This window comes from Lolium rigidum, chromosome 6 (genome assembly GCF_022539505.1).
Source record: "Lolium rigidum isolate FL_2022 chromosome 6, APGP_CSIRO_Lrig_0.1, whole genome shotgun sequence".
Lineage (NCBI taxonomy): Eukaryota > Viridiplantae > Streptophyta > Magnoliopsida > Poales > Poaceae > Lolium > Lolium rigidum.
The window spans coordinates 19,989,588-20,061,676 of record NC_061513.1 but is presented as its reverse complement, the minus strand read 5'-3'; the positions used below and the strand labels follow the sequence as shown (position 1 = coordinate 20,061,676).

The 72,089-nt window shown below is 44.2% G+C and overlaps 2 protein-coding genes across 2 annotated transcripts; both read left to right on the top strand.

Annotated features, from left to right (window-relative positions):
* Positions 1-19,560: 19,560 nt before the first annotated feature.
* LOC124662249 (CBS domain-containing protein CBSCBSPB3-like) lies at positions 19,561-24,154 on the top strand. The gene is made up of 14 exons (XM_047200108.1): positions 19,561-19,712; positions 19,795-19,960; positions 20,513-20,645; positions 21,299-21,469; positions 21,602-21,680; positions 21,760-21,873; positions 22,006-22,072; positions 22,172-22,277; positions 22,353-22,411; positions 22,506-22,609; positions 22,687-22,814; positions 22,924-23,006; positions 23,336-23,425; positions 23,718-24,154. Exons 1-14 carry the CDS (start codon positions 19,561-19,563, stop codon positions 23,892-23,894), a joined length of 1,629 nt encoding a protein of 542 aa, XP_047056064.1. The 3' UTR covers positions 23,895-24,154.
* Positions 24,155-25,756: 1,602 nt separating this feature from the next.
* Positions 25,757-27,124, top strand: LOC124662043 (remorin 4.1-like). The gene is made up of 3 exons (XM_047199929.1): positions 25,757-26,352; positions 26,451-26,721; positions 26,899-27,124. Exons 1-2 carry the CDS (start codon positions 25,819-25,821, stop codon positions 26,652-26,654), a joined length of 738 nt encoding a protein of 245 aa, XP_047055885.1. The 5' UTR covers positions 25,757-25,818; the 3' UTR covers positions 26,655-26,721; positions 26,899-27,124.
* Positions 27,125-72,089: the final 44,965 nt, after the last annotated feature.

Genomic DNA, 72,089 nt, shown 5'->3' with positions numbered 1-72,089 from the left:
CCCGTACCACCAGCTTTTGGCCCTTGGGTCCCATCCCTCCGTACACGGACGGATTCCTCGCGCCCTCGGCTCGTTCTCCATCTTCTCCCACTTAGGCTGCCAAAAGCGATACCCTCTGGCCCCATTTTATGATTGTACTCCTTCTTGGCCGCATTTTCCTTATTTTTTTTCGATAGTTCAAGGAGCTGCTCCGATTTCTTTTGCTTCACAAATTCTGGCCAATCATGTTGCAGTTTCTCATATTGTCCTTTGAAATCCGGAGTCTTGCCCTGGTTGACAAAGTCATGGGCTAGATTTTGCTTGTATTTCCGGAATGCGTTGGCCATCCTAGAAAGAGCGAACTGTTTGACTAGCTTGCGCCTCTTCTTGTTTTCCGCAATCTTGTTACCCTCCTCATCGTATTTGCGGTATTCGGAGGTAGAACGAAATGTTCCATAAGCTTGTTGAAGCAATCTTTTTTTCTCTCTGTTCGACAAAAGTGAAACCAACACGTGCCTTCTTTGGCTCATTCCACTCCTGGCGGGTGATCGAGACGTTGTCTCTAACAACGGCTCCGCATTGGGCGACAAACTTGGTGGCGTTCTTGCTTGGGCTCCAGCGGCTCTGCCGGTTTCTTCATCGACAACATCGATGGTGCATGTTTCTCCTGGTTTCATCGTCTTGGTTGCGCCACGCTTTGACGACGACGTACTCGATTTTTCGACGATCCGGCCGAGGGCTAAAATAAGAAAGAGAGTCGCGCGCGTTAGTACACACACATTTATTCAAATCGGTTAGTTGTATCACCGGACGCTCAATATGTATATATATATATATACCTCGGCGCCGGAGGTGGTTGCTACTTCCAATTGAAGATCGTCGTTTATCGACGTTTCTTCGGCATCATCTGCTTGCTGACGGCGCCCTTCATCTTCACACTCAAGGTTCAGATAAGAAGCGATATCATCTTCTTCTTCTCCGGTCGGCACAAAAGGAATATCGCCTTTTATGATGCCGAACATATGGTCTTCAGCGTCCGGATCATAGTTGTCCAGAATCGGGTCAGCTCTATCGCCCGCCATATGTCAGTCCTGAAAACATGTAGTCAAAACAAATTAATTGTGTATATGCCAGCATTATCACATCTCTTCTACATATAAAGAGAGAGGGCGACGAGGGAGGCGAGAGGGGGTCGACGCAGTGATCGCGTGACCGAGAGAACGGTGGTGGTGGCGAAAGGGCGGTGGCGAAAGGGCGGTGGCGGTGACGAGGACACATAACCCTCGCGGTGGCGGTGGCGCGTTCACGGCGTTGGCGTTGGCGCGTTGAATAGAGGCGGTAGCGTTGACGGCGTTACATTTTTATGAATAGGTAGCGTTTGACGGCGTTGACGGTGTTGGCGACGGTACGGCGGCGACACCACGGCGACAACGACGAAGGAGTTATAGTTAATTATATAGTTAAAATTAAAAATAACAAACAAACATAATTACAAAATTACAAAATTTTAAGTTTTTTAAGTTCTTTTTGTTAAGTATATAGTTAAAATTTAGTTCTTTTTAAGTTCTTAAAATTTAGTTCTTTTTAAGTTTATAGTTCTTTTTGTTAAGTATATATATAGTCCCGAAAACTTTTATGATAAGTTCTTTTTAAGTTTATAGTTCTTTTTGTTAAGTTTACAAAATTTAGTTCTTTTTAAGTTTATAGTTCTTTTTGTTAAGTTTACAAAATTTTAAGTTTTTTTTGTTAAGTATATAGTTAAAATTAAAATAACAAACATAACAAAAAAAAAATCCGGCGGCCGGCCCTCGATCTCTCTTCCTCTCCCTTAACAAAAAAAGAAAAAAAAACGCGCGGGGGTCGAACGGGGGGCGGCGCCGCCTCTCTCGTGGCCAGCGAACGGGCCGGGGGCCGCGGCGAGGGAGCGCGGCGCGCGCGCAGGCAGGGCGCGCCGAGGCGGAGGCCGGGCGGCGGCTAGGCGTGCGGCGGCGGCGGCGGCCCGCCGGCTAAACGTGTTGTCGTCGTCGTCGCGCGCGCGCGCAGGGCGGAGAAGGAGGAGGGGCGCAGGGCGGAGAAGGAGGAAGGGCGGCGCGGAGACGAACGGCGGCGGTACGGCGGCGCGGAGACGAACGGCGGTACGGCGTGCGGATCCTCCGAGCGGCGGCTGACGATCCTCCAGGCGCGATGAAGACGAACGGCAGTGACGGCGGATCGAGGAGGAAGAGTGATGCGCCCGCGGGGCGGCGCGATATTTATAGGGAGGCGGCTTTAGTCGCGGTTGGGGTCCCCAACCGCGACTAAAGGGTTACCCTTTAGTCGCGGTTGGGGACCCCAACCGCGACTAAAGGTATTTTCGCGGGATTTGAGCGGTTCCGCGGAAAGACCCTTTAGTCGCGGTTGGGGTCCCCAACCGCGACTAAGGTCTTTTTCAAATTTCTTTTCAATTTTCTTTTCAATTCAAAATGTTGAAAATACAAATAATATACCAAAAAAATCAGAAAAATAAAACTAATTCAATTCAAAATGTTAATAATACAAATAATATATCAAAAAATTCAGAAAAATAAAACTAATTCATTTCAAAATGTTAAAAATACAAATAATATACCAAAAAATTCATAAAAATAAAACTAATTCAATTCAAAATTTTAAAAATACAAATAATATACCAAAAAATCAGAAAAATAAAACTAATTCAATTCAAAATGTTAATAATACAAATAATATATCAAAAAATTCGAGAAAAATAAAACTAATTCATTTCAAAATGTTAAAAATACAAATAATATACCAAAAAATTCATAAAAATAAAACTAATTCAATTCAAAATGTTAATAATACAAATAATATATCAAAAAATTCAGAAAAATATTACTAATTCATTTCAAAATGTTAAAAATACAAATAATATACCAAAAAATTCATAAAAATAAAACTAATTCCCGCCTCTTTCCGCCGACCCCCTCTTCCCTCCTCGTCTTCCCGCCATTTCTTCCCGCCATTTCTTCCCGCCAATTGTTTCCGTCAATTTCTTCGGCCTCTTTCTTCCGCCAAATTTTTCCCGCCAATTTCTTCCCGCCACTTTCTCCCCGCCTCTTTCTTCCCGCCTCCTGTCTTCCCGCTCCCATTTTTCCCGCCATTTGTCACTACATATAGGTAGCCGGCTTGGCGAGCATCACATCTCTACAATCTCTCATCACTCTCTCATGGCTTCCACAGCACCCACTCTAACCTACCGGCGGGTGGAGGAGCTTTGCGCCTCGAACTACCCTTGCCCTCCGGGCTACCGCGTCCTGCCGGGCTGGAGCCTAGCGCCGGCGGCGTGCCGGTCCCTCCCGTCCCTCGAGGGTGCGCGCGCCGGGCGGCCATCACGAATCACTACTACCTCGACCTCACGCCGGAGCAGCGGATGAATCCCCGCCGGCATCCCGATAACCAGCATACTTGGGACGCCTTCTTCATCAATCGGCGTGAGAGGGCGCTCGCCGAGTATGAGGAGGACGGTCCGCCTCCTGGAAACTTCCACGAGGCCGGCCGTCGGCTATGGTGGTACGGCCGGACTGCGCGAGCGTCATGGACTACATCACGGCCGGCGATATCCCCGCCTGCGCTACCCTCGGTTCGAGCCACGAGCGCCGCCCGACGACAGCGACGACAGCGGCGACGACGACGCCGGCAACTTAGAAGGCGACGACTACCGGTACAACGGCGGCGGCTATGAAGACTACGAGTATGCATATTATACGCCTAGGCAGGAGTATGACTAAATCACTCCAAATTTCATGTATGCGGGAGTATGACTTAGTCACTCCAAATTTCCTATATGCGGGAGTATGACTTAGTCACTCCAAATTTCCTATATGCGGGAGTATGACTTAGTCACTCCAAATTTCATGTATGCGGGAGTATGACTTAGTCACTCCAAATTTCATGTATCATCGGTGCTATCTCGAGTCAATTGAATCATTCGAAAATGGACACCAAACACATCACGGGTAATATAATTCACATGATTCATTCAACAAAGTTTGGTACAATAATAAATTATTACACATCATTTCTTCCCTTGTGTCCCCGCTTGCTTACGATTGTGCCGTATCCATGGAGCATCCTCATCATTTAACTTAATGCTTGGGTCGGTGTTCACTTTGAAGGGCGGAATTTCAGCAAACATATTATAATCTTCGACATGTCTGTCTTGTCCTCCACTCCCACGATGTTTCTTTTCCCTGAAAGAACAATGTGGCGCTTTGGATCATCGCATGATGTACTGATCGTTTTCTTATCTTTCCGTTTCCTCGGTTTGCTACTCATGTCCTTCACATAGAAAACCTGAGCGACATCTTTCGCTAGGACGAATGGTTCGTCAAGGTAACCAAGATTGTTGAAATCCACCATTGTCATTCCGTATTGCTGGTCCACCTTTACCCCACCTCTGTTAGCTTGAACCATTTGCACGGAACAAAGGGACCCTAAAGGAGGGTCCATAGTCAAGTTCCCATATCTCCTCTATGTAACCATAATATGTGACCTTTTGCCCATTCTCGGTTGCTTGCATCAAAGCGGACACCACTTGTTTTGGTTGGTGCTCTTTTTATCTTGGGCGATCGTGTAAAATGTATTCCCATTTATCTCGTACCCTTGGAAAGTCGTTATAGTCGAAGATGGTGTCTTGGCCAACATGTACGGCTGATCTACAACCTTATTGTCACTCATTAAATGTTTTCTCAACCAACTGCCGAAAGTCTCCATGTGGGCCTTCCTAATCCGGGATTCGGGCTTCCCGGGGTTGTCCGAGCGTAAAATATTCTTGTGTTTCTCAAAGTACGGAGCCACCAAGCTGGAATTGGTCGAAGCTGTGTGGTGTGCTTCGGTCGAGAGAATGGCCGTCCATACATATCATTGATTTCCTTCCGATCGTGCCTTTTCCACTTAGTCTCCCCTCGTGCCGCGATTGAGGAAGACCAATCGGCTTAAGGTCGGGAACAAAGTCAACACAAAACTCAATTACCTCCTCATTTCCATAGCCCTTGGCGATGCTTCCTTCCGGCCTAGCACGGTTACGAACATATTTCTTTAATACTCCCATGAACCTCTCGAAGGGGAACATATTGTGTAGAAATACGGGACCGAGAATGGAAATCTCATCGACTAGGTGAACCGGGAGGTGCGTCATAATATTGAAGAAGGATGGCGGGAACACCAACTCGAAGCCGACAAGACATTGGATCACATCGTTACGTAACCGTGGTAGAACTTCCGGATTGATTACCTTCCGAGAGATTGCATTGAGGAATGCACATAGCTTCACAATGGCTACTCGAACATTTTCCGGCAGGAGCCCCTCAAAGCAATCGGAAGCAATTGCGTCATAATCACGTGGCGGTCGTGAGACTTCGGGTTTTGGAACTTTTTCTCCGCCATGTTTATTATTCCCTTTATATTGGACGAGAATCCTGACGGGACCTTCATACTGCTCGGGCATTCAAAAAGATGACCTTCTCTTCTTTGGTCGAGCGTAGGCTGGCACGACCTTGAAACCGTTCCGGATGCTTGTCATCGGGGTCTTTCAAACTTTGCTTGGTCCTGCCGTGCTTCCTTTGTATCATTTGACTTCCCATACACGCCCAAGAAGCTTAGGATGTTCACGCAAATATTCTTCGTAACGTGCATCACGTCGATTGCGAGAGCGGACTTCTAGGACTTTCCAATATTCTAGCTCCCGAATATAGATTTCTTCTTCCACATGGCTACGTGCCCGTCGGCTCCCTTCGGAACCGATTGTCCGCCGAGGACCCTTTCCAAAGATGACTTTCAAACCCTTGACCATATCAAATACCTCAGCACCGGTGTGTTCCGCAGGCTTCGGCCGGTGATCTGCCTTGCCGTTGTAATGCTTGCCTTTCTTTCTTATCGGATGACCTTTCGGAAGAAATCGACGATGCCCAAGGTACACGTTCTTCTTACAATTTGGCAAATGTACACTTTCGGTCTCATGTAAGCAGTGCGTGCATGCATTGTATCCCTTATTTGACGAGTCCGAAAGGTTACTAAGAGCAGGCCAATCGTTGATGGTTACGAAAAGCAACGCTCGTAGGTCAAATTCCTCTTCTTTGTGCTCATCCCACACACGGACACCAGGTCTGCCCCACAGCTGTAAAAGCTCATCAACTAATGGCCTTAGGTACACATCGATGTCGTTGCCGGGTTGCTTCGGACCTTGGATGAGCACCGGCATCATAATGAACTTCCGCTTCATGCACAACCAAGGAGGAAGGTTGTAGATGCATAGAGTCACGGGCCAGGTGCTATGGCTGGAGCTCGCTCGCCAAAAGGATTCATGCCATCCGTACTTAGACCAAATCTTATGTTCCTTGCGTCAGCTACAAAATCTTTGAACTCTCTGTCGATCTTTCTCCATTGCGTTCCATCCGCGGGGTGTCTCAACTCCCCGTCCGACTTACGGTCCTCTTTGTGCCATCGCAACAACTTGGCATGCTCTTTGTTCTCGAACGAGACGTTTCAACCGTGGTATTATAGGAGCATACCACATCACCTTGGCGGGAACCCTCTTCCTGGGTTTCGGCCCTCAACATCGTCACCGGGGTCATCGCCTCGATCTTATAACGCAATGCGGTGCATACCGGGCATTCATTCAAATTCTCGTATTCACCGCGGTAGAGGATGCGATCGTTGATGCATGCATGTATCTTCGTAACCTCTAAACCTAGAGGGCGAGACAACCTTCTTTGCTTCGTACGTAGTGGCGGGCAACTCGTTATTCTTTGGAAACATATTCTTCAACATTTTCAGCAAGTTTTCAAATGCCGAGTCAGCTACACCTGCCTGTGCCTTCCATCTCGAGCAAATCCAGTGTGCAGCCCAGCTTTTTCGGACCATCATCGCATCCGGGTACGGCGCCTTCCTGTGATCCTCTAACATGCGATCCAAATTCTCCCTCTCTTTTTCAGTTTCGCAGCGTCTCCGTGCATCAGCAATGGTCCGACCAAGATCATCAACGGGATCATCACGTGCCTCTTCTTCACCTTCCCCTTCACCTTCAGCATCCTCCATGAAAGTATCACCGAAATGAGAAAGATAGCTTTCATCATTGAAATCATCCCCTTCTTCATCTTCTTCCATTATAACCCCTCTTTCTCCATGCTTGGTCCAACAATTATAGCTTGGCATGAAACCGTGCCGAAGCAGGTGCATGTGAACATCTCTTGAGGAAGAGTAACCCTTCCGATTCTTACACTTAACACATGGACGAGATAACAAAACCCCCCTGCTTGTTCGCATTAGCCACTACGAGGAAATCTTTCAAACCCGTACTGAACTCGCCGGAGAGTCGGTTACCGTACATCCATTGCCGATTCATCTGCATTATTATAATATAAAATATATAATTAACCATCATGCATTTGTTAAACTAACTAGCTACAAACAATATAAATTAAACAATTAATGAACTACACACACATGCATATTTTATCAATGACACATATCAAAGGTTCAAGTTGCTAACCGCGATCGAGGAGGAAAAAATAAATGAGAAAGCTCAAGTGTGACTCCAACACTTCATATCATGTTTGTTTCATGCTCTTGGGGCATTTCATCAAACACCTTATGTGCATAAGAGGAACCAAAAGCAAACCTAACACTCACTTGTGAAGTTTGTGAAGAGAATGGCTCCAAATGGCTAAGTGTTGGCTGCTGGATGGGTATATATAGGGGAGGGGCTTTAGTCCCGGTTGGCCCGGCCAACCGCGACTAAAGGCCTTCGGAGCACCTTTAGTCGCGGTTGGGCTGGCCAACCGCGACTAAAGCCCCCCACGTGCACCAGCTGGCCACCGTGCGCCCGGGCCCAGCCTTTGGTCGCGGTTCGCCACACGAACCGCGACTAAAGACCCCATTAGTCGCGGTTCCTTTACCTTCGCGACTTATGGGGCTTCCCGGAAGCCTGTTTTTCCACCAGTGGGTTATGAAAAGTTGAAACTGCTCCAGTTTTTAGTACAAATACATGAAGTTACATCCGTGAAATATAGCACATCTCGTTATGTCTGGGACGCACCGCGTGATTGCTTAAATATTTGGCAGGAAGTCCATTTCGCCCGTGGCGAAGTATTTCCTGGCGGTGGAGTTGGCCTGGCCACGGCGGCGAGGATGGCTATGGCGGCGGCGCTGAACCACCCGGCACTGCCGTGACGTACCCAAACACCGGGTAATTAGAAATCTTGAATCAGTTTTTAGATGCATATTTAGTTACTAGTAGAATTACGAATCCATTACGCACTCAAGAGAGGAGACGGATTAAAAAGTTAACTGCAAGCTGCTCTAACTTTTGGTACACAAACATAAAAACACGGAGCGACCGTAATTTACATCCGACTGCTACTGATTTGACTTCATCGCAACACGATTTACATTTGTCGCCACTGGATCGTGGAGTCCGGCGAACGAGTCGACGTACCTTCAGCCAGAGTCAAACTTGTCCGATTCGTTCTCGCCATCGCGCAAATCAAGTTGTAGCTCGCTGCCGCCACTGCCAGGATTTGTTGTCGCCACCACTACGTCTCACGCCGCCTCACCTATGACGAAGTTGGTTGAGGCGGCCACAACAAGCAGCGGTGGCAACAAGCTACAACTCGATTTGCGCGGCAGCAAGAATGATTTAGACAAGTTTGACTCCGGCTGAAGGTAAGTTGATTCGTTCGCCGGCGGCCTCGATCCGGTGGCGACAGGCGTGAATCACGGTGAAGTCAAATCGGGGAAGAGTCTAGGCATTAAAACATGTCCGAGAGAGGAGGGGAGAAAGATAAAACGTGCGTAACGTTTTGGTTACTTATTGGTGGCAGTGGGACGTAAATAAACAACCAATCCATGTTTTTGTGTTATGGAGAACCAACTTCACGTATTTATACCAAAAGCTGAAGCAACTACACGTATTTGTACTGAAAGGTGGAGCAACTCCACGGATCAAAACAAAAAAGCTGAAGCAGCTCCAGTTTCTCAGAACCATGGAGCTGAGGGACACTGGAGCAATCACCCACCACTACAGGAATGGGGCTATATGCCGAGGGCCGGAAACCCTCGGCGTAGCATGCTTTGGCCCTCGGCGTAGGCTATGCCGAGGGCCGCCCTCGGCATAGCTCCTCGGCGTGTAAGTCCCTCGGCAAAGGCACTATCGCCGTCGGCGTAGCCCGGCCCTCGGCGTAGCACGCTACGCCGACGGCAAAACCCTCGGCATAGACTTTTAAAAAATTCAAATTTTCTGTTTTCAAAAAAATTCAAAAAAAAAAAAATTCGAAAAAAAATATTTTTTTCTATATGCCGACGGCAAAACCCTAGGCATAGACATTTAAAAATTTAAAAATTTTAATTTCTTTTACACAATTTTTTCTTTTTTTTCTTTTTTTTCTTTTTTTTACTTGTTTATCTTTCACCCCATACACTTTTAATTCTAACTACATTTAATCTTATGTCAAATTACAATCATGGTTAAACTTCCCAGTCGGTCACCCATCCTCACACTACTCTAGCCTCAGCACGCTTAACTTCTTGGTTCCATTCGGATGAGCTTCCATTATAGAATTGACACCTCTTGCTGATAATAATAGCATATCAACCCTATTAACCCTTGAACCGTGATGCACACTTCTTTATTTTTGAATCCCAAACAATTACTTAAGTAGACAACAATGAATATATATAAGTAATAATAATATTGAATTCAAATAAAAATAAAATGATTTTATTTTTTGGTCTTTTTTCTATTTAATATTGAATAATTAATATCTTTAAATCGGAAAATCAAAATTCCACAAATAATATGTCTAAATCGATCAGAAAAATGAGAGGAATCTAAATATAATATACATATCATCATTTGAACCTAAAAATTAGAGGAACCAAATATGACGCCCAATTTGCCATGTGGCCAAAACAGCCCCCTCGCGAGATGCGAAATGGCCGTATCGGGCGGGCTGGTGCACCGTTCGCCAACACGCTAAACGAACAAAAATTAGCACATAAAGTGATGTGTTATAGACATAAAAACATTTTTTGCGGAATTTATTGAGTGACGGAAAGTGTACCCCTAGTTCAAATCCGGTCAGTTTCCAGCGGATTCGGCGGGACACCGCAGGAAGTTGCATGGATTCCCAGATAGCTAGCACGCACATATGGCATGTGATATGTGGTGCGAAGGCGGTGTCCTACCACTACGCAGAGGTCTCGCGCAATACTAAAATACGCCCCATGTCGCTGCTTCACAAAATAAACCCGTTTTGGCACCCCGAAAATGAAAAAACCATCGCCCATCGGTCGGATTGGAAATCCGCTCCCGAGTCCTTGCTTCCCATCCCAGGGACCACGCACATGCCAAATATGGCCTCATTCCGACAAACTATGCGGTGTCACGGGCCGTTTCCTACTCATTTGCCCTAAAAGGCATAGAACTCCGGACGTGATAGCCCTGTTTGTGAAGGGTTTTCCAAAATAATTGTCGTATCCTAATTCCAACTTTTGGAGTGGTTACTAGGACACATAAAATGACGCAACGCGGCTCCGCGGGATTTTCTGACTTTGTTTAAATTGTCATTTGGCCAAAACGGGCCCCCACGGAGATGCGGTATGTCCGTACCGGCGCGTCGGTGCACCCGTTTACCATCACGCTAAACGGATAAAAATTGGCACATAAACTGATATGTCATAGACCTAAAAACATTTTTTGCGGAATTTATTGAGCGACGGAAAGTGTAGCCCTAGTTCAAATCCGGTCACTTTCCAGCGGATTCGGCGGGACACCGCAGGAAGCCGCATGGATTCCCAGATAGCTAGCGCGCACATATGGCATGTGATATGTGGTGCGACGGCGGTGTCCTACCACTACGCATAGGTCTCGCGCAATACTAAAATGCGCCTTATGTAGTTTCTTCACAAAAAAAAACCCGTTTTGGCACCCCAAAAATGAAAAAACCATCGCCCATGGGTCGGATTGGAAATCCGCTCCCGGGGCCTTGCTTTCCATCCCAGGGACCACGCACGTGCCAAATATGGCCTCGTTCCGACAAACTATGCGGTGTCACGGGCCGTTTTCTACTCATTTGCCCTAAAAGCCATAGAACTCCGGACGTGATAGCCCTGTTTATGAAGGGTTTTCCAAAATAATTGCCGTATCCTAATTCCGACTTTTGGAGTCGTTACTAGGACACATAAAATGACGCCATGCGGCTCCGCGGGATTTTCTGACTTTGTTTAAATTGTCATTTGGATGCGGTATGGCCGTACCGGGCGCGCTGGTGCACCCATTTACCATCGCGCTAAACGGACAAAAATTAGCACATAAACTAATATGTCATAGACCTAAAAAAAAAATTTGCGGAATTTATTGAGCGAAGGAAAGTGTAGCCCTAGTTCAAATCCGGTCACTTTCCAGAGGATTCGGCGGGACACCGCAGGAAGCCGCATGGATTCCCAGATAGCTAGCGCGCACATATGGCATGTGATATGGGGTGCGAAGGCGGTGTCCTACCACTACGCGAGGTCTCGCGCAATACTAAAATACGCCCCATGTAGTTCCTTCACAAAAAAAACCTGTTTTGGCACCCCGAAAATGAAAAAACCATCGCCCATGGGTCGGATTGGAAATTCGCTCCCGGGGCCTTGCTTCCCATCCCAGGGACCACGCACGTGCCAAATATGGTATCGTTCCGACAAACTATGCGGTGTCACGGGCCGTTTCCTACTCATTGCCCTAAAAGCCATAGAAATCCGGACTTGATAGCCCTGTTCGTGAAGGATTTTCCAAAATAATTGTCGTATCCCAATTCCATCTTTTGGAGTGGTTACTAGGACACATAAAATGATGCCATGCGGCTCCGCGAGATATTCTGACTTCGTTTAAATTGCCATCTGGCTAAAACGGGAACCTAAGAACATATAAGAAAGTGATTGAATTGTTTCTATGTTAACATGTTATTCTACATGATTCAAATATGCATGATTTTGACATAAACGGATAGAGGATGTTTTTCTGAACATTTTGATACCTCATACGCATTTTTCTGACATCCTATGAATTAGTTATGATTTTTACAAAATTAGACAAATTTGAAAAATAGCCTACGCCGAGTGTGGCCGTCGGCGTAGCCCTGTCTACGCCTAGGGTCAAAGATATGCCGAGGGCTGCCCTCGGCGTAGAGGTCGCTACGCCGACGACCACGTTGTTGAAAGGGCAGGCTGGCCTGGCCGGGCCATACGCCGACGGCCCCAACTTTTGGCCGTCGGCGTATAGCCTGGCCCTCGGCATAGCCTCCCATTCCTGTAGTGCACGCCTATAAGGGACGAAGGCCGAGTGGCCGGCGATTCTCAGACGGACCGGTGCTCTTGTTGTCTTGTTGAAATACTTAATCCAATTGATACTTCCTCTAATCCATATTAATTATTTTTAAAATAGGTGCGTCTAAACATATTTTAGAACTAAATTAGTGGAGTCCATGACGTGACTTGAGTGACGCATCGCGAGTACACGCGCCTACGCCTAGCTGGTCCTGTCACTGGTATCCAACGGTGGAAGAAAACTATACATACAGCATTACTCCCAAATTAGTGTTCAAAGACCGTGAAGACAATGATGGGAGTTGTCGGAACGAGACACGGACTTTTGCAGGAATATTGGCGCGAGTGATTGGACAGTTTTGGCCTACTTATTGGAAATGAACAACTTTTGGCGTATAAATAGGGCATGCCTACTCGTCAGTTCAAGGAAAGAAGACCACGCATCCATCCCAACCAACCAACCAACATGGCTTTTTCATCCAGAACCTTGGCCGTGTTCGTGTGCGTGATCCTGGCCTCGCTCGCGTTCCTTGCGCAGGACGGCCTCGCCGCCAGAGTCCTCGCTGAAGCCAGCGGCCGTAAGTATTGACTCCCTCTCCTTCTCTTTGGTTCGTATATCCTAGCAGCTTAATCAGGAATCATTCTTGGGTGCAGGTGTTCTGAGGGACGCTTCGTACGGGGGTAAATGGCCGAGTCCCAGATGTGGTGATTATTGCGGCAGTGGTTATCCTCCTGGGCATCGTTAGGCGCTGGACGACGATCACCATGCCCTTATGTATTGTGGAGGACTGTTGTATATCGTTCGTTCTGCAAATTTCCCTAGTTTGAATAAGCGCCACGGAGCTGGGCACGTGAATGCTTGGTTTGTGCGTGGTCAGACGGCTGTATGAATCGAGAGAGTCTGTATGGGTCGCGTGAACCAACAATTTGTTTAATTATTGAGTCTTGAGTCCTGGGAAACTGCCTTGTACATCGAATTAAAAATATAAGGAAGATGAAAACACAAATATCTTCTCCCTTTCGGTTTGTGCCCTTTTCTACACTTCTATTTTATTATCATGAGGTAACCGGTAATTTGTTTCACGGTACATCACTCTGGGGTTATCCAACGCCATTGTTCCACTAAAAATGAAGCATCTTAGCACATTTGCCCATAACCAGGAAAAAGAGATTATCGGTTATATCCAAACTAGTATCAGTCAAGACTAGAGATATTTATTTACTATTTATAATTTCACACATGCAATTATATTTTCATCCAACATCACAATACTTGGTGGATAAAAGACTATCAATAATATTCAAACTAGTATTTGTCTTGCACACCTTGCCATGGGGCGTCTTGGACACCTGAGCTGGACTTCGTCTTAGGGTGACTTCTTTTGGGCTTCTGCTTATGCATAAGCCTGCTTATGGAAAATGGTGGGGAGAAACTGTGGTGTGAAGAAGCCCCTAGAAACTAATCCTTCCTATTTTTTTGGGCTTCTAAAAATTTAGCTTATTTGAGGTGTTGAGTTGTGAATGTCTATAATGCCCCTAAATTACACATGTGTCCCAAAATAAGTGAATAAGAGGGGAACAAAAATGACATTCACATCTAACAGAATATTGAGTCTGAGACTAGTATCGCTAACAGGGTATCTAATTATTCATTATCCACCAAAGTGGAAGTACTCCACGGTGCAAACAGATGTGAGAAATTGGGAGGATTCTAGATAGTATCGTCGGCTGCAATTTCTTGATCGAGCGGCCGAAGAGCTCTTCGCCGGGTGCAGCCTCTTCTCGAGCGGCCGAAGAGCTCGTCGCCGGCGACAGCCCCTGCTATGGGTGTAGAGGCGGGCCACGATCGGAAGCGGGGAAACGGCGGAGGAGCGCCGTCTGCTGCGACGGAGCGGCCGAGGGGCAGTGGAGAAGCGGCGGCGAACGCAGGCGAGCGCCGGCGTGTCGGAGAAGATCTGGTCGCACTACAGCTGTTTCCTTTTCTTTTTATTACTCCGTATGACCCAAGCGTTATCCTTCTAGGGAGTGGCAGTTCCATGTAAATAGAACAGAAAAAATGGGCGAGTCAATATGCCGGTTCGGGGTTTGAGCTGAGAAGCTCGGGAAACTGGTCAGACCCAGATTCTGGATTTGCACGTTGGGCCAGCTTCTAGGTGAAAATAAGCAAGCTGTCCACAACCTAGAAGCTGGTTTAGAAGCTCAAAAGAAGTCACCCTTAGACTTCTACTCGGCTGGGCTTCCATCTTAATACTTGGTGGATGGGCCTCCCAGAACATTAATAGTCACACCTTACGTGGGCTACCTTGGGCCATGAATTGGCTATACGGCTATACCAATAATGATCAGGAATTCACGATGCAAGGAACCTCTTCGAAACCCGCGCCTTCCTCTGTCTAGACGATGGACGGCTCGCAGAATTCTGGACAGACAAATCGCCCTTAGAGGCATGCTCACTGAGGGACATGATGCCGATCTAGTTTAGTTTTGGCAGATACTCGGGTTCTACATTGTCTGTGTCCTTTGATAATCGTTGGTGGTCGGAGACATCTTCGAGGGACTCTCCATGCAGGCCATTGCCCAAGACCTGTGGCTGTTTGACGTGGTGGATGGCATATTGAGCTAGACACCAGCCAATATGACAAAGCAGTGTGGTGGCAATCTGCTGACAACATCCTCATTGTGAAATCGGCATACAACATGTTCCTCCTAGCCAACACACATTTCGCATGCATTGAAGCCATGTGGAATTCCAAAGCCACTGTGAAGTGTATCTTCTTTATGTGGTTGGTGGTACATAGGCGATGCCTCACCATGGGCGGATCCAGTGTGTTGGTAGTGGGGAAGCTACTGCCCCCACTCAAATATTTATTCTTCTTCTAATATCACTCTTAAATAGTTATTTTCCCACTTAAAAAGAAAATTTTCCCTAACAAGCATATTTTTTTGCCCCTCCCAATTTGATCATGGGTTCACCCATGTGCCTTACTAGTCTATAGATAACCTCACAGTACAAGATGGCCACATCATACCACTTGCTCAGGTTGCAGATGACGACTGCAAGCACCTATTCGTCCATCGACATTTCACGCAGCCAGTCTGGCAGAGGTTTAGGGCTTGGGCTAAGGAGGATTTCCCCTTCTCCAGTGATGGGTGATGCTTTACTTAGTATGGAAGCGTGGTAGCTGGCCAAAAGCGATAAGTAGAGATCCCTCGGGATTATGTAGAGTCTTCGGCATGGTGGTGATCCTGATGCATTGGAGAATCTAGAAGTAACGCAATGCACATATTTTCAGTATGAGTTCTCCAAAGTAGAGAGGGTCTTGGAGCTCATTGCTGAGGATGTGAGAGCTTGGAGGGTGTAGGATGTTTTGTGGCCTTATAATGCCTCCTCTTAGGATAGGTACAATGGGCACTTAATTAGAGGTGCTAGAAAAAAATCCTCGTTGTTTTACCGGCTGTTTCCATGAAGTTTCCACGAACCTAGTTAAAAACAACAATATGGTGCTTAGAAACTAAGTACACAATACTTCTTGGGTGCGTCCGTGGTCACCTGGGTGAAACTACCCTTTTTAGGTTTGGTGTTGGGCGTCAACACGCTCTAGACTGTCTCCACAAGTGATGCAAATGCACAAAGACAAACGAGTTTTTTTAACTAGGTTCAGGCCGTCGTGAGGCGTAAAACTCTATGTCCTTCTTGTCTGGTATTATGGTAGATTTTGCACAAGATGTAAAGCATTGAGCCTGGCTCGCCGGTAGTCCAATCGTTTTCACTATCACTCTCTTTTGTGTTCTTTCTTGGTTGATGAGAATCCATCTAAATCTTTCTCTATGTCGTCAGCTCAGTCTAGCCAAACCAAACCCCCGTAGCTCCAACCTTTGTCCTATACAGCAGGTGTTTACCGCAGAGCTACACCAACTGCTCACCGATCTTAAACAGTTTGGTATTCGCCATCGTGTCTCACTTTATGCTGATGGTGTGGTGGTGTTTGCCAAGTCGTGCCTCCATGAGTTGGAGACGGTCCTCGGCATCCTCGATTTCTTCGGGAGAGCTTAAGGCCCGATGGTGAACTACATGAAGAGTATGGCCATCCCTAGCCGCTGCTCTACAAATAACATTGACGAGATCGTGCCATCCTTGGTGTGTCCCATTAGGCATTTCCCGTGCAAGTATACATTTCTTCCCCTCTTGCTTACCAAGCTCACGAAGGTTGATGTACAGCCCCTGATAGACAAGCTGGTTCCCAAGCTCCCATTCTGAAAGGCTAGCCTGCTGGCTTACAAAGGAAGGACGGCTTACGTGCAGGTGGTTTTTTCTGGATAGGTCATTTACCAGCTCCTTGCTCTCAATCTCGAACCCTGGGTTCTGCAAGTTATCGACCGCATTCGAAGGGGGTTCCTCTAGACTGCCAAGGAGGACACCGGGGGGGGGGGGGGATTGCTTGGTGTCCTGGTATAAGGTGTGCTAACCAAAACAGTTGGGCGGCCTCGTCCTGCACAACCCGTGCTAGCTTAGTGCGGCTCTTCGTGCGCGGTGGTTATGGTTCCAGCGGACGAGCCATGTGCAAGCCATGGTTTGGCTTGGACCTTTCACTGGCGTCGAGCGATGCATGTTGTTTTATGCCGCAATCACTCTACTCTGGGAGGATCCCTAGGTGCATGGGCATAGCATGCCCATACTTGTGTCTTCCGTGCTAGAGCTCGTTCCGCTAGGAGCGGCTCGGTCTCAGCCGGTGCAGCAGGGCCTGGTGGACAACTTGTGGGTTCGTGACATCCATGCGTGAGGGGTGTTGATAGAGTGATAGTGGATGCGGTTGTTTTTTCGTAAATGGGCTCTTTATTACTTAACGTAATGGACCCGACCTCTGCATAGCTAGAATGCACACAACCGCACAAATATATTCTACAAAACCACACCGATGTTCAAAAAGGACAACAAAGTTCATGGAAGATAAAGACTAGGTAGGTGGAGCCATTCGAAGGTCACGCTGCCACCCATGTTGGGAACAAATATCCCTCACCGCGTCCTCCAACCGTGAAGATACCTCCGTAAAGAGGTCTCGATACTCCACCCGCTGCAAAGGCACCCAAGAACAGAGTATAGCGGTGCACCGTTAAATGATCTGCATGAAAGAGGAAGAAATATTATTGAAAATCTTGTCATTCCTACATAGCCACAGCGACCAAATAATGCAATCTCTCCCATCCTAATAAGACGCTTGAACCTTACATCCACACCATTGAGTCAGTTGCCAAATATATTGACAACACTACGGGGTGGGTATAAGGTAGACCCTATTTAAACGGCTGACCATATAGACCTAGCAAACTTGCGTTGAAAGAATAAGTGTTTGATAGTCTCACCATGATGACATAATACACACTTTTTACTTCCATGCCAGTTGCGTTTGAAAAGATTATCCTTAGTGAGAATGACCCCACGACGAAGATACCATGGAAAGATTTTTGTTTTAAGCGTATCCTCATTTTCCAAATTTTTGAATTATTACCGACCGGAATATCAGGCTGAACAAGAGAATTGTACATAGATGGTACTGAGAATGAACCATTCCCAATAAGATTCCATCGAAACACATCCGCTCCCTGCGTCAATTGAACTAACTCAAGACGCTGTAACAAATCCTGCCATGATGTTTGTCTGGGACCAATGAGACTTCTTCTAAACGCCACATTTGGTGGGAAAGTTTCCATCACCTTAGCGATAGTATCACTTTTGTGTCGCACGATATTATACAATGCCGGATATTGTTCTCGGAGCATGGTATTACCTATACAATTCATGCGGCTTTGTCCACGATTCAATTCTTTGGGGTGCATGACAATGTCCCGGACAACTTTACCTATAAATTCTCTTCTTTAGGGTCCTTTCGAAGATGGGCGTTGGGTACTAGTGGTATGTTTGGTTCATGAAATGGCATGCCTTACCAAAATTTTGGCAACCATTGACAGCCAAAATATTGGTATATGTAGGCAGATGGGGACTTTGTCCCGGTTGGTAAGGCAAACCGGGACCAAAGGGTAGACCGTTGGTCCCGGTTTGTAATACAAATCAGGACTAAAAGGGTTCGAGACCTGACACGGTCTGACATGCCCTATTGCAGCCCCTTTGGCAACCATTGACAGCCAAAATATTGGTTAGCCCAAAAGTTGGCAAGACTTGTGAAGGAAATGTGAGAAGATTTGGCAAGATTTCATAGGCAACCAAAATTTTGGAGGGAAGACTTAGGTAGGATCAGGTTTTAGATAGGATCTACGAGAATGATTTTTTTTGCAAAGACAAAACATGTTCAAAAAATCTGAAAAAATGACAACATACATCTATGCAATGCCAAAAAATTGCAACTTCAAATTCAACATACACTTAGAGAGACAAAAAGATAAATTTGGATGTAAATAGTGTGAAATACTATTCAACCAGATCTGACACTAGTCACAATAGAATTTTGAGCTGAAATTTCTTGGAGCTGTAGATACAACCTATATGCATATTGTCCATTATTTTCAGATTTTTTCACATTTTTAAAGTATGATTTCTCTGAGTTGATGGATCATACTTAATGGAGAGATCCTATACAAGTCCCTCCCAAAATTTTGGTAGCAAACCAAAGAAGGACCAAAATACCATGGGCTGCGAAAAAATTGGCAGGACAAACTTGGGCACGAACCAAACATACCCTAGGTCTCTTCTGCCTTGTAACCATGCGATGGTGTTGTACTCCTTTACCGTTTCATACAAAGATTCGCAAATCTCCTGCGATTTCTGAAAAAGAAATACATCAGTACTCCACTTGCTCCTGTACAGGCCCAAACAGACCAATACCACAAGGCTACCGTGGTTTTCTGATATACTGTTACTCAATGTAGTATACCATGTGCGGTCAACTCTTTTTGAAAATTTCTTACAGCACTTCTTAATTAGGACACCCTGGTCTTTTGTCACTGTTGAACCGGCCGGCTCAGAATTCAGACGTATCGGCAAAACCAGTGAACCGGTCACTTGGACGATTTTAAAACCATGGCACCGACTCCAGCTACCCACGGCCAGAAACCCAACTCAGCGATACCACCTCACAAACCCACAGCTGCTCCTCCTCTTGTACTGCACGCGACCGGCAACGAGCTGCTCCTGTCTGACTCTGTGTTGTCGTGCCTTCGACTCCATTTCAAACAGAATCCTCGGCTCTGGCCTTGCCACCACCCGCGATCGCCGCCGTCGTATCCATGTGCTCCCGCGCCACCGCGCCGCAGCCTCGCCGGCACCACGCTGCCATCCTTCCCCGCAAGCCCCCGCCGCCGCCCGCTCCTGCTCCCACCGCCAATGGGAAGCCCGCCGCCGCCTCCAAGCCAAAGTCGCCCGTGAAGGCACCGCCGCCGTACGTCTCCGGCGAGCTCCATCCGATGGTTTTGTTCCCGTGTAGATTGCGCTGATCAGGGCTTTTATTTGTCTGAGCGTAGGTGGTTGGAGGAGAGGACGGTGAAGCAGCTCAGGCTGGCCAAGGCGCTGACGCTCCCGGAGGCCACCACGGTGTACGAGGCGTGCCGGAGGATGGCGACGAGGCTCGTCAACGCCGCGCTGCTCACCGACGCCAACGGGATACTCTCGGGCATCGTCACGGCCGAGGTGAGAACGAAAGGTTGAGAAAACAGAGTATATACATGAACTTCAGGGGAGATGGGCAAAAACGAAATAATGCGGTTTCCGGGGCTTGATGATGAGCTTGAAACATAAATACTCCACATTTCGTTGAGATGAACTGAAAAGACAGCGTCGTCATCTGACCAGTCATCTAGATATGAAATATGCCAAAATGATCTTATTTTTCAGGAATTGGCTTTGAGTATTTAGGAAACGTGGGTAATGTTGAAAAAAAGAGTATATATTTGAACTTCACGGAAGATGGGCAAAAAAGAAATAATGCTATTTCTGGGGGTTGATGACCCTGAAACATAAATATTCCAGACGTTTCGTTGAGATGAACTGCCAAGAAACAGCCCTCTGAGCACTCATCTTAGTCATCTAGATAGGAATGCTAAAATTATTCTATGTTCAGATATTTTCTTTGGTTATTAGGAAATTAGGTAGGACTAATGATGAGCATCTAGTTTTTTTTTATAATATCAATAGTAATTGAGATCATATCTTTATGGAAGATTTGTATTTTTTTTCCTGCAGGACGTATCGGGTCGAGTGATAGCTGAGGGTCTCAAGCCCGAGGAAACAAATGCGGCCAAGGTGATGACGCGGAATCCTGTTTTTGTCGAGGCCAACTCATCAGCCACCGATGCACTGCAGAAGATGGTCCAAGGTCTCCTTGTTATTTTTCTCCACTACCAAAATTAGTAGGGTGTGTCTATGTCTAAGTTGACTGAGATTTTCTTAAGTCTTAGTGACTTCAAAAAAGTGCAACTGCAGTTCAAAGAAAAGTGCAACTCGGTTCAGTTGCACATTTCTGGTAGAAAAGTGCAATTGCACTTTTTAACAGAAAAGTGCAACTCAAGCACTTTTTTATAAGTGACTTAGACTTAAGAAAATCTCATTTGACTGAGACATAGCAAAACCGAAATTAGTACTAGAATTAGTTGCTAGTTTTAACTTCAGCTATTATCGTGTTTAGTTTTTCCATGTTTTGAACATGGTTCATGGGTGTGCTATGCACGATGGGTGCAAGTTAGTATGGGTCAACATTACCCAGGTTTCATATGGCTATAGTTTTTTATTGAAGTTGTGTGCAACCCATAAACCTACAACACCATATATTTGCGATTTTGTGAGTTAGTATGAACTTCGAATAGGTCATGTTTAGTACTAGTTTTACTGCAGATTTGCTAATAGCCGAAGACATGCACTGATATGTTCAAGAAAATACTCTCTTAAGAAATTTCTCACATGTTTTATGTTGACAGTTTTATGGATTTTGTCTTCACGGTCTCCGTTTAGTCATATGGCTTCTGTTCACAGGCAAATTTAGGCATCTTCCGGTAGTGGAACATGGTGAGGTCATTGGCATGTTGGACATTACAAAATTCCTCTATGATGCAATTGCGAGAATGGAGAAGGCAGCAGAACAAGGCAGTGCTATAGCAGCTGCTATAGAAGGGGTCGAACGGCAATGGAAATCGGAATTTGCAGGTTGCTTTTATCAGTTAGTTTTCATATGAGTGGTTTCAGTACTTATTTTAATTTTCATGACCTCCCATGATGCATTACATTCAGGCCTTGTAAATTAACTAGGCGATGTTGAACTTTGGTTCCTTACTTCAGGTCCACACAAATTCATAGAAAATCTTCGAGGCCAGATGTTCAAACCATCCTTGTCAACTATCATAACTGAAAATACAAGGTAAAACAGACACTACCAGGAAAAAGTATCATGTAAATTATTGTTATGGCTTAACATTTCCATCGTTTATCCTTTGTAGTGTTCCATCGGTATCCCCTTCAGACCCAGTAACTGCAGCTGCGAAAAAGATGAGAGAATACCGCGTCAACTCGGTGGTTGTCATGGCAGGGAGCACGTTACAAGGAATTCTCACGTATGTTCTTCTTTGCGAAGTCGTGTACATTTTAAGTTTTCCCATCTCAAATTTTCTAAATCCTACTACTAAGATACTGAGTACGATACATTATGATCTGTATTCCATTTAAGAATTACGGCTATTCTGCAGTTCCAAGGATTTGGTTTGGCGGGTGGTAGCACGTAGTCTGTCCCCAGAGGTGACTCGCGTAGAAAAGGTAATCTGAAAAAACTAAAACATCCAGATTTTAAGCGATAATGGTTTTCTTCCTCATTTTTTTCAATAGTTGATTAAATATTCCTTATTATTTGCGAAGGTCATGAGTGCATGTCCTGGTTGTGCTACGTGTGACACATCAATCCTCGAGGCTCTAAAATCAATGCAACATGGAAGATTTCGTCATATTCCTGTAGCAGACAAAAGCAAGTACTGAATTCTAACAGCAAAGAGAAGTTTATTTTTTGTGTAGTACATATCTAAGTTAAATATTTGAATAGGAGGACAGATCGTCGCATGTTTGGATGCACTTCAGTTAACCCACGCAGCCCTCTCCATGGTAAGAATCGGTTACATTGTCACTGAATCTACCGTACACATATGTTCTCTTTATTTTTTATCACCCTGCATTCCCGACCTTTCGTTTTCATCAGGTTGAGGAAGCATCTGGACCAAACAATGTGGCAAATACTATGGTTGAGAAGTTTTGGGATTCAGCTCTTGCCTTGCATCCTGCAGAGGAACATGATTCACATAGGTTTGTTCTTTTTCTATCTGCATCTATTCTTACATTGTTGAAGATGGTTTGATTTAGTGTTTTGTTATATAGCGCAGTGATGAATCCCATAATGGTACAGTAGCATCAGACGATGCTGGAGGAAAGCTTATACCCCCTCATGTTGGCAATGCATTCTCTTACAAAATTGAAGATAGAGAAGGACGGATGCATAGATTCAGTTGCGGTTGGTGGATTTGTCTCTTCTAAAATTGTGGTTTACCGATGAAACAGTAATGTAGTATATCCGTGTGCTTGTCTGCTATATTTTCTAATTACAATCCTCCTTTCCGCAGTTTCAGAAACCTTAGGTGCACTTGTGTCTGCTGTAACACACAGATTGGGGATGGAAAACGAGAAGGCACATGTCAACCTTCTGGTAAGAAGTCAAGATTCTCTGTTGCAAGAACATATTTTCCGTAGTTAAATGGGACTATTTTAAAACATGTTGCCAAACCTATTGTGCTTTATCGTTAGGCAGTTGCACTTCTCCCGTCCATTGAGATGACGTCACGCTCTGTTACATGATTTATCTTAAGAAAGTATTTTACATGAGCTTTGCTTATGTAAAGATCCTTTAAGTGAGCAACAGACCAACTTGGGAGTTTGAAATCTTTTATCTAGAATCAGTGGACTTTTTTTTTACCTTTCTGCGTCTTACATTTTTTTCGATAAATTCTGCATCTTACTTAAGATTGTTTTTTACAGTACAATGACGATGAAGGTGACAGAGTTCTTCTTGCTACCGACAGCGACCTCATCGCAGCAATTGAGCATGCCAGATCTGCTGGATGGAAGGTTAATTCTTCTCTGCTTTTCTAGTTCAATACCCTGATGTTGTGTGTGTGTCACCTGCTTCCTCCCGAGTTTTGCTGCAACATTAGCGCAACCAAGCATTTCAATCTGTCCCATTGTTCTTCTTCTTGCAACCTTTTCGAGGCTTGCCTTGCAACATCAGTCCTGATTCCAACGCTATCGGGAATATGTATTTTCATCATACACTTTTTTTTTCTCATGTATATATACATGCCTGAATTTTCAGGTAGTACATCGCAATCCTTTTTTGTGACATGCTGCTACACCGTTTCAGGTTCTGAGACTGCACATGGACGGTCAGTCCGAGACCGGGGTGCAGTCCACTTCGTCGCTCGTCGATACCTCGACGCCGCAGAGAGGCCTGTCGTCCCTCCGGCTAGGTATCGTGGCCAGCGGGGTCGCCGTTGCCAGCGTCGGAGTAATCGTCTACTTGAGGCGCTCTGTGCTCTGACTTCAGTTCCTGTATACATATGAGGCTCACACCAGTAACGGCTGCAACACGGCGCTAAACATGTATCTTACTGTACACTATATTTTGTTTTCGGTGGTTTGCATCCACTGTTGTCAGGTCCAGTGAGTGTTTCTTTCCTTTCCTTCATCGACAGGGTGTGTGTTCAGCTGTTCACTGCCAGCAGGTTTGGCGTCTGTTTCCTCTGTCGTTGTGTGGTTCCTCCAGATGAACTAACGAGGATAGTAGTGGTTTTGGTGCGTCACATTCACTGGTAGAAAAATAGCCTTTAGTCGCGGTTCGCAACTGACATTAGTCGTGGTTGCGCCACCGGCCTTTAGTCGCGGTTGCTTACGAACCGCGACTAAAGGCCCATCCACGTGGGCGGCTAGCGTGCGCCTGCGCGAAGGACCTTTAGTCGCGGTTGGTGTCCCCAACCGGGACTAAAGGCTATTTCGTTAAAAAAAAATTAATTTATTTGGATTTCTAATTTTTTTTTCACTCCGTTTTTTTCTTTTTTTTTTCAGAATTTCTATTATTTCAGTTATTTGCATAGCTTAGTCTCAATCTCTAACTACACTTATTTCTAGTCAAATTACTTACTCGTGGTCAAACTTCCCGCTCGGTCACCCATCCTCCCACTACTCCACCTCTAGCACGCTTAACTTCCGAGTTCCATTCCGTCTCGCATCCAAGTGGTACGCGCACATGTATGTGATACTAGTATCATATCAATCATATTAACATGTTGGTCGATGTCACATTTTTTTATTGTTTGAATTTCAAATATTTTTTTCATAAACAAAAATAATGATGTAATAATAATCGTGAATAAATAAATAAACATTAACTTTTTTTTTGCCAAAACCTAAAAATTTGAAAATCTAAAATTTGGGTAAAAGTAATAGTAATCTTTATGCTGGATGCAATTATTAATTTTATTTTTTTGAAAAATTTAATAAATATAAAATCCATAATTTATAGCAAAAACTAAAATCTTCCTGCTTTCGTATTTTCATTTGGAATTTTGAGAATCTAAAAATTGGCTAACCGGGTAAACCCGAGTGAATTCGGATGTAACTTTTTCCCAGGATTTTTTTGATATATTATACGTTTTTTTCCGACGTCGTATGCAAAAGTTATTGCGGTTTTACCATTTTTTAAACTTTTTTTGCAAAAAAAGTGAAAATTCAAATTTCTTAATTTCTCCGAATAGTAGGTTGCATAACATACAAGAATCTGAAAACATTTTTTTTTGAATTTTCTATCATTTTCTTTTGTATTTTACAAACCAAAAAAAGGCGATCCACGGGGGTGGGGGGGTGGTGCAGGGTGCGTGGGAGTAAAAAAACTCGGAAAAACCTTTAGTCGCGGTTTAGTCGCGGTTGGTGTCCCCAACCGCGACTAAAGGTTTTTCCGCCGGCCGCATCCCTCCATAGCCCTTTAGTCCCGGTTGGTGTTACCAACCGCGACTAAAGTGTACCCTTCGTCTCGGATGGATCATTAGTCGCGGGTCGCCTCCCGAACCGCGACTAAAGCCCCCTTTAGTCGCGGTTCGAATATTTCCGGGACTAATGGGGGTGGACGGAAGCCTCTTTTTCTACTAGTGATTGTTATGCAGTTTCGTAGAAAAAGAGAATAGTTTGTTCTACAGTTAAATCACCGCACTGCAATAATAATGCACATATTTCTTAGAAATAAAATAATTGAGCAAAAACACCTGTACTACTGTTTTTATGGGCCAAGCGTCTATCTCTAGGCTCACTTATGGTGATGGTGATGGCCATTTAGACACGGTACACTACCCGAATGCGTGCTGGCCCTCTGCTCAGCGTTCGTTCACTATACATAAACCAAAGAAAGTCCCATCCCCTTATCTATCGGCTCGGTGCTCTGAATCAATCAACTGCTCCGATTAAGCTCATCCATGTCGGAGAGCGACCGGCTTCAGCGGCTGGCGACGCCGTCGGCCCCGGCGGAGGATGACGTGGACGTGGACGCCGACGGGACGACTTTCCGGGACATCCACCCGTCTCCGGCGCCGACGCCGCTGCGGCAGCCCTCCTGGGACGTGGCTAGCCAGCGCTCGCTGTCCTCCTACTCGGACGAGCAGTTTATGGCCAGCATGAGTCGCGAGTTCACGGCCATGGTGGACGCGGGGGGCTCCAGCAACGATCTGCAGCTGGCGCGCATCGGGGAGCACGAGCCTGAGCGGGAGACCAACCCGTTGGCCATCGTGGCGGACCCCGGCTGCCCTCTACCGCGGGCGCCTGCGCCTACGTCCGAGGAGGTGGTGGAGGTGCGGCAGGTGAAGAAGGACGAGGCGGAGGCCAAGGTAGCGGCGTGGCAGGCGGAGGAGGTGGCCAAGATCAACAGCAAGTTCAAGCGGGAGGAGGTGGTGATCAACGGGTGGGAGAGCCAGCAGATCAACAAGGCCACCACGTACCTCAGCAAGATCGAGGTACGTAATATAGCGAAATCAATCGGTTCCATCTTAATCATTCGATCTTTGGTACGATCGATCGATCATGCGACTGAAATAAATAATTGGGGGTTCAGAGGAAGCTAGAGGAGGAGCGCGCCAAAGCGACGGAGAAGGCGCAGAACGAGGTAGCACGGGCGCGGCGGAAGGCGGAGGAGAAGCGCGCGTCGGCGGAGGCGGTGCGGGGTACCAAGACAGCCAGAGTCCTGGAGCTGGCCAACTTCATGAAGGCCGTCGGCAGGGTGCCCACCAAGCGCTCCTTCTTCTCCTTCTCTTCCTAGCACCCGTCTTCCCCAATCAATCTTCTCCGCCATGGACCATCGACTTCCATCCACCTTTCCCATCGACCTATACCTAGTAGTATCAAAAAAAAAAAAAAAAAATGAGACCAACCCAGGCACTAGCACCTGTTGGCATTTTTTATAGAAGAAACTCCATGAGTGCACAGCGGGAGTACCAGGACTCGAACGCTGGCCGGCAGCCTGCGCTCCCGCAGAGCTAGCCAACGGACCGACGGCCCGTTCTCTATACCTAGTAGTATCACTCTTCAATCCCAGGATATAAACTGTACAGAGTATATCTAGCACAATCTCTTCTTTTTGCTGGCTTGTAGTAGTATCACTCTACTCTATTTTGGTATTGTAAACAACATCCAGACCGAGAACTGAGAATTAGCAGTGTAATGTACTAGTAGTAGCAGCTGACATTCCTTTGGCTTTCCTACCGTATCATTTAGCATGGGTTTGTTCCTAAAATTTTGCCTCGTTAATTGGGCTGCCTGAATCCACTACTCAGATAATCCGACCGTAAATTCCTTCTTTGTTCCAAATTTGGATCGAGACCTTTAATTTGTGTGTGATCGACTGGCTGGGCGTTTCAACTTCGTCAGAGATCTGCCCTGAGCTGCAGGTCACACTGCGTCAGGTACCCAGTTTGCCGGCACAAAAAAGTGCCGGCAAAGGCACCAAAAGTGCCGGCAAAGGTTTTTCGAGGCACAAAAAAAAGTGCTGCGTTTATTCCAGTCGAGATTGCTCTTTGCCGGCATTTTTCGTGAGATGCCGCGGTATGTAATTCAAGGCACAAATACTGGTGCCGAGTAATAGCTATTTCAGGCAGATCAGTTTTTGCTCGTTAAGAGTTTTGCCGGCACTTTTCGATTGTGCCGTGGAAGGTTTTTGCCGGCACTTTCCGGAGATGCCGCCGAATCTTTTTCCGGCACAAGGTGGTGACGCCGCGGAACCTTTTTCCGGCACAAGGTGGAAATGCCGTTCAAAGCTTTTGCCGGCATTTCGCAAATGCCTCCAAATTTGTTTTCGGGCATATAGGCCTAATGCCGCTGTTTCTTTTGTAGGCAGCATTCATGAACATTCAGTCAAATCATTTAACTTACAATTCAGTCATAAGCATTCAGTCAACACTTTGAAACATCCAGGTATTTAACTTACAATTACACAAACAAGCATTCGGTCATAAACAGAATTCAGTCATAAGCAGATCATAAACATGATCATCCGAGCATCGGATAACTTACAAGCATTCAGTCATAAGCGATCATCAACATCATCCAGCATCATCCATCATTAGATAACATACAAATTCATCAGCTTGAAAGCATCATCCAGCCTGGTCACACATCATCCGACAATTCATCGACTCGGACTGGAGAAGCTATGGAGGCTTTTGACTTGAAGGTGAAGGTTCTCCTCCTCTTAGTTCTGTCGGGGTTTTGACTGTCATTTAGGTTATCCGTTCTCCTAATTTTATCCCGATTCGCTGCTTGCTCCCGCAATGTCAACACCCTACCATCCGATCCGGAATGAATGCGCAAGTTCTTGTCCATGCTGCTCACAATTGATGCATGAGTCATGTCCACTTCTTCATGCATCGACCCGCAAGCATTACCCAACAAGGTTCAAAATGAAGCTATGGTCCCCAACAATAGTTGGCATCCCTATAGCTTGAGAAACGAAGTAATAGAGTCATTACCGCAAAGCAATTCATTTCAAACAACCAACCGATAGGCAACAAGCTAGGCTAGGATGATTGGAAAGCATCACAGAGGTCATCGTATCAATACACATGCTTTTCCAACTATAAGCAACCACCGAGTACATGGTGAGGAGCAACAACACGGTTTGTCGAGCAACATGCATAGATAGTTAAAGCATTAGATAGTTATCAAGCAATTGTTTGGGTATCCATGGAAGCAGTAATCCCGATATATGGAAGTTCCTCTAAATATCAGCAGAGTGCACCAATACTACAATCATGGTTGTTTCATGACACTACAGTATTGATCATGTTTCACATGGTTTTTTTCATGACACTACAGTATTGACTCTACAGTATTGATCAAGAGGCAAGTGTAACTTACATTCTTCCTTGGCCACTGGATTGAGTGTGCCTCAGCTTCACCGAGTAGCGTCATTCTCCCCTTTGCTTGTGGTAACCTCGTGGTTCTCTTCAAGACCATGTTGATCATAACCTCTATGTACTCATCGGTGTCCGCATTCTCGCACGCTGCCAAGAGCCACTATTGTTTCACTTGTTGGTGAAGTTAAAGCGACGTCCATCCCTTTTGTCACATTTACTCGTCCCTTTGTTCCTTTTCTTCTTTCCCTCACTCGTTTTTCATCTTGTTCTCTTGTGCCTTCTCCACTTTGACCGATTTAATGATCTTGTTCACACTAGTCTGTCTCGCAGATAACATATTTTGTTATTTATTTCTATAAGGCTCGATTATAACATATTCTGTAGAGTATTTTTCATTCTATGAGGGTCAGTACCTTTGCCTCTAGATGCTTGTAGGTTGTCTTTGAATGATTCCCTTCTTCTTGATTGGTAAACATTTCTTCCTGGCTAAACATACTTTCCTGGCTGTATACACCCCGTCGGCTATACGTTGTTTCATGGGTATAAATTGTTTCTCGTCAAATACCAAAAATGTCGCATGAATGTATGATTAGGTGGTAGATTCAATTACCAGTTTTAAAAAGTACCAATGTTAGCAGCTCATACCTTTGGTATAGAACTATTAGGTTCCTTCACACTCTTTCTATCCTTTATTTTTCTGGCTCTTCTATCTTCATGAGTTGTGGTGGCCTACATTTAAACAATCGAGCACACAATTAACAGGACCATCTAGGAGCCAAGTGGACATGGAACTCGTTGATACTTTACCTTGGCTTGAGATCCTCCAACTTGTGAGGTATGACTATGTTTTTGGCTTCTTTTTGCATGTGTTACTTCGGTTGATCTAGTTTCCTGCATTTAAACAATCGAGCACACAATTAACAGGACCATCTAGGAGCCAAGTGGACATGAAACCGTTGATACTTTACCTTGGCTTGAGAACCTCCAACTTCCGAGGTATGACTAGGTTTTTGGCTTCTTTTTGCATGTGTTACTTCGGTTGATCTAGTTTCCGCATTTAAACAATCGTAGCACACAATTAACAGGACCATCTAGGAGCCAAGTGGACATGAAACCGTTGATACTTTACCTTGGCTTGAGAACCTCCAACTTCGAGGTATGACTATGTTTTTGGCTTCTTTTTGCATGTGTTACTTCAGTTGATCTAGTTTCCTGCATTTAAACAAAATTATCAAATACTTACCTGCACCATCCGGATAGTATGATTACAATACGAATCATGAAAGAAGAAGCCGAGTCTTACATTTTCTTTGCAACTCCGTAACCTCACTGCTAATAACTTTGTCAACATTTTGTTTGGTAACCTACATTGGTTCAATCATATCACTAATTTAGATATCACCAGACTTTATGGAAATATACTGTTGACCATGTAATTACTCATGAATGAAGAAGTTTGTAGTGTACCTGGATTGTAGGAATACCTTCCATTCCCTCTTCACTTGTCCGTCGTTGCTCGTTGTCTGGTTGTCCTGTATTTTCCGGCTAGCTTGGTACACTAGCATTAGTTGACTCAACTCGCCCTTCTATGATATCGGTCTTTCGCGCCATGTTTTCGACCACAAGCTTTAGGTCTCTCGGTCTCTTTCCTACTCTCTTCAAGAGCTGCTAGTGCTTGAGCTAGATTTTCTCGATCCTTTTCCACCAACTACCATGCCTAGACCATACCTTGTTGACTTCTTTGCTTTGGGAAACAATGTTGAATAGAGGTCATTGGGATTTGGTTCCTCCCCATGCAGCTCAGGATTGGCATTTAGTTTCTTATTGATTTCATTCTACAAGGAAATCAGTGTCATGGCAGGTATTGTTGCAAGAACAAGTATGTGTGCTGGCAGTAGTTACTTGAAGGTGAAACTTACAATTTTTCCAGCAGCAAAATTGTCAACTGGCAGTCCTTTGCTATTAGTGTGAGTGATCCTGTACAACTCAGCCCTCCCAATTTTTTTACCTTCTAGGATCTCCTGCAAATCACATGGATTATGCCCTCATGAACTTGTAAAAATATTTCAAATGGTAAGGTTGTACACAAAGTAATATGCAGAAAATTTAATTCTGAATTGATTAGTTTGGATTATTACTGTTTGATCTTGTACAACTGCGAAGCTCCTTGACCCAAAGTAGTGTGTGTACTATTTGGCTGGTTTTTCCTTGCAGCTTTGTTCTTCCTTGACAATCTCTCGCAATTTAAGTTTACATTTTCAGTTCATGGTAAGATTAGTAAGCATACATTTTCAAATTGAAAGTTTGAAAATGTAATGATTCACCTTGCACTTTTTTTGCTTCCAACGCCTCACCAACCAATCCCATTGAGCTTCGGAAGTCTTTGGCCACACCCGTTCGCAACGTTCTCTTCTATTGATAACTTTGACTTGTAATGTTTCTTCTTTAAGTAGCACTTGAAATCTTTCCATTTTTTACCTCGAGACTTTAGTACCCGGTACCTATGCCTTTCTTCAACATTAAAGAATGCCCGCAATACATAAGTAGCAATAGTTAGACAAAAAAACCTTTCCACCGTTATTGCGGTGAGAAATAAATGTAATGCGGTTTATATACCTTAACAGTTTCCCACAAGTGCATTTTGTCAGATCTGGGTACTTTGCTCCAGCTTGTTGCTGCCATTGAAATTTCTTTTCCTTTAACTAAACTTCCAACAAAATTGGAGAATTGGCTGGTGTTTGGACCACAAGGCTGTCCATTGTCATTGAATTCCACATCTATTTTACAGTTTGGATTAACATGTTTCCGTAACCCCTTCGGTAATGTTGGACCTCTATGGGATTTCTCTTCTTCTCGTGCCTAAAACCATAATTGTTAAAACAGATTAGATATACTATATTTCTTTCCATTAGATACTCGTTAACACAACATTGATAGATCAAGAATCTAGCCCGGAGTGTTGTTAATTTTAATTGATCCATCTTCATATTCATCACCGGGATCAGTAGTTGCATCACTTGTCATAGCCTTCACCATCATTTTCTCTCTCGCCCATCCTCGGCACCATCTTCTTCATCATCATCCTCTTCATCACTCGTCATCTTCATCATCATCATCATCTTCATCTTCCTCTAGTTGTTCATATATAGTTTTATTCTCAACAATCTGAACAAAGGATATTTAAAAGTAATAGTTAGACAAAAATCTTGGAATCCTGCAAAACTGGTTGTGTACAAAGGTGTTGAGATGTAGAATTCATTACTTACTTGCTGGTTCCCCGGCAAGTATCCAAGTAGCTTTTGCTATGTGTATGAACCTTTCCAACATATTATCACCATTGCTTCCAACTGCTATGACTTCACCTACTTTGATCATCTTTTCCTTCCATTCTTGAGTATCCGACTTATTTGTTCCCGCACATATATTAAATGAATTAGTTGTTGCTGCACATAATAGTAACTTCAAAGAAAAGTAAGAACATGTCAAACAGGACTCGTCATACCCAAACTAACTGTCTATTCTAGGCTCCATGTCAAAGTAATCTCTAATTGAAGGACAGACAATCAGAGTACCAATCATCATCTACAGCATCTTTCACATAGTATATCCGCTTAGCTTGGCTTGCAAATATAAATGGTTCTGATCCAAATTCTAACCGCTTCAGGTTTACTTGTGTTATCCCAAAGTTGGCGATGTTTTTAACTCCAAGCAGGTTTTGACCATTCACATTTGAACAAGTACAACACTTCCTTGGTTGGAATAATTTAACTCAACAATCTCAACTATTCTACCATAATATTCTACTTCTCCTTTTAATGGGTTCTTATCTTTCGAACTAGAATAACTGGAAGTCATAGATGAGTTTGAAACTCCATCACATTGAGTGCTTTTGCTCGCTGCAAACTCCTTTGTGTGGAATACACAACCATTAATGCAGTAGTCGTTGTACTTCTTGACCATCATGTAAGGCTTGTTTGCTAGCAAAACAATATCTTCCGGCAATTTTGTGCCTTTAAGAAGCAAAGACCGCACATGGTCAATGAACCAAGTATGGAATGATCCGTGATGTTCTACTTCTACCTGTCTTTTACTTTTTCTCTTTTTCCCAGCAGCTAAAGCTTTCATATGCTTCTCTCGTGTAAGAACCGATGTGCTCATAATTGAAGAGTACATACTTCGTGCTTGTGTCCATGACGAGGTAATCTAGTTCGGAAATACCGCAAGTCGATAATGGTCTTCCAAAAATCGTCGGTACTTGCCGCAATTTTTGTTTGCACTACTAGTCAAATTATCATCATGTCTTGGTGGTCCGTTGAACTTGGTGTTACAATCATCCACATATCTACCGCAGAATGTCAAACACTCATCGAACAAATATGACTCTCGCAATGGATCCTTCAGTGGTGGCTTCTATTGTGTACCCGAGCTTTTCATGTTGCCAATGAACATTTCGTGGACCACATGTTCCCGAATTGAACAGGCCCGAGCAAGTCTCACTTCAGCTGGAAGATGTATAACCAGGTGCTCCATTATATCGAAGAATGTTGGAGGAAAAATCTTCTCAAGTTCACATAATATCTCCGGCAACTGGTCTTCAACAATTGCTATCTCTTTGTTGTCGACGATCTTCGAAGTAATGACCTTGAAACACTTGGCAAGCTTCACCAAGGGCAATGCAACTTCTTCGAGCAATGTCTTCATTACAGCCAGAGGTAAGATTTCTTCAAACAAAATGTGGCAATCATGAGTTTTCAGCCCAACAAACTTGTTTTCCTCTAACCTTACCTTGTTGTACATTGAGGAAGCATGGTTGTCCGGAAATCTCACATTTTTCACCGCACTACGTAACATCTTCTTCTTTGATGACTCCATGTAGTACATCGCATCCGGCAAGTCGGGTTTTTCTTGTGTTTCATCAATATGCAAATGTTCTCTCGATCTTCATTCTCTTCATATCCATCCTAGCATTTGCATTATCTTTTGACCTTTTGTCCACATCAAGCAAAGTGTTGACTATGTTGTCAAACACATTCTTTTCAATGTGCATTGAATCCAAGTTGTGTCTCACTAGCAAAAATTTCCAATATTCTAGTTGGAAAAAGATGCTCCTCTTCTTAAAAGTTGATTCAACGAGTGTGTACTTCCTCTTTATTCTCCAAATCCTCATCCCCTTCTCCTCTTTTCCTTTTCTTCCTTCCACTCCTCTTTTGCTTCGTAGTTTTCCATATGCGGTTTGGATATCCATTGTCATAGCAGAAATTTCTTCCCCTGTTGGCTGTACTTGGAGGATCCCCGAGATCAGTAGTACCATCAAAAGATTTCTCATCTCTTCCGAATGCATGTTCCCTTGGCAAGAACCTTCGTGACCTAAGAAACATGCTTTGTGCCCATGCTTCAACCTTCTAGAGCAAGTTCCTAAGAGGCAATGAGAACGAGACAACAATACTTTCTCCACTCAATATTCCACGTCCCGGCCAGTCACTAATGGTCCGGAGAAGTGCAGCATAGACTCTAAACTTTTTTCCAAAATGAGCATCATGTACAAGAACACCATGGTGCCACAACTCCCGTAGCTCATCAATTACAAGTTGCGGTGTACACATCAATGTCTTTCCCCGGTGATCTCCTTCCTGGTATAATGACAGACAATAAGAAGTTGGTTTCCTTCATGCAAATCCAGGGAGGGAAGTTGTATGGGATCAGAATTATGGGCCAGATGCTATATGACAAGTTCATATTCCTGAACGGGTTGAATCCATCTGTAGCTAGTCCAAATCTGATGTTCCTTGGTTCTTTGTCTGAACGACCCGTACTCGCTCGTCAAAGTTCTTCCAAGCGAGTGAATCGACTGGATGCCTCATTACTTCATCTTTGGTTCTCCCATCATTGTGCCAACTCATCGGAGCTGCTCGTTTTGTTAGATATGAACAGACCTCCCGACTCTTTTCTTCGATGGGAAATGTCCGATAACTTTCCTTGCAACTCTACCGATTCTCTTCCCACCTACTACACTTCTCTCGGTCTTCCATCCGCTTGTTTTGCAAACTGGGCAGACATTGGCATTGGCATGGATGCCTCGAAAATTATGCGATCATTGAAACATACATCATAAGTATCATACGCAAGACCAACTCCTCCGATGTACTTGCTTTGCTTCATGAAATTTCTTTGCGGAGAATGTCCTTCGGGTAGTGCTTCCCCGAACAGTGTCGAGCATATCTTCAAATGCAGCATTTGTCATTCCCCCGACATTTTTAATGTTGAGCGAGTCTTACTAGAAACTGCAGCTTTGAAAACTTCTTGCATCCTGGGTACAACTGCTGGCCACCATCATTGACTAACCTCTTGTATGTTTCGACATCTTCATCTTCACTATCATCTTCACTGCCTTCTTCTTCTTCTGAATGCAAAGAACTTCTAGGGTACATGTCAAACCCATCTAACAATAGCTGGTCAATCTCATCTCTAGCATTACTACTATCTTCTGGAGAGCTAGAGTGTGTGTCAGGATCATTGTTAACAAGCGGTTCACCATGAAACGGCCAGGTTTTATATCCAGGCATGAATCCAGGCACAGACTAGATGATCATTCACAATGTCTACATCATGCCGTAACCTCGTTACCACAATTTTTGCATGGACACGAGTATCTTCCTATCTTGCACTTCATTTCTTACAGACAAATTTTAAGAATAAGGAGACTCCAGCTGCATACTCATCTGAAGACCTTGAAGCTTCCATCCAACTCTTATCCATTATTACTGTTTTTTAGTAAAACTTAGAGTTTAAATAGAATCCAGTAATGAACTAAGCCATCTTATACAATCACAAGGGAACAACTATGAATTGCAGTAATCCACTAACCAGTACTGCAGCAATGCATTAACCAAGCAAACAATCACAAGGGAGCAAGTAATAGAGCAATGCAGTAACCAAGCAAACCAGCAAATCATAGCAAACCAGTAATACAGGAATTTGTAGGTGGAGGTTCGATTCACCACGTACCAGACGAACTCGCCTCCGTGTTGTTTGAGTTCGTGAATCGTCGGAGAAAGGACCGCCGCGGATCAACCTTAGCTTGGACTCCAGTAGGATCCACCTTGGCTTGAACTCCAGTAGGATCCACCATGGCTTGAACTCCAGTAGGATCCACCATGGCTTGAACTCCAGTAGGATCCACCATGGCCGTCAGCACGCGGATCCTAGGGGTCGCCGTCGCTCGCGAAACCTCGGGCCGCCGTCGCCACGCGGAATCCGCAACCCTAATCGGTGGAGGGCCGAGGTGGAGGAGATCTAGATCGGTGGAGGAGATCTAGATCGGTGGAGGAGGAGGTCGGTGGCGAAGGAGGAGGGCCGAGGTGGAGGAGATCTAGCGGAGGTGGAGGAGGAGGTCGGCGGCGGTGGAGGAGGGCCGAGGTGGAGGAGATCCGAGACGGAGGTGGAGGAGGTCGGCGGCGGTGGAGGAGATCGGCGGCGGCGGAGGAGATCGGCGGCGGCGGAGGAGGGCCGAGGTGGAGGAGGGCCGAGGCGGAGGTGGAGGAGGGCGGCGGCGGCGGAGGAGGGCGGCGGCGGAGGAGGACGAAGGAAAAATGCGAAGGAAAATGTTGAAGGAAACGTTGGGTGGAAGGACCATATTGTAAAAATGAGTTCGGTGGAAGGACCATTTGGTAAAACGTTTTGAGGTTCGGTGGAAGGACCAAATCATTTTCTTTTGTTTGAAAACAAAACGTTTTGGTAAATTTTTTAAAACATTAAAACATTTTAGCATTTAAGAAACCATGTTAACATAAGCCAAAGGGTTGAGAACCATCCTTTGGTAACCATCATGTAAGGATTGAGAATCAAAGGGTACATGCTCCTTTGGTAAAAAAAATTAAACATTGCAAGATGTTTAAAAGCAATGCAGAGGTTGGCTTCTATCCATGTTTGTAAACATGTCAAGGGAATCACTCATCGCATAAGCAGTTCATCCATTTATGTTGTTCAAAAAGAACAACATAATTTTCAATAGAATTTTCAAAAATATGCAGCAGCTATTGTTGCAAGAAAAATTCAATGCAAATGTGATGACAAGCACAAGTGCTTTATGAATTCTTGCAATGACATAAATAGTAATACAAAATCAGTTAACTTCCTAACACATAGTAATAGCACACATATTTGATAATGCCATCATCGGGTCATACAAAGATCGGACAACATAATGACAGTAGTCTTACATAAGCAGAACATCAACATAAGCCAACAACAAGATGTGTGCCATTGCAAGCACATCAACAAAAGTAACCACCAGCCATATGTCTTCCACAAACTAACAAGTAATTACATACTGCACAAACTACAGTCAAAAGCACCAACATAAACTAAAGCATCTTCAGTCAGCAACCAGCTTGAATCAGCATTTCTTTAGATGTCTTCTATCTTGTGGACAGAGACACCAATGTAGTCTTGCATCATATCAACCCTGATCAGAAGAAGAGAGCCTTTAACTATGGAGTTGGCCTCACGGAATTTTTCCAAGTCTTCTTCATTCAGCCGGACGACCAGCCTCGCCCAGACCCCGACTTGAATGAAGTACTGCCAGACAATGTCTTCACTCACGAGCTCCGCTAGAAACTCTTGCAATTCCCCTCTTTGGGTAATTGTAACCATGGACAAGGTTCTTCGGCAAGTGCTCGCAATAGAAATCACAGGAATAGAGCATTAAGCAATACCGAATGTGAAATGTATGAACCGTATGAACTCGCAGAACTCGTATGAACAATGTTTTTGAGATTACCAAACTTTTTGATCTACAATCAACCGCATCAACTCGTGAACAAAGTACCGAAGCTCATCAATTGAGTCCACATCTTTTGAGGCATCCTTGTACATTTCCCGGACTATCTCGGTCATGTCCGCTTCACCAACAAGCATGCATGTTTGTGAAAACCTGTCTTGTAAAGTGTGCCTCCGATCACTTCGAGCACATAAATTGGTCCCGGACAAATTTATAAAACAAGTGATCACAAATTATTAAACAAACTAACCGTCCGACAAGTTTCCGGAAGAGTAATGTACATACCATTCATAAGAAAGAAGGGCTTTTGGTTTCCATCGGGATCCGCAACGTATACTTGGAAGATGCCATCACCAGCCTCTTCTTCATACTCCATACCTTCTCGCATCTTCATCATCAAGCTCATCTTCACCGTCATCTTCGGTAGGGTAACTTGAAGGTGACAACATCGTTGACATCAACAAGGTGTGACATGAGGAAATAAGACCACCAGGGGCCACATATGGTCGTGGAGTTTGTACTCTTCTCTAAGTAAAAGTCCAACTCGTGGCCAGCAGCAAGAGCATGCAACCACTTGTCCCCATACTTGTTCAGCTTTTCCTTGAAGTAACAAGGAACAATGCCATTCAAAGCATGAAACACAATGTGAGATTAGTCTTGCGTATAAATAGAAATTTAAGCATGAAATTCAAGTAATCAATGTACAAGGAATTGCATACCGCAGAGTGATCATAGTCCTCTTGCATGATGATCTTGAATGATGTAGCACGCCTGTTTGAATATTTGCAGTTGGCCATAGGCCGATGGCGTAACCGACGCTTGCCTTGATCCATTTGAACCTATCCCAAAGTAAATGTCAGTATATTAATTGATATGAACCCTAAAAAAATTGTTTACAAGTGATGGAAACAGATCTAATCTAGCAAATGAACCCTAAAAAGGTTGAATGGGTTGAAACCATGATATATAATCTAGCAAATGAACACATGCAAGGATGAAAAGGTTAAACAGATTGAACCAAAGTGCGATCAAAACAAGCAAATGAACGCATGCAAGGATGAAAAAGGTTAAATGGATTGGAACCATGCAGATCAAATCAAGCAAATGAACGCATGCAAGGAGGAAAAAGGCCAAACAGATTGAACCAATGCGAACAGATCTGAGAAGATTAGAAAGAGGGAATGAAGAATGTTCAATAGATTTAACCCATGCGAACACATCATCAATCAAGAAGAAGTGGCACAAAAAAATCACCTTGCAGAAAAGATGGCAAGAACTGGAAGCAAGGAGAGGGTTTTTTTTGTTTCGAACTAAACTTACAGGAGAGGGGTTTTTCTTGTTTCGAACTCACCTTGCAGAAGAAGCGACTGCAAGATCTAGATGAACTTGAAGAAGAACCGTCGACGAACCAGCTACGAGGAGATAACCGCTTCCGGTCGTCACCGTCGAGGAACTGCTACAGGAGAAGTGGAGCGAGAGAGATGAAGTGGAAAAAGTGACGGAGAGAGAGATGAACTGGTTAATATAGTAGGGGGACGGTATGACTTCCAACAACCCAGCCCAGGATTAATTATATATGGGCTGGCGACCGGCCCAAAATGAAATTGAAGGCCCGGATCCGGTTAATGTTAGCCCACGATGCGAGAGAAACTTCGTTTTGAAATGTCCTTTATAAATGGCAGAAAGAACAACAAAATTTAGCCAAAACAATTTTGAAGATGTGCAGCTATTGTTGCTAGAAAAAATTCAATGCAAATGTGATAAAAACACAAGTGCCTCGAGAATTCTTGCATGGTAAAACTTAAAAATCCTGATTTTTTTGTGAAATCTCCTTTAGAAATGGCAAAAAGAACAACAGCTGTTGCAAGAAAAATTCCATGCAAATGTGATAAAAACACAAGTGCCTCAGGAATTCTTGCTTTCACATATATAGTAGTAATCACAGTAGATTACAGTAGTCTTAAAATTGAATCTTAGCACATTCAAAACACATTTAATATCATCAAGCAAATCACAAGTACATTCCACAAGTAGTCTAAAACATTACAAATCACAATAGATTCCACAATAGTCTAAACATTTCAAATCACAATAGATTGGTAGAAAATAGATTAAACAAGCAAGTCACACATGACCACTTAACAACTAGACCCTATACTTCATGGGTTGATGATCTCCACAAAGTCCGTAACAATTGCTTCAGCCCTTGGTGTTGCAATCATCGAAGGAGAGTTCCTTCAACAATATGTGATTGCTCCCCGAAGTTATCCCACCCAATGGTAATTGCAATGTGATCATCTCCTTCAATGTGGTACCAGGCTACAACAGGCTCTTCAAGGTCCCTCTTCCACAAGTGTGCAAATCCATTGACAGGGGAGCCGACATGGGTAAATGGTTTTGGATTCAGGTACTGAAAGAGGGGAAAAAAAAACTTGTCGATACGGACTTGTATTCACGATTCACAAGCACATGTCTTATTACATGTACAACATACCAGGGCATCAAAATGCACATTTTCCTCATTATAAATATGAGCAAAGAACCGCAACTCCTTTGTACTCTCATAGAACTCATTTTCATCAAGCTCCTGGTTTGGAGCAGCCAACACAACTTTGGTCGAGCCAAAGGTAATGGCAGCCATATGCTCCTCGTTGATGGCTCGATGTTTGTGAATATTGTCTTGTGGAGTTGCATCCCGATTCTTGGGATTACATCATAAACAACTCAGTGCGTAACAAAGAAACAAGTCAGTATAAAAATGAATACCTTGTCGTTGTTCACAATTTGGTATATGAACAATTTGATGCCCTGGTATGTTTGTGAATAATGTATCATACCTTGTTCTCTAACATAAGGTTTCTCTACCTTGTCGTTGTTCACAATTTGGTATACATTGAGATGGAATCTGTTCTCTTCTTCCATGTAGGTGAAAGAAACTACATCACCAAGTTGGATATCATACAACCTCACAAGGGACCTCCAGTATGGACCACAAATTGTTGTAGTGGTACCATCTTTCTCAAGATACATGTCAAAAACCCTCATTGGGCATTTTGCCACCATCCAGCTTCTCGAACTTGCAAGCTTACTAACTTGCTCCTTGAATTTGCAAGGCACAGATTTCGAAATAATTTAGAAAAGCAGATAGGAATGAAAAAATAATACTGAGCATTGCAATGCACAGACTGAAATAATTTAGAAGAGCAGAGAGGGGAATGAAAAAGTAATAGCATGTCATACTGAGCATTACAAGGCACATAAAGACATAATTTGGTATAGCAAGGAGGGAAGAAATAATAATAGCATGTCATACCGAGCATTGCAAGGCACATCAAGAAATTATTCAAGATACAGCAAGGAGGGAAGAAAAATACAAGTTAGTGGTATTAATGCAATGGTACTAACCACTCCATTTTCAAATCCCTGCATCATCTGAACTTCGAAGGAAACTGCACGCCTGTTAGAACGGCGACCACAGTTTTCCAGGGGTTGACGACAGGAAAAACAACCAACCGCATCCATCCCTGATAAGAACATGAGTTGCAATCTCATCCATTGGTTGATGACAGAACAAATGAACATGAAGATTCATGCAAGAATGTGAAACATGTAAAGAAATTTACCAACCAAAAGTGCAACGCAAATGAAGGAGAACAAACTGCCCAAACTGCCCAAACAGTAGAACTCGCCAGGAACTGCTTCTTTGGATTTCCCTGGCCGGTTTTTCTCCTTATGTAGGTGTGATGTCTACGTTCCCCCTCCTTTCCTGTAGACAGTGTTGGGCCTCCAAGAGTAGAGGTTTGTAGAACAGCAGCAAGTTTCCCTTAAGTGGATACCCAAGGTTTATCGAACTCAGGGAGGAAGAGGTCAAAGATATCCCTCTCATGCAACCTCGCAACCACAAAGCAAGAAGTCTCTTGTGTCCCCAACACACCTAATAGGTGCACTAGTTCGGCGAAGAGATAGTGAAATACAGGTGGTATGAATAAGTATGAGCAGTAGCAACGGTGCCTGAAAAGTGCTTGGCGTGTAGTTGATGGTGGTGGTATTGCAGCAGTAGTAACGCAAGTAAAACAAGAAACAAGCAGTAGTAACGCAAGAGTAGTAACGCAGACAGTAGTAAACAAGCAAGTAGTAACTCAGCAGTATTTAGGAACAAGGCCTAGGGAATAGACTTTCACTAGTGGACACTCTCAACATCGATCACATAACGAACAGTATAAATGCATACTCTACACTTTTGTTGGATGATGAACATATTGCGTAGGATTACACGAACCCTCAATGCCGGAGTTAACAAGCTCCACAATAATGCTCATGTTTAAGTAACCTTTAGTGTAAGATAGATCAACGCTACTAAACCAAGTACTAGCATAGCATGCACACTGTCATCTTCATGCATATGTAGGAGGAATAGATCACATCAATATTATCATAGCAATAGTTAACTCCATAATCTACAAGAGATCACGATCATAGCATAAACCAAGTACTAACACGGTGCACCCATCTGTCGCCTTTACACACGTGCAGGAGGAATAGAACTACTTTAATAACATCACTAGAGTAGCACATAGATAGTAGTGATACAAACTCATATGAATCTCAATGAGATCATTGTATTGAAGTTCATGGAAGAGAGATGAACCACATAGCTACCGGTACAGCCCCGAGCCTCGATGGAGAACTACTCCCTCCTCATGGGAGCAGCGAGCGGTGATGAAGATGGCGGTGGAGATGGCAGCGGTGTTGATGGAGATGGCAGCGGTGTCGATGGAGAAGCCTTCCGGGGCACTTCCCCGCTCCGGCGAGGTGCCGGAACGAGTTCGTCCCCCGAATTGGAGTTTCGCGATGGCGGCGGCGCCACGGTAACTTTTCCGGAGTTTCGTCAATTGGTCTCGGGTTTTCTGATCCAGGGGCTTTATATAGGCGAAGAGGCGGCGCGAGAGGGCCGACGGGGGGCCACACCATAGGCGGCGCGGCCCCCCTCCGGCCGCGCCAGCCCTAGGGTTTGGTGGCCCTGTGGCCCCCTCCGGTCCTTCCCGGGTGTTCCGGATGCTTCCGATGAAAATAGGAACTTTGGCGTTGATTTCGTCCGATTCCGAGAATATTTCGTTACTAGGATTTCGAAACCAAAAACAGCAGAAAACAGAACCGGCACTTCGGCATCTTGTTAATAGGTTAGTTCCGAGAAAATGCACGAATATGACATAAAGTGTGCATATAACATGTAGATAACATCAATAATGTGGCATGAAACACAAGAAATTATCGATACGTTGGAGACGTATCAGCATCCCAAAGCTTAGTTCTGCTCGTCCCGAGCAGGTAAAACGATAACAAAGATAATTTCTGGAGTGACATGCCATCATAAACTTGATCATACTATTTGTAAAGCATATGTAGTGAATGCAGCGATCAAAACAATGGTAATGACATGAGTAAACAACTGAATCATATAGCAAAGACTTTTCATGAATAGCACTTCAAGACAAGCATCAATAAGTCTTGCATAAGAGTTAACTCATAAAGCAATAATTCAAAGTAAAGGTATTGAAGCAACACAAAAGAAGATTAAGTTTCAGCGGTTGCTTTCAACTTGTAACATGTATATCCCATGGATATTGTCAACATAGAGTAATATAATAAGTGCAATAAGCAAGTATGTAGGAATCAATGCACAGTTCACACAAGTGTTTGCTTCTTGAGGTGGAGAGAAATAGGTGAACTGACTCAACAATAAAAGTAAAAGAATGGTCCTCCATAGAGGAAAAGCATCGATTGCTATATTTGTGCTAGAGCTTTGGTTTTGAAAACATATAGAGAGCATAAAAATAAAGTTTTGAGAGGTGTATGTTGTTGTCAACGAATGGTAGCGGGTACTCTAACCCCCTTGCCAGACAAACCTTCAAAGAGCGGCTCCCATTTTATTTTATTTTTGGATGGCACTCCTTCCAACCTTTCTTTCACAAACCATGGCTAACCGAATCCTCGGGTGCCTGCCAACAATCTCATACCATGAAGGAGTGCCTTTTTATTTTAATTTTATTATGATGACACTCCTCCCAACCTTTGCTTACACAAGCCATGGCTAACCGAATCCTTCGGGTGCCGTCCAACAATCACATACCATGGAGGAGTGTCTATTTTTGTTAATTAATTTGGGATCGGGAATCCCATTGCCGGCTCTTTTTGCAAAATTATTGGATAAGCGGATGAAGCCACTAGTCCATTGGTGAAAGTTGCCCAACAAGATTGAAAGATAAACACCACATACTTCCTCATGAGCTATAAAACATTGACACAAATAAGAGGTAATAAATTTTGAATTATTTAAAGGTAGCACTCAAGCAATTTACTTTGGAATGGCGGAGAAATACCATGTAGTAGGTAGGTATGGTGGACACAAATGGCATAGTGTTGGCTCAAGTATTTGGATGCATGAGAAGTATTCCCTCTCGATACAAGGTTTAGGCTAGCAAGGTTATTTGAAACAAACACAAGGATGAACCGGTGCAGCAAAACTCACATAAAAGACATATTGTAAACATTATAAGACTCTACACCGTCTTCCTTGTTGTTCAAAACTCAATACTAGAAATTATCTAGACTTTAGAGAAACCAATTATGCAAACCAAATTTTAGCATGCTCTATGTATTCTTCACTAATAGGTGCAAGGTATATGATGCAAGAGCTTAAACATGAGCACAACAATTGCCAAGTATCACATTACCCAAGACATTTATAGCAATTACTACATGTATCATTTTCCAATTCCAACCATATAACAATTTAACGAAGAGGAAACTTCGCCATGAATATTATGAGCTAAGAACACAAGTGTTCATTCGAACCAGCGGAGCGTGTCTCTCTCCCACACAAGCATGATGTAATCCAATTTATTCAAACACAAACAAAAACAAAAGCAAACAAACAGACGCTCCAAGAAAAAGCACATAAGATGTGGCCGAATAAAAATATAGTTTCAGGGGAGGAACCTGATAATTTGTTGATGAAGAAGGGGATGCCTTGGGCATCCCCAAGCTTAGACGCTTGAGTCTTCTTGATATATGCAGGGATGAACCATGGGGGCATCCCCAAGCTTAGACTTTTCACTCTTCTTGATCGTAGTATATCATCCTCCTCTCTTGACCCTTGAAAACTTCCTCCACACCAAACTCGAAACAACTCATTAGAGGGTTAGTGGACAATAAAAATTAACATGTTCAGAGGTGACACAATCATTCTTAACACTTCTGGACATTGCATAAAGCTACTGGACATTAATGGATCAAAGAAATTCATCCAACATAGCAAAAGAGGCAATGCGAAATAAAAGGCAGAATCTGTCAAAACAGAACAGTCCGTAAAGATGGATTTTATTAGGCCACCAGACCTGCTCAAACGAAAATGCTCAAATTGAATGAAAGTTGCGTACATATCTGAGGATCATGCTCGTAAATTGGCATAATTTTCTGAGCTTCCTGCAGGGCAGTGGGCTCAGATTCGTGACAGCAAAGAAATCTGGAACTGCGCAGTAATCCAAATCTAGTACTTACTTTTCTATCAACGGCTTAACTTGGCACAACAAAACACAAAACTAAGATAAGGAGAGGTTGCTACAGTAGTAAACAACTTCCAAGACACAAATATAAAACAAAGTACTGTAGCAAAATAACACATGGGTTATCTCCCAAGAAGTTCTTTTCTTTATAGCCATTAAGATGGGCTCAGCAGTTTTAATGATGCACTCGCAAAAGATAGTATGTGAAGCAAAAGAGAGCATCAAGAGGCAAATTCAAAACATATTTAAGTCTAACATGCTTCCTATGCATAGGAATCTTGTAAATAAACAAGTTCATGAAGAGCAAAGTAACAAGCATAGGAAGATAAAACAAGTGTAGCATCAAAAATTTCAGCACATAGAGAGGTGTTTTAGTAACATGAAAATTTCTACAACCATATTTTCCTCTCTCATAATAACTTTCAGTAGCATCATGAGCAAACTCAATAATATAACTATCAAATGAAACATTCTTATCATGAGTCTCATGCATAAAATTATTACTCTCCACATAAGCATAATCAATTTTATTAGTTGTAGTGGGAGCAAATTCAACAAAGTAGCTATCATTATTATTCTCATCATCAAATATAGGAGGCATATTGTAATCATAATCAAATTCACTCTCCATAGTAGGTGGCACCAAAAGACCACTATCATTATAATCATCATAAATAGGAGGCAAAGTATCATCAAAGAAAATTTTCTCCTCAATGCTTGGGGGACTAAAAAGATCATGAAAACCAGCTTCCCCAAGCTTAGAACTTTCTATATTATTGTCAACAATGGTGTTCAAAGCGTTCATACTAATATTACTACCAGCATGCAAAGAAGATTTCATAGGTTTTTTAATTTTCGCATCAAACAATCCATGTTTTAAATCAGGAAATAGAATAAGAAGCTCACTCTTGTACATTATGCCAAACTAGTGTAAACAAGAAACAACAAGATGCAATTGCAGGATCTAAAGGAAATAGCTTCGAGCACACACACGACGGCGCCAGAAAAATACTTTACCTGGGACCGTAGTATGAGAGCCTTTTACCTTTCCTCCCCGGCAACGGCGCCAGAAAAGTGCTTGATGTCTACGTTCCCCCTCCTTTCCTGTAGACAGTGTTGGGCCTCCAAGAGTAGAGGTTTGTAGAACAGCAGCAAGTTTCCCTTAAGTGGATACCCAAGGTTTATCGAACTCGGGGAGGAAGAGGTCAAAGATATCCCTCTCATGCAACCCCGCAACCACAAAGCAAGAAGTCTCTTGTGTCCCCAACACACCTAATAGGTGCACTAGTTCGGCGAAGAGATAGTGAAATACGGGTGGTATGAATAAGTATGAGCGGTAGCAACGGTGCCGAGAAAAGTGCTTGGCGTGTAGTTGATGGTGGTGGTATTGCAGCAGTAGTAACGCAATGAAACAGATAAACAAGCAAGTAGTAACGCAGTAGTAGTAACGCAGCGAGTAGTAAACAAGCAGTAGTAACTCAGCAGTATTTAGGAACAAGGCCTAGGGAATAGACTTTCACTAGTGGACACTCTCAACATCGATCACATAACGAACGGATAAATGCATACTCTACACTTTTGTTGGATGATGAACATATTGCGTAGGATTACACGAACCCTCAATGCCGGAGTTAACAAGCTCCACAATAATGCTCATGTTTAAGTAACCTTTAGTGTAAGATAGATCAACGCTACTAAACCAAGTACTAGCATAGCATGCACACTGTCATCTTCATGCATATGTAGGAGGAATAGATCACATCAATATTATCATAGCAATAGTTAACTCCATAATCTACAAGAGATCACGATCATAGCATAAACCAAGTACTAACACGGTGCACCCACTGTCGCCTTTACACACGTGCGGGAGGAATAGAACTACTTTAATAACATCACTAGAGTAGCACATAGATAGTAGTGATACAAACTCATATGAATCTCAATGAGATCATTGTATTGAAGTTCATGGAAGAGAGATGAACCACATAGCTACCGGTACAGCCCCGAGCCTCGATGGAGAACTACTCCCTCCTCATGGGAGCAGCAGCGGTGATGAAGATGGCGGTGGAGATGGCAGCGGTGTTGATGGAGATGGCAGCGGTGTCGATGGAGAAGCCTTCCGGGGGCACTTCCCCGCTCCGGCAGGGTGCCGGAACAGAGTTCGTCCCCCGAGTGGAGTTTCGCGATGGCGGCGGCGCCACGGTAACTTTTCCGGAGTTTCGTCAATTGGTCTCGGGTTTTCTGATCCAGGGGCTTTATATAGGCGAAGAGGCGGCGCGGGAGGGCTGACAGGGGGCCACACCATAGGGCGGCGCGGCCCCCTCCGGCCGCGCCGGCCTAGGGTTTGGTGGCCTCGTGGCCCCCCTCCGGTCCTTCCCGGGTGTTCCGGATGCTTCCGATGAAAATAGGAACTTTGGCGTTGATTTCGTCCGATTCCGAGAATATTTCGTTACTAGGATTTCCGAAACCAAAAACAGCAGAAAACGGAAGCGGCACTTCGGCATCTTGTTAATAGGTTAGTTCCAGAAAATGCACGAATATGACATAAAGTGTGCATATAACATGTAGATAACATCAATAATGTGGCATGAAACACAAGAAATTATCGATACGTTGGAGACGTATCAAGGTGCCAGGCAATGATTCCACGTAGTGGTACCACTTACCCACGTTCCCACGATAGAACAGAAAAGGCCCACAGGCCCCACAGGCCCATTGTGCAAATAAGTAATTAATGTGCAGGCCCAATAGAACAGAAAAACATTGAATGGACATTTTTTAAATTGCTTTTTGAAGAAAACAAATCAAAAAAATGTAAACGCCAAATGTTGGCTACCTGCCTTGTTCTGAATATAGATTATTTCAGAACATTGATGGCAGGATAGTCATTTTGTACAAAAGGAATAAAATCATTAACAATATGACACGGGATATTGATTTAATCTTTGATAATATTTCATACATTGTAGAACAATACGAGCAGGATAATCGGACTTAATTCATAAGATCCATGCATAACTTATAATAGTCTTGACCGAGTATTACAGCAAGAACCAATAACACTTAACTTACAACTACCGAACCAACCAAAACTGGACTTCTACATTAGGTCATTCTTGCAAATCTTCAAGTTTTGTGATAACCATCCTTAGCCGAGCAAACTGATCCCTCCTAAGGTACGGAATATCCCTCTCATCCTTGAAGGTTATCTTGCAAACATCTCCTTCCTTGAGTTTGAATGATTCAACAGTTTTTGTCCAGCCAACACTGATCTTGGCCTTTCGAGAACCATCATACCTCATCCTGCAAGCACTGTTTAGAGAGCTTGTACTACGGTTGACAACTACGACAACATCCCGAGCTCCACCGTAAATACCATACTTAATGTGCTGTTGTGACATGAGAAATTTCACAAGGTATGCACTTGTGTACTCTTGTGAAAACTCCTGAAATTGATGGAACAAATTCGAAATCAGTAAAATTCCTATAAGAATTTACAATGTTATGGAACCATGCATCATCCTCCAAACCAACCAAAGTCAATCCAACCGAGAGACATGGGAACTTAAGCAAGATCAACCAGGAGCAACATTTAAAAGATAGTGAATTAATCAGTTGCTATTTAAAAGAAAGCAGTATCACTTACCATTTTACCTTCTCCTGGTATTACATTGCTGTTCATCAATGTGCAGACATAGTGCTTCATTTTTGGCATTGGCAGCTCCTCCACAATGCTACGTAGCTGATTCCTTTGATTACAAGTAAGCTGCACTTCATTTCCAAAAATGCAGCACTTGTCAAATGATTCATCTCCACATAAACCTGGCCCTATTTGACAAAATATTGTGGTGTTAGAATAATAGTAAGGTAATGCAGCACTTGTCATATTTGAAAGAAAACTTTGATTAAGGAACAAACCTCTAAGAATGGTCCACGTGTTCCAATCATCCGAGGAAGCACTGTAGTAATCATCGTCTTCACTGTAATGATCATCGTCTTCACTGTAATGATCATCGTCTTCACTGTAATGATCATCTTCTTCAGTCTCATAATCATCTTCTTCAGTCTCATAATCTGGCTCTTCCTTGTTCTTCTCACTGTAGCAAAGAGAGAATGACAGGCATAAGTGGACAATTTTACTGGAATTTGTTGCACTATATAGGCTGAAGAACATCACTAGTCGACAACAATAAGCTAATGCTCAAGGCCAGGCAACTACTTCCTTCGGAGAAGATGATGAAAACTAGGGTCAATAATTCAAGATAAGCAGCAGCACAGACATTTCAAACATGCAACAGGGACAAACAATCATAAGCAAATTGCAGTAACCATTCCTCGAACAACTTAGCATATAGCCTTGAGATCAAGACAAGTGCCAGATTTGAAGAAGTCACAGTGCCTTGATTATCACCAAGGTTGTCTTAAAACAAACTGTACAAGCAAACATATTCATTCAAGCAATGGTAACACCAAGTAACCTATCCTTGTTGACACAAATTTTTGAACTAAGAAAGGGGTATGCATCTCGTAAGTTAACTGAACCCAATATACACTTCCTCATTCTGCCTAGCCTAGGAACAGAAATGCACCAACTCCTCGGTGTCCATGATGGCAAACCATGTTGGCAATCAAAATTTTCATGAAACAAACCTGTGGGATGCACCAACTCCTCGGTGTCCTTCGCCTCCGGTGGTTGCGAGGTCGTAAAACGGAGATGTTGTGAATCTGTCCCGGTGGCAGGGACTCCAGGGAGGGAAATGTTGAGGCAGTTGGTGAGAGCGGAATGGTGACGGTCCTGCGGAGGGGAGCCTGTGGTGCCTGCGCCGGAGATGATGAAATGTAGGGGCAGTCTATCCTCTAAGGACATAAACAGAGCTTCTAAATCTACCTAATCGAGAGAGAAAATTGAGAGGAAGATGATGTCAGTACCTGCGAAGGAGATGGTGACGGAGATGGGGCAGCGAAGGGCCTCGCGGTAGCTTGCGGTGAGGAGCTTGCGGTGGTTGCGCCAGAGATGGAGACGGCGACCCAAGATTGGGGATCCTGTGGCCTGAATCTTGTGGTGGCTGCACCGGTGGCAGCGACGGAGACGGCGGCGTGATATTGCGGCGTGAAGCTGCTGGTGGCTGCACCGGTGGCAGCGACGGAGACGGCGGCGTGATCTTGCGGCGTGAAGGTGCTCGGTGGCTGCACCGGTGGCGATGGCTCTGCATGCTTGCGACGGAGAGAAAGACCGGAGGAGAACGGCCATTGCGGATAAGAAGGATCCATGGCGGTCGGCGAGGGAGAACGGCGGTGGCGAAGGAGGAAGAACGGCGACGGCGGCGGTGGCGAAGGAGAAAGCTAGGGTTTTTTTCTCGTCGAAAGGAGAGCACGAATGGAAGAGAGAGTTATTTAAGGCAACGCCGCGGTGGGAGGACGAAAGTGTTTAAGTGAGAAATAACGAATGGCTTTTTTGCAAAATAAACGTCGACGTGGGAGGACGAAAGTGTTTAAGTGAGAAAGAACGCAGGGACCACGCCGCAAAATAAGAAGTGGATATATTGTCTCTTCCTCTCCGCCCGGACAAGATCTAGATTTCATTTCCCCCACTCTGCTAGGGTTTTCTTGGACACTCCGAAGGAGGAGACGGAGCTGAGGAGCCGGAAGGAGGAGACCACGCCGGCGAACACGTCGGAGGCAACGCCGGCGAACACATCCAAGGCAACACCGGCGAGGAAAGGTACAACTCTCCATTCCAAATCTTGATCCTTGATCCCCATTCCAAGATCTTGATCCTGGATTGCATGTACTGGCTTATTGATGCTATCCTATACTTCTTGGCTTGATCCTACGCTTATATGGATGAATTGCTAGCTGTTGTCTTCACTGATGCATGCTACTGATGCTACTTATGCATCCGAATATGTGTTCCTGTTGCTTTACGGTGATACCTTTGCATAATTCATGCATGGATTTGTTATGTAATCCATCCTGGATGAATGGATTATCGATGAACTGCATATGCGGTGATGCTTAAGTGTTTTGCTTTGCATGATTTGATGTTTCCATGGATACTTTGGAAATAAATAAAGTCTGAATCCATTACTCGAATAGTGAGGTTCAGATGATTAAGTTTTGATTCCTACTGATAGTGATGGTTATCTGTTGTTGGTAAATCCATTACCTTAGTAGCCTTGATACTAACTGGTTGCTCACACACTTGGCTTAATCTTGTTGGCTGCCTATCTCTGCTTGCATAATAGGGAATCATAGTTCATATGAAAGCCATTATGCTTATGAAGAATTTCTAGGATTTCTGATGGTTTAATTATCTAGGGTTTCATTGGGTGGTCTTTGATTGCATGTACTGGGCATGTGCATCACTATCGAAACCTGTCTCTGTTTACCAATTGTCTGGTGATAATGACTTGTTAAACATGGCATTTGCTCTTGTTGGATGAGTTACAAAGCAATAGAAACCGTCTCTGTTTACCAATTGTCTGGTGATAATGTCTGGTGATAATTGTATTGAGATATGCAGATACATAAGCAGTAGCATAGGACAAATAAGTATAAAAACATATGCAACTGTTTGAAGTGGTTTAATTATGTCCGGATCAGTTCCTCCTATTATCTTGTTGGTTTAGCTCCTAGCCTTAGAAAATAGTACATGCAAATGAAGCCCAACCATCTAGTTGCTCTACTCGTCTTCAGTTAATATGCATTATCTGTCGTCTGTCTTCATATTGTTTTGATATTAATTTGAGTTGTCTATTAATATTATAACTTCAACCTTCTAGATGGGATCCACAAAAGACGATCCAATTGAAATTGACGAGTGATCCAAGCTTGTACTCCGGTTCTTCAAGCTCGGACGCTACCATGTGTGACAACTCGATCGTGATCTGTCAATCCCCGGGGTCTTCAGAGGTATGAAATTGCAATTGATTCCTTCTTCTTCCTGTTGGTTAACATCATCTCTAGTCTAATGTGGGTTAACATCAATGTTGGTTAACATCAATGTGGTTATTTATTTATTTTTACTAATGTAGGCTTCCATTACTTAACAATCACATTTCTCTTTGTTACAACTAGGGCCACTGGTAAGTGGGAGCCATGACTTTGATGAGCACTGCATGTTTGGAAATGACATGTACTTGACAAAAGGTCAAGTCGATTTCCTTAATGAGCACTGCAACCACTTTCCAACAGAGGAATTTGAGTACTATGTCTACAGGATGACCAAGTCAGCGAGTGATAAAGAATAAATGCAAGCTGGTAAAAATACAAAACCTAACCTTCATTGCTGTTGAGTACTATAAGAATGCTATTACTGTTGCTGATTGGAACTGATTGTATACATTATATGGTTGACAGGATATTGGAATGAAGTTCACTGCCAAGTACCTGAAAAGGTTCATTGACGATGCTCCTGGCAATGCTGTTACTCTTTCTCTAGAGTACACCGACAGCAATGCACGCTTTAAAGTGACCATGAAGATGGCAAAGGGGAAGGCCAAGAATGCAATCATAGCAACTGGTTGGTCAAAGGCTATGAATACTTATGAGATCAAAGAAGGAGCCATCTGCATCTTTGAATTCTACGTTGACATGAAAGGTAAGCTTGCTCTGATGATCCACAGTCTACCTGATGACTGTGATGACTCTGATTCATCTGAGTCATCAGAGTAAGTGCTCAACTACCCTGAGTCATCCAGTTAGTTATGGAGTATTAGTTGTCTTAGTTGCTATGGACTGTTAGTTGTCTAAGTTGCTGAAGTAAGTGCTGAACTGCTGAACTACTTTTGATGCCTACCAGTGGGCATGCTACTTAAGATGCCTGTGATGCTTTTGTATGTAATGCCTGACATGCTATGCCTGTGATGCCTGTGATGCATCTTACTGCTATGCCTGTGATGCATCTTACTGCTATATCTGTGATGCCTGTGATGCATCTTTACTGCTATATCTGTGATGTATGTGATGCTTTTGTATGTCTGTGATGCATTGCCGGCACTTTTGAAGATTTGCCAGCGAAAGAAATTGCTGGCAGTTACATGTATGCCTGTAATGAGCATTGCCGGCACTTTTGAAGATTTGCCACAAAAACATCTGGAGGCATATCGATAAAGTGCCGGTAATACTGAGCATTGCCGGCACTTTTGAAGATTTGCCAAGAAAACATCTGGAGGCATATCGATAAAGTGCCGGTAATACTGAGCATTGCCGGCACTTTTGAAGATTTGCCACGAAAACATCTGGAGGCACTCGATAAAGTGCCGGTAATACTGAGCATTGCCGGCACTTTTGAGAATTTGCCGAGAAATCGATGAGAATTACTGGCACAGACCCAAAAAATGCCGGCAAAGATTACAAATACAGGCACATTTGAGAAGTGCCGGCAAGAAAGTGCCGGCAATTCTAGCACCTGACGTAGTGTCACCTGCATACGCACAATAAGATGCCCTTCACCTAATGGCAAACTGAAGTCCTTGATGGTTAAATCTAACGTGTGACAGTGACCGGGTGACAATGATCTGGCTGTGATAATGCAACCAAACTGTCGACCGTGACACGGAAATTAATCTAATCGTTCCCGGAGCACCTATCAGACGAATTGAATCCTACTACTTATTATTGTTTCATTGTTTGTACCTACCGTGCTAAGCATATGCAAGCCCAAACAACCAAGATGAATAATACTAGGAAAAAAGGTGAGCTGAGTTGCAGCTAGTTTGCTGAGGTTATGACTTTTAATTTTCTACCAAAATAATTCTGTGAAATTGTAGTGCTTTTAAGCCATGCTCCACAGCTGTTTTCACTAATTGCGTGGACACTAACCTGTTTTAGACTATCCTGGAAAGGCTGTGAATCTGCCACCTGCCCTGCTACTAAGCATTGGGTACTAATATAAGAGCATCTCTCTCTTGTTTGACTTGGTAATGTAAAAAATCGTTTTACACATCACAAAAAAAAAAACATATAGGGTGATGATTGCGCTTGTGCAGTATCGCCTTCTTGGGATCTATAGCCCTGCCTGGTGGTGGCTGAAACCACTGCGTTGGTTGGTGGTTTACTCCTCCTTCCGGCCACTTGTCCTCGATCCGCACTCTAGATAGCTTCCTCTACCTTCATCCCAAGGCTAGACGACGGGTTTTGATTGATGGAGAATGATCGGCGGCTGATGCAAGTTTTCTGCGGGTGAATGAGATCATTCGACCAGGTTCTGTCCTTGAAATGCTCTATCACCATCTCACTGTTGGTGATCGAGGCTTGGATCTGTCGGAGTCATCTGGCCTTCCCTCAGGTAACATCACAACCTGTCCCCAAGTTGGATCTCTGCTCGGGTTTGAGAATTCAGCAGAAGGTTTGGAGGCAATTCTTCTATCCAGTTGCATATTCTGCTGCTTCTCCGATGGAGCTTTTCATGGTTGCATCTTTCGGACGCTGTGTTCCTCTTTTGGACCCTTTCTCTATCGTTGATATGTTGCAAGAATGTCTAGGTGGAATTTCTGAAGATTATCTTTTTGTTTTGGAGCAACCGGCTGGAGCACTACCTTTTCATTAAGCGGGGTGGAAACCAACCAAACTATACAAGAGAGGGCATATTTAGATTATGGTGGGAATATGCCCAAGAAAACCACCAATGGTAAAAATAAAAAGGGAGAAACGGTTGTACCGACCTTTCGGTGACTTTGGACAATCCAGACCGTTGAACAAATGTATCTAACGGCTCCGGGCGTCAAATGGCTGTGGAGACTTCTAGGTAGACAAGTTATACTGTTAACTAATTATTAAATCTTGCATCATTTCCTCTCCCCAGGTTAGCTACTCTTTAGGCCTGTAGACAAACATTTCTACTGAATCTACCCATCTAAATATATCTTTGCATTTTCTGCAAAATTCGAAAACACAAAAGAAGTTATCAGATTTGAGTTACACATGAACAAAAAAATTGTTTCCATTTCTTGGATTCAAATACAAGCATACCAGATGCATATATATAGGGAAGACATTTGTCCCGTACGGTAAACTCGGATACCTCAACACCTCACCCCTGTCACGTGCCTGCATCCGCACGCATGTAGGTCGAAGGAGGGTGGCCACCAAATCCTAGGCGCCACCGATGGACGCGCTGCTGGATGACTTGCTCGGCCGCCTCCCACCGCAGAGCCTCGCCGTGTACTGACGTGTCTCCAAGGGGTGGTGCAACTTCGCCAATGGCCACGACACACAACGTCTGCCCTCGCTCCCTGCCAAGATCGCCGACATGCCCCTTCTCCCAAATCATTCGTGAGGCCGCTGCAATAGAGTCTAGACTATGTACGCACATGGGCTGGCCAAGGGAAGGAGGCCATCAATTGCCCAACTCCCACGCTCCGGTGGCCTTACATCCGATGCCGAACTCGTCCCGTGCTGACGCAGACACACGTCGACAGCACGACTCCGTCCGCGCGAGTGTCGGCCAAAGAAGGTAATCCACCACGCCCCCCCCCCCCCCCCCCACCAAAAATTATAGGTGTTGCTTCCTTGAAGCCGCCTCAGACAAGGCCTCACCCCGTTTCCTGAGCACATTGCCGACGGGTCAGACGATGGAGTTGCTGAGGAAGAATGTTAGTGCCACATACTTTCCCGCTACGGAAAAAATGTATACCAACCGGAAAGTTTGAGGATGAGTAACCAACCGGAAAGTTTGACCACGAGTAAGTAATTTAACTAGTGATAAGTGCACTTAAAGACTAAACTGGTTAAATAACTCAAATACTAGAAATTATGAAGAAAAAAATAGAATGGAGGAAGAATTAGAAAAAAAATAGAATGAAAAAATCCCCGTGGAGGCCTTTAGTCCCCGTTGGTGTTACAAATCGGTACTAAAGGTCCTCCAGCCCGAGCACCGGCGCCCAGCCACTTGGAGCCCTTTACTCTTGGTTGGTGTTACAAACTGGGACTAAAGGTTCTCCATCCCGAGCGCTCGAGCACAGCCACGTGGAGACCCTTTTAGTCCCGGTTCGCAACACAACCGGAACTGGGGGTGGGGGGTCCTTAGTCCCGATTCCGTAGTTCCGGTTGGAAAAATCGGGACTAAAGGCCCTTACCAACCGGGACCGAAGCCCATTTTTCTACTAGTGCGACTTCTCTTCTCTTCCCTCCCTGCACCCGCCATCGGCTGGCTCGTCCAGGACATCCATGACTACCGCGTCCGCCTCGACGCAGCTCTCGAGCATCATGATCGATACATAGACGGTCTTTCCGGAGCTGGTGGTGTGTGATCCCTTGGCCCTTGCACCGATGATGCACCCTATCCCCAACCCCTGTCCACTTAGCGGCCATGGTGGAGCAGCCACCACTCTGGATAAAACTTCACCGTCTCTACGAGATCTTCCTCGCTCCCCCTAATGGCGACTACGAAGCGGAAGAGACGTCATTCAGCTTGGTCTCGATAATACCGAGCAATTGACCCATTCCCGGCGCAAAAATTTTAGACCGCATTTCCGCGGATAGCCCGATCAGTTTGCGTTGGACCGCTGAGTTGAGGTGTAGACCCATTTTTCGGCCATCAAGACACAAACATTACTTTGTTTGCGTCGGACCATGTCCTAATGGTCAAACAAAATAATGAGAGCGCATGACCGAAACGGTTTTGAAGGCTGACTTTTGCTGGAAAATTCTGGCCGCCACAGCTTGCTCAGTTTTGGAGTGCTACTTTGCAGCGTTTTAATCTGACCGGTCTAAGCACGGTCCACAGACCAGCGCGCCTATATATATGGAGTACGCCTAACCACAGAAGAACAGACGCATCCCGGTCGACCACCATGGCTTTCTCCTCCAGAACCTTGGCCGTGTTCGTGTTCGTGATCCTCGCCTCGCTCGCGTTCGTAGCGCACGACGCCCTTGCCGCCAGAGCCCTCGCTCAAACCTACGGTACATATATATCAACAGCTCTCTCATTTTTTTCCTTTGGCTTCATTGATAATCTGCTGCATGTTCGGAAAAAAAGAGAAGCAAACTTGGAGGATGTTCCAGTTCCGTTTGCAATGATGAGTTATACACGCTTGTGTGCATGTATGCAGGTTACTCAACCGGCCCTCCTTATACAGGCGGTGGCTATCCTGCCGTGCCTTTTCCAAAAAAGCACAAACCATAGTCGCAGGATCCGGCTACGATGCTTCGATCAATTATATATAGGGATTTCTATTTTCGTGTCCCTGGTTCGTTAGTTGTACTCAGTTTTTCCCAGTCCTTTAGTTTTTTCTCAGTTTTCCCCTCCACTAGTTTGAAACACGCACAAGTGCTGGAACGGCCGGTAGCCGTCAGGTCAGAGGCCTTGACCGTTAGTCTGACCGGGTGGGGCCGCACAGGGGCAGCTCCTCCCTGACGGGTAGGGTCAGGAGACACGTCGGAGCAGCCATCCATCTATCGCTGACGTGTGGGCCGTTTTATTTCATGATTTTATACGCGGTGCTGCCAATGACAAATGGGGCCGCTCTATAGGGCTGCCGCAGCCAATGACCAATGGGGTCGTATATTTTTCAGGAAAACTCATATATTGCCGCTTTGTGGTGCCTCCACAGCCAATGACCAGTGGGGTCGTCTATTTTTCAGGAAAACTCACATATATTGCCGCTCTGTGGGGCTGCCGCAGCCAATGACCAGTGGGGTCGTCTATTTATTTAGAGAAAATCATATATTGCCGCTCCGTGGGGCCTCCGCAGCCAATGACCAGTGGGGTCGTCTATTTTTCAGGAAAAGACACATATTGCCGCTCTGTGGGGCTGCCGCAGCCAATGACCAGTGGGGTCGTCTATTTATTTAGAGAGAAAAATCATATATTGCCGCTCTGTGGGGCCTGCGCAGCCAATGACCAGTGGGGTCGTCTATTTTTCAGGAAAACTCACATATTGCCGCTCTGATATATGTCTTTAGAGAATATCATAGAGAGAAGCAACAAGTTCGCTAATTAATTATTCTTAAGCTAGACCGGATAACCGCTGGCAGCTCGTTCCCCACCGTCGGACGGAGCAGCCATCGCCGGCGCCTCGTCGCGCTGCCGGCTCTGTCCCCCGGCGGCGTCGGACGAACTGCGGCGCTGCACGTCAACCACGGCTCCAACACTTCTTTCGTCCGCACGCATTGTACCCACCGCAGGAAAGTCCGCCGCAAGCAGATCCGCCGCCCACGACGACCGGGATTTGTTCCGCGCACCAATTGGTATAGCTTGGTAAGACCTCCGCTTCTGCCTCCCCCGCCCCTAATCGATTCGGTTCCCGTAATTTATTGGAGTTTGCAGGTACGAAATAGTCCTCAATGTCTGGTCGTAGCGGGTACACCGGCGAGGGTGGTGATTCGATCATGTCGTGGCCACGTTCTACTTCTCCTACCTCGTCGGAAGTGCAGGTATCTAGCTTCAGCTCTCTGTACTACCGTTGAATTTGAAGTTCCGCCATGGCCTGTTGGAGTGATTTCAGTTGTTCTTTTTTCCATTATTGTTACAGTTAGCCAGGCAAGCCGATGATCCATGGTACATTGCATACCAAGATGAATCAACCCAGTGGTGTAGCCCAGAGGATGGATTTGGAGGAGAAGGTGGACAATTTAGGTGATGAATTGGCCCGTAAAAACCTGATGATATTCGAGCTGAAGCGTATTGTGGAGGAAGAAAAGAAGAATTCAGAGCTTATTCGCAAGGAGAAGTTGAGAGTTGAGACGGATCTTGCCGTATTTGATCAAGTGGTAGAAAATCTAGAACATGAACTTAAAGTGATGGGAGAGGAGAAAAGTAGATTCATCTGTGCAGTTTTATTAGGTGTCATCCCTGTCCTAGCAGTTATGTGGTTCTGGTAGACGATTTAGTATAGAATTGTTATTCAGTAGATGGCTCTAACCACTGTATTTTGTTGTGGCTCTAAGCACTGTATTTTGGTGTACAATTTCCTATTTGTGGTAAGTAATGCGCACGATAATTTTAGCATGCATGAACATTTTATAAAAGTGAAGGGATCCCAAAAGTGAAAGCATGTACCAGCCTCCGGATCAAATACATATCAATATCTTCCCAATCAAGTTGGGATAGAATTCAAATCATACATACGGATGTACATGGACACATCAAGAACGTGGAGAAGCTTTTTTGAGACGGAGGTAGTAGTTCGAACAATTTTATCCCAATTGGAAATTGAAAAATACAAATTTATCATAATTTATCCCAATTTGCTGCGTCGAACACGGCCGCACAGCGATGGGCAAGAAAGGCCGGGACGACGGGCAGGCGAGGGGTGGTCATCCGCGCCATCCGCCGTTGAAGCGATGTTATCGGCGATGGCTTCAATGTTCGTGGCATCGATGACCATTGTCGGAACCGCCGCTGTCTTGGTGTACTTCATCGGCGACGGATCTGCGGAGGGCTGGATCGGCGGCTTTGCAGCGCGGTTGTAGACGATGGCTTCAATCGTCTTGGCATCGATTCGCACTCTCGGCACCGGAAGTGAGACATCAACAGGCTCCGACATTGAAGGCTGGGTCTGCATCGTCGAAGCGATGTTGTAGGCGATGGATTCAATGTTCGTGGCATCGATGACCACTGTCGGCACGGCCGCCGTCTTGGTGTTCTTCATCATTCAACAGATCTGAGAATAGAATCGAAAGTGAGACAGAGAGAGACATTTCAACTATTTCTGACGGTCAGATCCTCACCGGCACTCTTAGATCCACGGCGCACGCACGGTTAGATCCGCGCCGCCGCACGCACGGTTAGATCCGCGCCGCCGCACGCACGGTTAGATCCGCGCCGCCGCACGCCGCCGCACGCACGGTTAGATCCGCGCCGCCGCGACCGCCGGACTAAGAGAGGAAATACGAGAGAGGAAGATGCGACTGGAATATGCGATCGCCGGGGGTTGGTAGGTATGTGCTCTGCTCTTGTCTCCGTATGCGTCCATCGTGGTAGAGAGAGAGATACAGGCCGTCCGATCATTAATGATCGAACGGTGCAAGCGTTCGTTGAGCTTTCAACCAACCAAGATCCATGTGACATACATCTCGACCAATCAGAGATCAGCCAGTGAGTACAAGTTAGGAAAACTGAGTAGAACTAAGAGGGGGAAAAGTGAGGAAATGTTTATCGGAAGGGCAAAATTGAGTAGGACTGAGTAAAACAAGTGGGCCTGGAGGGGGAAAACTGAGTAACACTAAGTAAAACAGGGGCACCCAAATAATAAAGGGACTAAGGGAAATTGAAGCTTTTGGCATAAAAATTATAAAATTGTGTTATTTGAACAATATATTACATTTTGGCCGACTAGATATTGTTTGCAACTCAAAGATACACAAGTGTGACGAATTTGGACTCATTTGGACAAAGTTTGTAAGCATAGTGGGTATTTGGGAGGTGTATTGAGCAGAAAGCCCTGCATCTTCATATCTAGTAGCTCATGGACTAGGAAGTGGTTTTGAAGCTTTTGGCATAAAAACTTCATATCTCTATATTTCCTTTTCCATTATTATTTCTCTAAGTTGTAGGTAACATAACAAGGCTCCATGGGAAGGTTCCACCATGTTTTGAATTATTTTGAATTGAACCCTAAAACCCTAAAACCCTAAAACCCTAAACCCTAGAGAAAATGATAAATGTGGCTTAAATGTGGCATACAAATTGTTCATACAAATTCAAATTGTTGAACAAAAAGGCATCCCCAATACAAATTGTTCATACAAATTCAAATTATTCATACAAATTCAAATTGTTCAACACAAAGGCATCCTCAATACAAAGGGAACCCCAATACAAATTGTTCAACACAAAGGGATCGCCAATACAAAGGGAACCCCAATACAAATTGTTCATACAAATTCAAATTAGTTGTTCAGAATAAAATCTTTCTCTTGCTCCTGGTGTGACTCGCCGGGGCCACCACCTTACTCCGGGTAACCCTAACGGGGATATTACCGGTGTCTACCTTCCTTTTGCCCTCTTTCTTGTTCTTCTTCTTCTGCAAAGCTTGTGCCTTTTCTTCTGCCATGTACTCTTCGAAGTTAGCTTCTATCATGGTCTTACTACTTTCGTGGCATTCTCGACTATACTGTTCCCTCTCCTCTAGACTCATCGGTTGAAGCCATTCTACATCCATCCGTTCCCTCTGCTCTCCATCCAATGGTTCAAGCAGCTCTACATCCATCTGTTCCCCCCGCTCTCGATCCATTGGTTCAATCTCCTCATGTTGAACTGCTGCTTCAATCTCCTCTGCATTTGCTGCTTCAATCTCCTCATGTTGAACTGCTGCTTCAATCTCAAGTTGAATTGCTGCTTCATTCTCCTCTGCATTTTCTCGCTCCCGCCTGATCTTCCATTCCAAAAGCTGGGTCAACTCCATTTTTACAAAGCCTAGCAATGTGTCCGGGGATTCCACAACGTTTGCACTTACGTTTTCGAATCGGTGCACCACCCTCTGCACTAGCTCTGATCCTATTCTTCCTCGGCCTACCTGCCGGTCTAGTCAATACTGGAGAGTACAGTTTGAAGCCTGGATAGACTTTCATCCATTGGTCTTTTTCCAACAAGGTAGGAACATTCATAGCATATGCAGCCCTAAATTTGGCAACAGAGAAATACTCTGATACATACTGATCAACTTCACCATCTTCACCCCTATAACACTCATGAAAAACAATGCGTGTATGCAGGGTATCCCACGGATCTGCCATCCCCTACAATGGCATGTCCTATCAACCAAACTCACTTTGGATACCTCCATTGCCTGTTTTGTTTGTCAGTGTAGGTTACCTCAGCCTCCATTCCTTTTCTGACGCATTGCATCCTCAATTGTTTTGCCCTGGCATGCAAAGACTTAATCAAAGATGGGAGCATGAGATGGCCAACATAATTTGTGGATGCAATTCTTTGACGCAGATCGATCTTTATCATGATCATCTGCCTAATCTTATCAAATATTTGCCACAGCATAAGCCCTTTCAATGACTTGACCTTTGAATTCAAACTCTCCGCAAGGTTACTTGTTACATAGTCTACCTTGCAAATTTCATTGAATTGGCTTCTTGACCACACCCTACCATGATGTTCATCCAAGTACTCCTTCACCCCGGGTTTTTGTTTATACAACACATCCAAATGAAACGAGATGCTTCCTAGAGCTGCATGTGTATGAAGCTGGCCATAGGTTGTCGGTAAAAACTTTACCCTTGAATTTCTTTGTAAAATTCTGTACCAAGTGTCGCATACATTCCCTATGCTCCACTCCAGGGAATACTGCTTCTACCGCAGTCTCCAAACCTTTGCAAGCGTCTGTGTGGATAACAAGTCCTGGTGGATGACCTATAAGGTCGCGCAAATTCTGCAGAAACCAAGTCCAACTTTCCTGTGACTCAACCTCCAAAACCCCATAAGCAACAGGGAACATCCAATTATGTCCATCAACCTGCGGTAGCAGCAACTAGCTGTCCTTTAAACCTGCCATGAAGAGCTGATGCATCCACGGCCAAATAAGGCACCGCAACCGTCCAAAAAGCCTTTCCGGCAAGCTTTGGAACAAACAAAAGCCCTTCTAAAACATTCCTTGTGCATTACCTTCCCGCTTTTCAATTTGTAGGGAAGCTGTATGCTTGTCTATCGCTACAACACTTGCTCGGACTAGCCATCTCCACTTCAGCTTTGAAAGTGTAAAGCAACCGAAAGCTTTCATTCCATGGACCATTGATCTTGTCAAGAGCCATTTCCTTTGCATAGAACATCCTCATGTAAGGTACTTCCATTTTATACTTCTCAACCACCTTTTTACGAGTGTTGTTGGACCAAGTGAAGGATTTTCTCTCAGCCAATCTAGGATTACATCTGCCAACCACCTAGTCTTCGCTAGCTTTGTTTTCAGCTCTGGCTCTCCCCCTAGAGGTGGACACCTATGGATCTCCTTATTCTTCTTTATACTGAAACATAATGATAAGGGATGTCGGTAATAGATAACAAATTTGACACCGTGATCTAAATACACAAGCTGGTTGGCGTAGTACACTGAACCAAGTCGCTTCGCGCATTGTGGATGCATGCAGCCTAAACTTACACCTTAGGTATGGGCATTTAATTGTGAACTTACACGGCTCACTTTTAATAACCTCAAAATTATTCTTAGTGAGAATGTGATATGTAGTAATTGCATTACGGCAGTCCATCATCGTTTGAAACACGGTGCCTTCTACAAGCTGGAGATTCTCCCTGTTCCACTCAATTGTTGGCAAGTCTTCACCTTCGTAATCGGCTAAAACGAGGCTGTCATCATTCTCATTCTTCTCTTCATCATCAGTGTCATCAAATCTGGCACCAAAAGCCATATCTTCCATGTATTGATCCTCCATTGCACGCTTCTTGCATCGATCTACCAATTCGGGAAACATCAACTCATCCTCATCATCTTGAGGAGACCGATCCTCAATGTCCGCATCGTCCTCCACATCGACCGTACGAACGATCCGGCTACCACTAGCACCGGGGACAGATGGTCCTCTCGTGGACCTACAAGGAGCGCCACGGCGCACACTATTAGCGAGAGGCAGCAGCAGTAGAGAGACATGATGCCCGACCACCTGATGATGCCCTAGCACCAGATGATGCCTGGCCCCTGTCCACATGGATACGAATTTTACCGAACCGGCAAGAAGCATTCAAAGCAAAAAGAATTCCCAGATCGTCTTCGGAAATTAGTGGAACAAATCTTCCCTCCGGGCTGTTGAAATATTCGAAATGAACTGCATCGAGAGAGCTCCAGGTGTAGTTATCGTAGATGTTAGCTTTGAAATCCGTTAACGAGATGGTGGTTGCAACCACCGCAGGGAAGTAAAACCCAGTCTTACAGCGTTTAGAATCACGCGTAAAGCTAGAATCCAGCCTAACCACCAGCCGAAAAACCAGCGCTGGATCCATCCTATTAGAAAAGCAACGCAATTAGTTGAGCAACAACGATTGGCGCTCAAAAACTGCCTACTGTTAATTCACATGGGATAGGCAGACGATGCTTACCCAGATGGAATCCATGCGTTAGATCCCTCCGATTCCCAATCTTCTCCACGGCTGGCGGGAATAGTCGGCACACCAGACGGAATTACAAAGAGGATAGGGGTAGATCCAGATCTGGTGGAGGCGGAGCCCGGGGGTGGTGGTGGGGGCGGGGCCGGCTCGGCGGCGGACGACGCCATAAGGTAGGTGGGCAGGATGGCGTGGCGGCGGAGGGGCGGTGTGTGAGCTGCTCCAGTCTCGGACGGAGGGAAAGCTTTGGGTCAGCTCTTCCGGTCAATAGTCAACACATTTCGAAAGCAACGGTCAAGTCAAAACCACCGCGGCTCCCTAGCCGTCACCGGTAACGGAAGGCCTCGACCGGACGGCAACCCTCCCGTCCGAGCCTCTGCAAGGGGTTTCAAACTAGAGGGAGGGGAAAACTGAGGAAAAGTTAAGAGGCTGGGGAAAACTGAGTACAACTAACGAACCAGGGGCACGAAAATAGAAATCCCTTATATATAAGAAGTACAGCGCCAATGGATAAATAAGTTTGTCGCCCATCATCCAGTCGCCGTTGATATATATATGGCACACAACTGTTGCCGTTGATATATGGCACACAGCAGTATACCGCTCTATAAGTTTCCCTTTTCCGAATAAACGCCGTGGAGCTAGCGGTGCGTGTGTGCGCGCCCGCGCACTTGCGATGTGCGTGAATAGAGTTGAGAGGCCGTGGGTCGTGTCCAAGTTGTTAAATCTCGAGTTGAGGCGATGCCTGAACTGTATGAGTCTTTGGGTACCACGACGTCGTTTGGTCATTGTATTCACAGAAGTAGTAATATTTACGGATGCCGAAGTGTGGGACTGCTCTAGCAGTGGCTGTGAGCTATAGAGTTTTTAAAGAAAAATTCCTGGAGATCATTGCTATCGGTGATCGTATCCGCCTCCTCTGTTTTTGTTTCTGCCGCCATCCGCGCGGCCCAGGATTCCTTGCGCGCTTGCCTTGAAGTCCAGGGAGGACGGCAACTCCACGCCGGTGAGGCGCTTTGGCGGCACTACGCTACCCTCCCTTTTTGCGTGTGGATGTTGCCCTCCCTCACTCCGGGGAGCCATGCCGGCGGCTGTCGCCCGGAATAGTAGGGCACATCACATGGGATCGACGGCCTAGTAGGAACCTACCGGAAAAGAAGAAGAAGATGATCACTCAGTACCACTAGCCAACAGTAGAAGTATAAACTTGAAGCACGACCCTTGTTGTCGTGTGTCAGTCCGAGATCTCGTGCAGCGCGACGAGCACCACTCTCTTGTCATGCTCCGCGGATTGGCAGGCGGTGGGCTGAGAGCAACACTGGGCCATCGCGGGTGGCCGACAACTTGAGGTAGTCAAGTTGGGATGGTTATGCAGGGAAGGGTTCTCGGATATGATTAAATTTATTTGGAATAAGCCTGTCGCTGGGAACACCCCCATCCTAAGGTGGAATAACAAACTACGTTCAGTAAGTAGATACCTTGGGGGTGGTCTAGACATATGACTGGGTAGCTAAAAAAAGAGAAGCTCAACCTGTCATCTAATATTGATGATCTGGAGGCTATTGCTGAGGTAAGACCATTGACAACGCATGATATTGAACTCAAAAGTCAATATAATGCGAAGTTGGACGGCTTACTTCGTGAGGAGGAACTCAAATGGTACCAGAGATCTAAGACCCAATTCCTGTTAGAAGGAGATTCGAACACGAGGTACTTTTATAGTGTCGCTAATGATCGATATAGAAAGAAACTCATTCATTCTCTTGTACAAGAGAAGGGCGTGATCGAAGGCCATGAGCAGCTCAAGTCTTATATTACATCGTATTATAAAGGTTTGTTTGGCGCACCCGAGGAATCCGATATATCCATGGATGAATCCAGGATTGCGGATATTCCCCAAGTGACTCCAGAGGAAAATGCTTTTCTTGTGGCTCCTTATTCCGAGGAGGAGATAAGAAAAGCGGTTTTCCAGATGGAGCACAATAAGACTCCAGGACCTGATGGGTTTCCTGCAGAATTTTATCAATCTTTCTGGGATATTATAAAGCATGATTTATTGGAACTCTTCGGGGAGCTCCATGCGGGTCAACTGGATTTGTTTCGTATAAATTTTGGTGAGATTATTCTTTTACCAAAAATCAATGATGTGGAACGGATTCAACAGTTCAGACCTATATGTCTGCTTAATTTGTGTTTTAAAATCTTTACCAAAGTCGCTACGATTAGACTTAATTTAGTGGCAGAACATGTCGTCCGTCCGTCTCAGACTGCGTTCATGCAAGGTAGACACATCCTAGATGGTGTTGTCACTTTGCATGAAACAGTTCATGAGATGCATCGGAAAAAACTGGATGGTGTTATTCTCAAGATCGACTTTGAGAAAGTTTATGATAAAGTTAAATGGTCTTTTCTTCAACAAATACTCAGGATGAAAGGTTTTTCAGATGAGTGGCTCGCTCTTATAAATAACTTTGTTTTTGGTGGAAGTGTGGCTATTAAAGTCAATGATGATATTGGTCGTTACTTCCAAACGAAAAAAGGTTTGAGGCAAGGTGATCCCCTTTCGCCAATGTTATTTAACATAGTGGCGGATATGCTTGCTATTGAAGGGGTAGTACCTCATCTTGTGGATGGTGGATTATATATCCTTCAATACGCTAATGACACAATTATTTTTATGGAGCACGACATGGAAAAAGCTCGAAATCTGAAGTTAATTCTAACGGGTTTCGAGCGATTGTCGGGTCTCAAAATTAATTTTCATAAAAGCGAATTGTTCTTTTTCGGTGAGGCCAATGACGACGCGAACCTTTATGCCAACTTGTACGGATGTCGTCTCGGCTCCTTTCCGATCAACTATCTTGGTATTCCGATTCATTATCGGAGACTGACGTTGGCGGAGTGGAAACTCGTCGAGGAAAGACTTAGCGTTTAAGTAGTTGGAAAGGAAAATTGATGTCCCTTGGGGGAGATTAGTGCTCATAAATGCAGTACTTACGAATATGGTACTCTATATGATATCTTTCTTCTATCTACCCAAAGGAATCTTGAAAATATTAGATTATCTACGTTCAAGATTCTTTTGGCAAGGGGACAGCGAGAAGAAGAAATATCAGTTAACTAAATGGAGTGTTGTATGACGTCCAAAAGATCAAGGTGGACTCGGTGTCCATGATCTTGAAGTTAAGAACAAGGCTTTGCTAGTAAAATGGCTGGTCAGGTTATTAACTGAGGATGGTATATGGCAACAACTTTTAAGGAAAAAGTATGTGGGCTCAAAAGCGTTATCTCAGGTATTTTGGAAACCTGGAGACTCTCACTTTTGGGCTAGCATTATGGCAACTAAGAAGCACTTTTTCCCTTTTGGTTCGTTCTCCATAAGGAATGGGGTGGAGATTAGATTCTGGGAAGATATATGGTTGGGAACAACTACTTTTCGGGAACAATATCCAGCTTTGTATAATATTGTTCGTTATAAGGGAGATATCTTGCAGAAGGTTATGGAAACTTCTCCTCCCTCCATGACGTTCAGGCGTGATCTAATTGGCCCTCGTTTGATTAGTTGGAATGAATTTCTATAGAAGTTAGCTTCAATACAATTATCCGAGGGGAGTGATGAATTCCGATGGAGCCTCACCAAGAACGGTGTTTTCTTTGTTAATTCATTGTATATGGTGCTTACCATTCCTAGTCAACTGGTTATCAATGATAACTACATTTGGAAGATGAAGATACCACTGAAAACGAAAGTTTTTCCATGGTACCTTCGTCGCGGTGTGATTTTAACCAAAGACAACCTTGTTAAACGCACGGTTGTAAGAAATGTGTTTTTTGTCATCAAGATGAGACAATAAAAGATATTTTCTTCAACTGTATGTTTGCTAGATCTATATGGTTGATACGTCCAAAACGTATCTACTTTCCCGAACACTTTTGCCATTGTTTTGCCTCTAATTTGTGTATTTTGGATGCAACTAACACGGACTAACGCTGTTTTCAGCAGAACTGTTCTGGTGTCTCGTTTTTGTGCAGAAATCCAACTTTCAGGAAAAACCTCGGGATTTTGACGGAAGGCCCTATTTTCCCGAGAATGCGACGGAGCCAGAAGGACAAATCAAGTGGAGGCCCGAGGGCCCCACACCATAAGGCGGCGCGGCCTAGGGGGGTCGCGCGGCCCTATGGTGTGGCCCCCTCGGCTGGCCTCCGACGCCCTCCTTCGGACTATTTATCGGCCTCAACCTAAAAACGCACGGGGAGAAGTCGAAGTCGCCAGAAACCCTCCAGAACACCGCCACATCGCGAAACTCCATCTCGGGAGCCAGAAGTCTCCGTTCTGGCACTCCGCCGGGACGAGGATGGAGGAGATCATCACCGCCATCACCGCCAACGCCTCTCCATCAACCAGCCATGTTTCCCCCATCCATGTGTGAGTGATTCCCCCGTTGTAGGCCGAAGGGGATGGTAGGGATTGGATGAGATTGGTCATGTAATAGCATAAGATTGTTAGGGCATAGTGCCTAGTATCCGTAGATGTTACTTTTATGATATTGTTGCAACTTGTTATGCTTAATGCTTGTCACTAGGGCCCGAGTGCCATGATCTCAGATCTGAACATGTTATTATTTCATCATGATATTCATTGTTTATGGTCTTACCTGCAAGTTGTATACACATGTCGCTGTCCGGAACCAACGGCCCCGAAGTGACGAAATTGGGACAACCGGAGGGGATGGTAGTGACGTGAGGATCACATGTGTTCACGGAGTGTTAATGCTTTGCTCCGGTACTCTATTAAAAGGAGTACCTTAATATCCAAGTAGTTTCCCTAGAGGCCCGGCTGCCACTGAGCTGGTAGGACAAAAGATGTTGTGCAAGTTTCTCATTGCGAGCACGTACGACTATAATTGGAACACCTGCCTATTGATTGATTAGTACTTGGATACCGTTTTATTTTTATCTGCAAATGCCCTGCTATGATTGTTACATGAGTTTCTCTCATCCATGCAACGCCCGTCATCCGTCCTCGTGCCTACAGTATTTTAATCCTGCTGTTTACTATAATCACTACTGCTGTTTTACGTTACCCTGCTGCTGTTATTTTACTACTACTACTGCTATAAAACTGTTACTACTGCTGCTGCTGTTATTTTACTACTGATAAACTCTTGCGAGCAAGTCTGTTTCCAGGTGCAGCTGAATTGACAACTCCGCTGTTAAGGCTTTCAAGTATTCTTTGTCTCCCCTTGTGTCGAATCAATAAATTGGGTTTTACTTCCCTCGAAGACTGTTGGCGATCCCCTATACTTGTGGGTCATCAAGACTATTTTCAGGCGCCGTTGCCGGGGAGCATAGCTTTATTTGGAAGTTCACTTGGATTGATATTGTTCGCTGCAAATTCTCCATCATGGGTAAAACTCGCGATACTAAGGTCGCCATATTAACATCCACTACAAGAAAAGGTACAACTCTGAGTACCTCTGCTGCTCTTGATTCACCATATGTGATAAGTAAACTTGTTTCGCCACCACAAGCTTCAAATGCTGGTACTTCTGCTGAATCTGAAAATTCCTCTTATAATATTGATGATGCTTCTGCTGTGCTTGATGATAGTGGTTCATTGGGAACTTTTCTAGATGCTACAATTGCTAGGTCTAAACAAATAGAAAATACTTGAAACTTCTGATGTTACTACACCTGTTAATTCACCTGAACTTGAATACTCTAGTGATGATCTTGATGAAGATTATGTGGAACTTGATGATGATTTTATTGAAAAATGCAATGCTACTACTGATGCAAGAAAAATTAAAAAGTTGCTTGCGGAACATACTGTTAGATATAAAGCTGTCTCCGATCCTAAATTTGCCACATCTCCTATAAACATTAAGGATAAAGATTATGATTTTTCTCTTGATCTATCTCATATAGCTATTGTTGAGAAAACACCCTTTTGTGGTACTGAAAAAGAAAGTGCTTTGTTGAACACATGACTGAGTTATCTACTACGAGTAGCTTGTTTTCGATGATGTTAAGAAGCGTACTTACTTTGTTGCTAAAATCTTTCCATTCTCATTAAAGGATGACGCTAAAACTTGGTATAATAGTTTGCCACCTAGTTCTATTAAAAGTCCAAAAGAATTGCTTAATGTTTTCTTCCGGAAATACTTTCCTGCTAGTGCTCAACATCTTGCTTGCGAGAGAGTTTATAATTTTGATCGGGGAGATGGAGAGAAATTGCACGAGGCTTGGGCGAGATTTTGCTCTCTTATTAGAGCTCTGTCGACCATGATTTGGAAAAGCATGATTTACTTGATATATTTTATAGTGGACTAACCATTGAGTCTAGGGCATACCTGGATAGTTGTGCTTGGTTGTGTTTTCGGGGAAAAGAACTCCAGACGAAGGCTGAAGAATTATTGGCTAAAATAGGTCGGAATCATGATGATTGGACTACGCCTGAACCAACTCCAACGCCAATAGTGAAGAAGAGGGGTTTAATTAAATTGAATGATGAAGATATGAGGGAAGCCAAGAAGTCTCTCAAGGAGAAAGGTATTAAATCTGAAGATGTGAAGAATCTACCTCCTATATAAGATATATGTGAGATAATTCCCCCTCCATCCATGATTGAGGTAAACTCCCTTCAACGCTTTACTAGAGAAGATATTCCGTATTCAAAACCTCCTGCGCAATTCTTAGATGAGTTTGATAATTATATTGTTAAGCAAGAAAATTTTAATATGAGAGTAGAGAATCATTTAATGGAAAATTCTCAAGCTATTAGTGAATTGCATGATATTGTGGAGAGAACCTCCAATGATGTTAAGATGCTTGTTAAACATTTTCATATGGTTCGAACTCAAATTGATCAACTCACTAAAGTGCAAAATGACTTGCTAGGAAATAATTCTAAAGAAAAACATGCTTATAAAGTAACAACTAGAGGTGGTGTTTCTACCCAGGATCCTCTATATCCTGAAGGACATCCTAAAAGAATTGAACAAGATTCTCAACGAATTGAAACTAGTGCTCCATCTAAGAAAAAGAAAAAGAAACATAAGAATGTTGTAGAATCCTCTGAACCTGCTAATGATCCTAATAGTATTTCTATTTCTGATGCTGAAACTGAAAGTGGTAATGAACATGATAAAGATAATGATAAGAATGATACTCCCGATAAAGAAGAGGTTGAAAAAGAACTCGAAAAACATGCTAAAAATAAAAAGTATACTAAAGAAGATTTTATTGCTGAGAAACATGGTAATGAAAGAGAACCTTGGGTGCAAAAGCAAATGCCTTTTCCTGCTAAGAAACTAAAATCAAAGGAAGAAGAACACTATAATAAATTTTGTGATTGGATGAAACCTTTACTCTTGCAAATCCCTTTGACTGATGCTATTAAATTACCTCCTTATTCAAAGTATATGAAAGATATTGTTACTAACAAAAGGAAAATCCCCAATGAGGAAATTTCCACTATGCTTGCTAATTACTCTTTTAATGGCAAAGTTCCAAAGAAGTTGGGCGACCCAGGTATACCTACTATTCCTTGTTCTATTAAGAATAATTATGTTAAAGCTGCTCTATGTGACTTGGGAGCCGGTGTTAGTGTTATGCCTTTTTCTATTTATAAGAGACTTTACTTAGATAAGTTGATACCCTACTGATATATCTTTGCAAATGGCTGATAAATCTCTTGCTATTCCTGTTGGTATATGTGAGGATGTTCTCTGTTCAAGTTACTAATAAGCTGCTTGATATTAACTGATTTTGTTGTGTTGGAAATGCCCGAAGATGATAATATGTCTATTATTCTTGGGAGACCTTTTCTTAACACCGCAGGGGCTGTTATTGATTGCAATAAAGGAAAGGTTACTTTCAATGTTGATGATAAGGAACACACCGTCTATTTCCCCAAGAGGATTGAAAAAGCGTGCGGAGTTAATACTATTTCTAATGTGAGAACTATCAAAGTGGGAACTATCGA

Excerpts from the sequence above, each read along its gene's own strand:
- LOC124662249 (XM_047200108.1), top strand. The coding sequence starts at position 19,561 with ATGTGCTCCCGCGCCACCGCGCCGCAGCCTCGCCGGCACCACGCTGCC. Across the intron at positions 19,961-20,512 it reads CGGGCATCGTCACGGCCGAG|GACGTATCGGGTCGAGTGAT; the intron begins GTGAGAACGAAA and ends TTTTTCCTGCAG. Across the intron at positions 21,874-22,005 it reads ACGTTACAAGGAATTCTCAC|TTCCAAGGATTTGGTTTGGC; the intron begins GTATGTTCTTCT and ends GCTATTCTGCAG.
- LOC124662043 (XM_047199929.1), top strand. The coding sequence starts at position 25,819 with ATGTCGGAGAGCGACCGGCTTCAGCGGCTGGCGACGCCGTCGGCCCCG. Across the intron at positions 26,353-26,450 it reads CGTACCTCAGCAAGATCGAG|AGGAAGCTAGAGGAGGAGCG; the intron begins GTACGTAATATA and ends TTGGGGGTTCAG.